This window comes from Lolium perenne, chromosome 3 (genome assembly GCF_019359855.2).
Source record: "Lolium perenne isolate Kyuss_39 chromosome 3, Kyuss_2.0, whole genome shotgun sequence".
Classification (NCBI taxonomy): domain Eukaryota; kingdom Viridiplantae; phylum Streptophyta; class Magnoliopsida; order Poales; family Poaceae; genus Lolium; species Lolium perenne.
The window spans coordinates 317,736,742-317,808,830 of NC_067246.2; the positions used below are offsets into that span (position 1 = coordinate 317,736,742).

The 72,089-nt window shown below is 44.9% G+C and overlaps 1 pseudogene; it reads left to right on the forward strand.

Moving 5' to 3' along the window:
• Positions 1–4,118: 4,118 nt before the first annotated feature.
• On the forward strand, positions 4,119–50,096 carry LOC127340336 (uncharacterized; annotated as a pseudogene).
• Positions 50,097–72,089: the final 21,993 nt, after the last annotated feature.

Genomic DNA, 72,089 nt, shown 5'->3' on the forward strand with positions numbered 1-72,089 from the left:
GTGCGGTGTCCTACCGATTCCGCTGGAAACGGTCCGGATTTGAACTAAGGGTCCACTTTCTGTCGCTCCAAATTTTTTGGAAAAATCATTTTTAGAACCGGGACACATTATTTTATGTGTAAAGGTAACCTCGGTTTCGCGCTTTCCTAACCCGGTTGGCGTGTTCTGTTCATTTTAGTAAAGAAGGAAGGGAAATCAAAAAAAAAATTGAAAAAAACCTTTGCCGTGTGCACTTTTGGTGGGAACACGGCAAATGAAGATATGCCGTGTGTTTTCTTGCTGGGAACGCGGCGAAAGGGCCCTTTGCCGTGTGCAACGGTTAGGCACACGGCAAAGGTGAGGGACTTAGGGTTTTATGGCTGGAATAGTTGGACCGGAAAAAAAAAATCACAGTCTTCCCGCACCCGACGCCCCGCGCCGCCGTCCCCAACCACGCGAGCCCACGCCGCCGTCCCCAACCTCGCGACCCCACACCGCCGCCCCCAACCTCGCGCCGCCATCGACCATGGCCGCGCCCCAACCTCGCTTCCGCGCCGCCGCCCCCTCCTCGCGCCCTAGCTCGCCCCGCTGCCCGCCGCCAGCCGCCCACGCCCGCCCCGCCGCCCGCCGCCCCCTGCTCCTGCTCCTGCCACGCCACGCCCGCCGTCCCCTGCCCCTGCCCGCGCCCGTGCCCACGAGGCCGCCGCCCGGAGCTGCTGCTGCGAGCCCGTCGCCCGGCCGGTGAGTTGCTGCTGCGAGCCCGCCGCCCGGGGCTGTTGCTGCGAGGCCGTCGCTCGGAGCTGCTTTGCCGTGCTGTTTTTCGCCGTGTGGACTTTGCCGTGTTCCGCCACACGGCAAGAGCTTTGCCGTGTTCCGCCACACGGCAAGAGCTTTGCCGTGTTCCGAAGGGCCTTTGCCGTGTATTTGGCCAACACGGCAAAGCCGTGTTTTCCCGTAGTGCCCTGTATTTGATCTTTGAAATTTATTCGCTGGGTATGCCTTCTGTAATAGAACGGCGTGTTTCTGATGATGTAATGCAAAACCAATGAGAAATCAAAATTATCTGGATGGGCCTGATTGTATCTCCTCTAGACTAATACTATATGATAATACTGTTGTCCTTATACCCAAAACTGACGACCCTGAGTTGATTACCCAATTTCGCCTTATTAGTCTGTGCAATGTTTTATATAAAATTATCTCCAAGGTGCTTGCTTCGAGGCTGAAAGGAATTCTCCCTGAAGTTATTTATCCCATGCAAAGTTCTTTTGTACCTAATTAAAAGGCTTATAACTGACATTGTGCTAGTCGCTTATGAAAGTATTTATGCAATCAAAAACAAGAGAAATGGTACAGTTGGTTCGTGTGTTGTTAAACTGGATATGCATAAAGCCTATGCTAGAGTGGAGCGGATTTTTCTGGAGAATATTATGAGAAAACTAGGATTGGATGAGAATTGGATATTTGATGATGGCTTGTGTTAAGACTATCAGATATCAGATGGCTTTGTCAGGGGGACCCTCTAATTTAATTATGAGGAAACTGAGATGTTTTTACCTACAAGAGGGCTTTGTCAGGGGGACCCTCTAGCACCTTATTTGTTTCTGTGGGTGCCGAAGGTTTATTGAGCCTCTTGTTGTATGAAGAAGAAGTTGGTGGCATTGATGGGATAAGGGTGTGCAGCCAGTTTCACACCTTTTATTTGCTGATGATTTCCTGATTCTCATGAGAGGGGATATGACTAATGCAACTTCTGTGCAACAAGTTCTTGATACCTACTGTGCTAATTCGTGATAGATGGTGAGTTTGGCGAAGTCTAGCATTATCTTTTCTCCGAACACGAATGCATTGTTGAGATCAAAAATTTGTGAAGCATTACATATAGATACTGAAGCCGTCTCAGATAAGTATCTTGGCCTTCCCGCTTTGGTTGGGGTGGATAGAAGTGATTGTTTGAAACAATTTATTGAGAGGATTATCCAAAGAATCAATGGGTGGAAAGAAAAAAACAATTGTCTATTAAAGGAAAAGAAATTTTGCTGAAGGCCATTGGTCAAGCAATACCAGTGTATGCAATGTCCCTTTTTCAGATTCCTAAGGGGGTATGTAAGAGCATGACGGACGCTATAGCTAAAATTTGGTGGGGTGGGATGATGATAGTAGCAACAAGATGCATTGGTTTGCATGGTGAAAACTTTGCTATCCAAAGGATGAGGGTGGTATGGGATTTAGAAATTTTTAGAGCTTTAATCTTGTTATATTGGTGAAACAGGTATGGAGATTAATTGAGGACCCTAATACTCTATGTGCTAAAGTTTTACAAGCAAAATATTATCCGCAAGTGAACATCCTAAAAGTAGGACCGAAGGCGGGGTCATCATTCACTTGGCAAAGCATTCTCGCTGGCTTGGCCACCTTTGAGAGAGGTTATATCTAGAGGGTAGGAAATGGCGAGGATATAAATATTTGGAATGATCAGTGGATCCCCTCAAGTCCAAACAGAATGGTGACCTCCCGTCGAGACGCTACTATTTTGACATGAGTTTGTCAGCTGATAAGCCTAGTATCTCGACAATATGATGAAGCCTTAATTTTGTTGATCTTCAACATAGTGGATGCAAACCGAATCCTCCTAATCCTGGATTCTTCATGGTTCGGTCGGCTTACCATAAGCAATGGCATCATAAATTCGGTCACCATGTTGCACAGTTGGCATTGCCAGGCACCTCAGCTTTGAACCCTGTATGGCGAATTCTTTGGAAGCTAGAAATCCCTCGTAAGGTCAAAATTTTCATATGGAGAGCTCTTCATGGAATTCTACCTCTAAAAAGTATTCTGGCCAATAAACATGTTGGGACAAGTGGAGAATGCCCTATTTGCCACAGAGGGGCGGAAGATATTCACCATCTTTTATTTACTTGCGAGACGGCGCATGAAATATGGAGTCAACTAGGACTAAGAGAGGTTATGGAGGAAGCTCTCAATCTGTTGATATGGCGGGATCAGTTGTTCTTGAATGCCTTCTACGCCTCCGATATAATGCTTACCCAGGCCTCCAAATGGTCAAGCTGAAGGAAAATGTCTCGGTGGTGGCTTGGTACTTATGGTGGATTAGAAGACTCCAAACGCATAATGAGGATGTGCCACCAATTTATAAGTGTAAACTTTCAATTTTAACTATTACGGCAAATACAAGAAAGAGTAAAGGAGCAGGCAATCTGAGGACGGAGCGTTGGTCTAGGACGGAACCCAGAGTCCTCAAGCTCAACGTAGACATGTCATTTCATGTGGACACTAGCGCCGGGGCGGTTGGGGTTGTGATCCGTCATTACGAAGACCGTCTCATTGCGGAAAGCTGCTCATTACTCCCACACGTTTCCCTAGTGGCTCTATCGGAAGCTCATGCAATGAAAGAAGGTCTAGCGTTGGCAGAAAGATTGGGCTGTAACCGGGTAATTGCTGAACCGGACTCAATGGAAACAATTGAAGCTTGCATTGGAGAGCACAGGAGGTGGAATGACTCAGCGGCGATCTGTGCACACTACATCGACAAAGCATCAAACATTGGAGATGTTTGTTTTAAATTCTGCCCCGTGAAGCAAATCAAGTGGCCCATGAATTAGCTACAGTGGCTGAGATAGGGGAACCAGCAGGGCCTGGTCCCCCTAAGATTCAGTATTTATGTCTAGGTTCCTGCTATTTAGTGATACATGATGCAAATTAGCTGTGTATTTTTTGTGCTTTGGCCCCCCAATAGCCATTTTCTCTGCTTTGCCCCCCCCCCCCCCCCCCCTTATTTGTTTATCCTGCCTCCGTCACTAGTTAGGTAGTTATAGTTATATGAACAAAATTTCTTGTATGGGACGATGATCCCCCTAGCTTCCTCCTTGATAAGCTTTTAAATGAAGTAACCATATTTTGATTGTTTAGAGATGTACTTTTTTCCTTACGAAGGTATCTAAGGGGACTGAAAGGTTTTAATGAAACAGCTTGACTGCTTAATATATTTGCTACACCGGATGTGTAGGCAGGTTTCGAGTATAGATGCTTTATTAAAAGAAAAATTAGTTGAGACTATCCCTGGAAAATCTATTCCGCAGCAAAGAAACCGTCGACTCCCTCACGAAATCCCCAAACTTATGGACGGGGATAGCCGGGCACCAGCGGCCGCTGCCGCATCGGTGGCAGCAGTGCTCGGTTGTGGCGACCTCCTCCGTGAGATCCTCCTTTGCCTCGCTTTCCCCCACTACCTCGTCCGTGCCGCCCTGGTCTGCAAGCAGTGGCTCGTCCACGCCTCCGACCTGGCTTTCCTCCGCCGATTCCGCGACCGCCACCCACTCCGCCTCCTTGGCTTCTGCGTAGGCCTGTACAGCCCTTTCGTGCCACTCCTGCAGCCTCCGGAGCTCGCCGCCCTCTCACACCGTGCGGCCTCCTCCTGCAACGACGCCTTCGCCGTCCGCAGAAGCCACTGTATCAAGTACTGTCGGAACGGCCACCTCTTCATCGAGCGCATCGACTTTGATGGAGGCGAGTACTCCCTCTTGACGCCGCTGCTCTCCGGGGAGCACGTAGCCGTCCTCCCGCTGGTCTAGAAATTTTCCTACCGGAGGATGGGGGACGCGACGAAATCACGACAGTCATTGTCAGTCTCTGTGATGAAGGGCGAAAAGTCCATGCAAAAGTGAACATGTTGGGGACCGGCGGATGGGGCGTCCCAACCACCACCGTGATAGAGATAGAACCCCCATATCCTGCACCCCTCATTCAAAAGGTGTTGCTTCCGGTTCATGGCAAGATCTTCCTGGTGACTAACTTTGGGTATTTCCTGGGGCTGGATTTGACGACCCCACGATTCTTCATTCTTGACCTCCCGGATGGAGTGGGGAGCAACTTCCTGCTCTCACATGCGGCAAATTCTGGGATCTATCTTGTCAATGCACAAGAGTTTCAGATCGAGAGAATTCCCTATATGACACTAGTCTTAAATTTTATGCCTTATATGACACTATCAACTTTTTTGCTTCCTCATTTGACCTGTTGTATACAATTTATGCCTTATATCACATTCTGTTAACTTATTCCGTCACTTTTTGCTCATCTGAACCAAAATAATGTTGGAGATATGCCCAAGTGGCAATAATAAAATGGTTATTATTATATCTTTGTGTTTATGATAAATGTTTGCATTCCATGCTATAATTGTATTAACCGAAACTTTGATATATGTGTGTTATGTAAACAACAAGGAGTCCCTAGTAAGCCTCTTGTATAACTACCTTGTTGATTAATAGATGATTATGGTTTCGTGATTATGAATATTGGATGTTGTTAATAACAAGGTTATGTCATTGGATGAATGATATAATGGACACACACCCAAATAAGCATAGCATTAGATCAAGTCATTAAGTTCATCTTGCTATAAGCTTTCGATACATAGTTACCTAGTCCTTCGACCATGAGATCATGTAAATCACTTACACCGGAAGGATACTTTGATTACATCAAACGCCATTGCGTAAATGGGTGGTTATAAAGATGGGATTAAGTATTCCGAAAGTGTGAGTTGAGGCATATGGATCAAGAGTGGGATTTGTCCATCCCGATGACGGATAGATATACTCTGGGCCCTCTCGGTGGAATTTCGTCTAATTATCTTGCAAGCATGTGACAAGGTCACAAGAGATGACATACCACGGTACGAGTAAAGAGTACTTGTCGGTAACGAGGTTGAAATAGGTATGGAGATACCGATGATCAAATCTCGGACAAGTAAAGTATCACGTGACAAAGGGAATCGGTATCGTATGTTAATGGTTCAATCGATCACTAAGTTATCGCTGAATTTGTGGGAGCCATTATGGATCTCCAGGTCCCGCTATTGGTTATTGGTCGGAGAGGAGTCTCGATCATGTCCGCATAGTTCACGAACCATAGGTTGACGCGCTTAAGGTTCGATGTCGCATAAGTAGATTCAGAATATGAGATGGAGACCGAAGTTTGTTCGGAGTCTCGGATGGGATCCAGGAGATCACGAGGATGTCCTGAATGGTCCAGAGAATAAGATTCATATAAGTAAAGTTGATTTCTAGGTTTCAGAAAAGTTCGGGATTTTTCCGGTGAGAGACCAGGAAGGTTCTAGAAGGTTCCAGGGGTCCACCATGGGCCCACGACCCTAGGAGGGCCAACATGGGCCGAGGGGGTGCTGCCTTTCCCTAATGGGCCAGGCGCACCAAGCCCCAAGGCCCAGGCCGGCCAACCCTTAGGGTTTCCCAAAACCCTAGGGGGGATCAACTTGGGGGGGGGGGAAGAAATCCCCTCCCCCCTCTTGGCCGCCGGCCCTAGATGGGGTGTGGGCGTAGGGGGCCACCCCAACCGACCTCCCCCCTATATAAAGAGGGGAGGGGTGACATGGGCATCCCCAATGGGCCTGCCGAAGAAGGTACCCGGGGTTTACTGAAGGCCCACGACCCGAAGGATAAGAAGATTCGGAAGCCCAAGATACTATTAAGGAAAGCTAGAGTTGTAATAGGAAGCATTATTTGTAATCTTGCGGGACGAGTTAGAAACCCTCCCGGACTCTGTAAACTTGTGTATCACGAATCTCTCGGCTCCGCCTCCTATATAAGTGGGAGTCGAGGGACAAAGAAAGGATCGAATCATTGTCTCACAAACCCTAGTTTTTACATCGCGAGTACTTTTCGGCTGAAACCTTCGAGATCTACTTGCCCTCTACATCCAACGAAACCCTAGTCTACAACTCGTAGGCATTGACAAGTTAATACCTTGTCAATTGGCGCCGTCTGTGGGATTTAGAGGCGACAAGGAGCTGATCTCGATGGCACATTCAAGATCGTCGACTTCATCAACTGCAAGCAACGCTTTCGACAGAGGTAAACAGATCGAAACTGGTCTAGTCGATTTTGTTCCTCACCCGCCCTCCCGTTTGGATGCATATGCATATCTGGAGGAGCCCATGGAGATGACGTTTGGAAAGTTCCACTTCCGCGTCGAGAAAGAAGGAGCGTATCGTCTCGAAGTTCCGATCTCGTCGGGATTATCGGCGGTTGATCCTGATTTTTCAAGCTCAGCACCATCCATCGAGTCAGGCGACGAGGAGGTTTCGTCGCCACGCTTCATCAGCACCACGGCAAGCAAAAAACTCGCCAAGATCTTCAGCGACATGTCCTTCGAGTCATCTGCGGACTCCTATATAAGCGATGACTCGAGTGACACCGACAGCTTCAACTTCATCGACAAATCCATCACTGTTGGACAGGTCTTCACCAATCTCTATGATGGTGTCACCAAACCCATCAAGGTTCAAAATCCAAAATATCATCAGATTTATGCCATTGGAGAAGCAAGTCGCGATCAAGAGGAGACATCAGAGGCTTTCGACGAATTGGGAAATCCATATGTCGATCCCTCTAACCTAAGGAGAGGTTTGGGAAATAAATATGTCGGGCCTACACCATGTGTTAGGGTTCAACTCCCACAAGCAGCATGGGATAGAGCCGCGAGAGCTATGGATGGTTCAGAACCAATGGCGACAACTGCTACGACTGAAGAATTGCAGGCCTACCAATATAGCCTCGCTCGAGCTGGAAGAGAATTGGAAAAACAGACAACTGCTTTGAATAGAAGAAAGGAGGCAGCTTCCGCCTCAAGCAGGCGAAGAGCGGAGTTAAGTCGACAATCAAGAACTTCGGGAGATAGCCACAGAGAAGCTCGACGGAGAGCAAGATCGCGGCTGCAAAATATACCTAAAGCTAAAAGAGAGACTTTAATTCAAAACCTCAATATGTCTTTTATGTCAATCGACACGAGGGGGAATATCATTCCAAAAACACCGGAAGCAGGATACATGGCAACGCAAGCTTTCATCCTAGCGTCCAGGCCACCTCTCGGAGATCCAAGAGAAGCGTTGTACAACATGGCCATGGCAGGATGTGGAGCCATGGGAGCAGCGTTCGCAGCCACACCTCCCGAAGGAACTGCAAGACAAAATAGCCCGAGACCTACTGCAGCAGTGCAAGATCCACCAATAGCAAGTGGAGTCAGAGATACGGCGACCCGGGCCAGGGTAGATAAAGCGCGACAAGGTAGAAGAGAACATCAGCACTCACCAGAACTTGCTGAAGAAGATATGTGTGGACTCCCGTGTTTTACGCGACGGGTCCGAAAAACTCGATTTCCATCAGGATTCAAGTTACCCGATAGTTTCAAGAAATTTGATGGCCTACAAAATCCCGAGGATTGGCTAGTCGATTACCTCGAGACGGTAAAGTTGATAGGTGGAACCAGAGCAACAGCCATGCAGAGCATTCAAATACACCTGAGCGGAGCCGCAAGATCGTGGATAAAGAAGCTTCCCCCAGGCTCCATCGACAGCTGGGACAGTTTTGAGGATGTGTTTGTCAAGAACTTCCGATCAACCTGCAAAAAACCTGCGACACTAGAGGAGTTGAGATCATGTCGACAAAAGCATGATGAATCAATGAGGAAGTACATTCAAAGGTGGAACATCATCAAAAACTCGGCAGAAAATATATCTGACGAGAGAGCGATAGATGCGTTTGTAGCAGGAGTTTGACGAGGAGATTTTGTGCAGGACTTGGGAAGAACCAACCCAAGCACAATATCAGCATTAATGGAAATAGCAAACAGATGGGCAGATGGCAACGATGCAGTACATAATAAACGACACAGGTCACCGGAGGAGGACCGCAGTCGAAATTTTCAAAATAGACGACGATTTTCTCGACAATTTTCGAGTTTCGATGCCCCTGGCCAAATATCGGCTGGGTTTCGGGGAAACAATGGAGGAAACAATAGAGATGATTATCAAAGGAGTAATGCACAGCAAGGCGATAATAGAGATGACTCTCGAAATAACAGGCAAAATAGCGGGGCGAGATTTCAGAGACCTCTCGTAACTCCCGAAGATATGATGAACGGGCCATGTCAGATGCATTTTTACCTCGACAGCAATGGGAGAAGGCAGTCAGGACATCTGCAGAAGGACTGTCGAAATTTCCAAGCAATGCTGCGAGTTGCAGGGATAGCCAATGCACAAACAGCAAATAGAAACCCCCAGGGGCCCAGGAGTGAGATTCACTTGCCACCTCCTCCCGCAATTACGGACGAAAATCGACATCAGCTCAGAATAGCGGCAGCACCAGCGCCACCACCTTACGTTGATCCCAACTCCAATGGAGCGGTCTCGATGATTCAGAAAGGCAGGCCATCCAATAGAGCTCAGAAAGTAATCTCGCGACAGGTGTTCATGGCAGAGAAGATGCCTCCACCAACGATTGAGTACCTCAATTGGTCAGGGCAAGACATTGGTTTCACAATAGCGGACCATCCGCAGCAAGTTCCTCGACCAGGGCAGTCAGCACTTATCTTACCAGCAGTAATCGCGGGATTCGACGTATCGCGAGTATTCATAGATGGAGGCAGCAGCCTAAACCTTATGTATGCAGATACATTAAGGAAGATGAACATATCTCTAGCAAATTTGAAGCCAACCGATACGCTTTTCCATGGAATTACGCCGGAGAAGCCAAGTTATCCGTTGGGGAAGATCAATCTCGACGTTCAGTTTGGGACCCGAGAAAACTACAGGATAGAGAAGTTGGAGTTTGAAGTCGTGGATTTCCCATCACAGTACCACGCTTTGTTGGGGCGCCCAGCATATGCCAGGTTTATGGCGGTACCACATTATACATACTTGTTGTGGAGGTTACCTGGACCTAAGGGACCAATTACAGTCAAAGGAAGCTTTGCGCAAGCCGCTAAATGTGACAAAGATTTTCATCGACTGTCAGAAACTTTCGGGATGCAAGCAGAATACATGGAGTCAAGGCTTACAATTGATTATGACGTGCTGCCAGATGTAGGGAGCCCTAACAAAGAACCAACCTTCAACACTACAAAAGATTCCTAGGAGGTGCAGATTCACCCGACAGATCCGAAGAAAACGACATCCATCGCGAAAAACATGGACCTTGCATAGGAAAGCGCGCTCGTCGAGTTCTGATACGTCTCCGACGTATCGATAATTTCTTATGTTCCATGCCATATTATTGATGATATCTACATGTTTTATGCATACTTTATGTCATATTTATGCGTTTTCCGGAACTAACCTATTGACGAGATGCCGAAGGGCCAGTTCCTGTTTTCTGCTGTTTTTGGTTCCAGAAATCCTAGTAAGGAAATATTCTCGGAATCGGACGAAATCAAGGCCCAGCATCCTATTTTTCCACGAAGCTTCCAGAACACCCGAGAGCCACCAGAGGGGAGCCCTGGTGGGCCCACACATGGGGCCGGCGCGGCCAAGGAGCCAGGCGCGCCGCCCTAGCGTGTCACCGCCTCGTAGACCTTCCGACTCCGCCTCTTCGCCTATTTAAAGGTCCCTGACCTAAAACCTCGAGACGGAAAAGCCACGGTACGAGAAACCTTCCAGAGCCGCCGCCATCGCGAAGCCAAGATCTGGGGGACAGGAGTCTCTGTTCCGGCACGCCGCCGGGAAGGGGAAGTGCTCCCGGAAGGCTTCTCCATCGACATCACCGCCATCTTCATCAACGCTGCTGTCTCCCATGAGGAGGGAGTAGTTCTCCATCGAGGCTCGGGGCTGTACCGGTAGCTATGTGGTTAATCTCTCTCCTATGTACTTCAATACAATAATCTCATGAGCTGCCTTACATGATTGAGATTCATATGATGATGCTTGTAATCTAGATGTCATTATGCTAGTCAAGTGGGTTTTACTTATGTGATCTCCGGAGACTCCTTGTCCCACGTGTGTAAAGGTGACAGTGTGTGCACCGTGTGGGTCTCTTAGGCTATATTTCACAGAATACTTATTCACTGTTATGAATGGCATAGTGAAGTGCTTATTTATATCTCTTTATGATTGCAATGTGTTTTGTATCACAATTTATCTATGTGCTACTCTAGTGATGTTATTAAAGTAGTTTATTCCTCCTGCACGGTGTAATGGTGACAGTGTGTGCATCCGTGTTAGTACTTGGCGTAGGCTATGATTATGATCTCTTGTAGATTATGAAGTTAACTATTGCTATGATGGTATTGATGTGATCTATTCCTCCTACATAGTGTGAAGGTGACAGTGTGCATGCTATGTTAGTACTTGGTTTAGTTGTGTTGATCTGTCATGCACTCTAAGGTTATTTAAATATGAACATTGAATATTGTGGAGCTTGTTAACTCCGGCATTGAGGGTTCGTGTAATCCTACGCAATTAGTGGTGTTCATCATCCAACAAGAGAGTGTAGAGTATGCATTTATCTATTCTGTTATGTGATCAAAGTTGAGAGTGTCCACTAGTGAAAGTCTAATCCCTAGGCCTTGTTCCTAAATACTGCTATCACTGCTTGTTTACTGTTTTACTGCGTTACTACTGCTGCGTTACTACTGCTTGTTTACTGTCCTGGGCAAAGCACTTTTCTAGTGCCGTTGCCACTGCTCATACTTATTTATACCACCTGTATTTCACTATCTCTTCGCCGAACTAGTGCACCTATTAGGTGTGTTGGGGACACAAGAGACTTCTTGCTTTGTGGTTGCAGGGTTGCATGAGAGGGATATCTTTGACCTCTTCCTCCCTGAGTTCGATAAACCTTGGGTGATCCACTTAAGGGAAACTTGCTGCTGTTCTACAAACCTCTGCTCTTGGAGGCCCAACACTGTCTACAGGAAAAGGAGGGGGCGTAGACATAAAGCTATTTTCTGGCGCCGTTGCCGGGGAGGAAAGGTAAAAGGCTCTCATACTCCGGTCTCAGGTAAAGTATTTTTCTGTTGCCGTTGTGTGTGTGCTCGAAGCTATTTCCTTTAGATCCTGCAATTGCATCTTTTTGTTTCTTGTTTACACTAGTTAGGCATAATGGACAACAATGAGCTTCTTATTCTATTTCCTGATTTAAGACATGGATGGTTTGATGCAAAAATTAAAAAACCTATGGAACATATTAGTATGAATGCTTTGAACACCATTGTTGCTAATGATATGGAAAATTCTAAGCTTAGGGAAGCTGGCTTTGATGAGCATGATATTTTTAGTCCGCCAAGCATTGAGGAGAAAATTTACTTTGATGATACTTTGCCTCCTATTTATGATGATTATAATGATATTGGTCTTTTAGTACCGCCTGTTATGGGGGATAAATTTGATTATGATTACAATATGCCTCCTATATTTGATGATGAGAATAATAATGATAGCTACTTTGTTGAATTTGCTCCCACTACAACTAATAAAATTGATTATGCCTATGTGGAGAGTAATAATTTTATGCATGAGACTCATGATAAGAATGCTTTATGTGATAGTTACATTGTTGAATTTGTTCATGATGCCACTGAAAGTTATTATGAGAGAGGAAAATATGGTTGTAGAAGTTTTCATGTTACTAAAACACCTCTCTATATGCTGAAAATTTTGAAGTTACACTTGTTTTATCTTTCTATGCTTGTTGCATCAAGCTTCATGAATTTGTTTATTTACAAGATTCCTATGCATAGGAAGCATGTTAGGCTTAAATTTGTTTTGAATTTGCTTCTTGATGCTCTCTTTTTGTCGTCGTGGTGAACGAGCAGATGCCATAGGATGGCTTAGATTGGGGCCGAATGGACGCTAGAGGATTCGGGGGAGGGTTTGCGATTAGATGGGAAGAACTTCCGGATGCTTTCCTCAAGAACACAACCAAAGGCCGGTATACAAGAAGAGAGACAAGAGGAAGAACTCTTTACTAGATCGCAAGCTTCATTGATCTCAACATGGTTACAAGTTCTATTGTCTAATCTCTCCTGTGGACACGCGCCTGTAAGAGGCAGTACCCCCTCTCCTTATATAGGGGAGAGGGTGGCTTACAGAACAAGAAACCCTAATGGCATCTTTGACTGGACAAACCACTTTACAAAGCTACTTTAATCATAGATGACGCCGGGGTCCTCTTTAATCAGGAACGCTGATGTCCTCCGGCTTCTTTCAGCGTCACCTCTCCCTTTGGCGCTAGGGCTCTGATTAAAGCCACTTTGCTTAGCTCACCCTTGTCTTCTTGCTCTGAAGAGAATCTTTGACCAGTCCTGCCGACAGGCCTTTCTCTCCGGTATCTTCTTTACCGGGTTCCGGCATACCCCCTTGGGGATACCGGCTTAGCTTCATTTAGCCTTAAATCCTACCTTGTTTCCGGTAAGAACATTAAACCGGTATCTCGATGGCTCAAACCATCCGGTTTGGCATGCCTTTGGCATACCGGGGGTTATCCCCCCAACATTAGTCCCCGAAGCTGGTACAGTCTGGAGGATTCTATCCCACAGACTATGCCAGGTTTCCATGTTTTTAGGATACCGGTTTAATTTTTTCAGCTTCGAGCTTGGTTCCGGCATCTTTACTCTTGTTCGTTTTCTTCTCTTCGCAAGGCATCTTCCGGCATCTCTTTTCTCCGGTATCATTCGCATTGATCCTTTCCTCGGCGAAGTCGAGAATATTTTGGGCCCCACGCACATCGGTGACATGCGCCTTTGTTAGCTTGTCGCGCCAGTGTCAGTTGTCACTTCGCTTCGACTCCCGCGCGGTCATTAAATGCACCACTGCGGATCCCACTAGCCACTTGGGATCCTGTGTGCGCTCCCGTGTGGCCTCCCATTTTCTCGCGTGTACCTCTTCGCCACGTGGCGGCCCATGGTGCGAACCGTCGCGGGCCGCGAGGCGAACCGCCGCGGCCCAGCGGTTTTCGGCCCACCTCCTCTCTCCTTTATAAGGACAACTGCCTCTTCTTCTTCCTCTTCTCGCATTCCCCAACCTTCGCGCACAGTGCTCCTCGCCTCTGCGCCTTCGCCGCTCTCCGTCCGCCGTTGCTTGCTTGAGCTCCGTCGCCCGGCGAACTTACGCCGTGCTTCCGCCGGACCTCGTCGTGCGGGAATCTTCTGCAGCACCTTCTTCGAGCGCGCTGCATTCTTGCTTCTTCGTGACCTTCTCCGCCTCGCCGTCGACGGTGCTCGTCAGCGACCGCAGGTCCTCTCCTTCGCCGGCGAAAGTCTTCCTCAGCGACTGCGCCGCTCAAGGTTAGTTCCAATCTTACTTCGCTCGCCATCTGCTTGCTTTTCAGATCTTGGGTCTACGGTGTTCTTATTTCCTCTTTTTCTTTGGTTTTCTTCTTACTCGTAGATCTTCGCGCGGGGTTCAAGTGTGGGATTTCTGTTTTTTCGCCTACCCATCCAATGTCTGACGAGGAATCTTCCTCCGCATCTTCTTCTTCCCTTTCCGTTAAGCGTCGTAGACAATCTCCCGGCGAATCCACGGCTTCAGATCCGATGGACACCGATTCCGGCAATCAGCAGGAAACCGGTAGCCGCCAAGAGTCTGGTGGCCATCTGGAATCCGGTAGCTTTAGCCAAGCTTCCGGTAGCCACCAAGAAGCGAGTAGCTCTGGCCAAGCATCTAGTAGCTCTAGCCAATCATCCGGCGCAGAGCCTTCCCCAATCACCCGCGGAGCCTGGATGGGCTCCAATGTCACTGAATATGAGATCGATTGGTTATACCGGTCCCGCAGGATTCCGGAAGGAGTAATCTGCCGGATTCCCGGTGACGAAATCGAACCGGACCCCGAGCCCGGTGAACATGTTGTTTTTCTTGCTCACTTTGAGCGTGGCTTCGGCCTTCCTGCCTCTCCTTTTTTCCGGGAGTTCTTAGATTTTTATAAACTCCAACCTCACCACCTTCCTGGCAATGCCATCTTCTACCTTTCTTGCTATGCCACCTTCATGGAGGCCTACATCGGCATTCGTCCCACTCGTGAGACGTTTGCCCGCTTCTTTTGTCTGCGGATTAATTCTGTCCAGGGCAAGGAAATCCCTAAGCCCAAGCCGCCTGTGGAGTGCGGATCTTGCATCGTTGGCTCCCGCCAAGGGAGCACTTTCCTTAAGTTTGCCGGCCTCGAGTCCTGCCGCGCCTGGCAAGGAACCTTTTTCTATGTGAAGAACGACGGCCGCGCCAATCTTATCGATCTTCCTCCGTTCCAAGCGGGGCCTCCTAGTAGAACCAACTGGAGCTACAACCCGAAGACGGATCATGCCGAAAGCAACCGGGTGGTACGCTTCTTGGCTTCTTTGAAGAAGGAGACCAACATCTGCTCGGATGATATCATCCGCACCTTTATATCACGCCGGGTGCTTCCTCTGAAGCGCCGCGTGCATAGGATGAGCGAGATGTGCGGCCCTGGCGATCCTACCAAGATCACAAGCCGTCCTCTTAGCAAGAAGGATGTTGTTCGCAAGGCTAAGCAGATTTGCCAAACTGCTATGCCGTTTGAATGGGAATGGGGCCTCCTTCCCCTCAGCACTACTAACCCTCCGACCCAAGAAGTAAGGGATTACGCAATTGGGGTAGTTTTTGCCGGTAACTTTCTGCTTTTGTTAACCTTCTTCTTTCGTGTTTCAGGCCAAGGACCGCTTCCCCCTCATCCAAGCAGAGCGACGCGGGATCTGCGTGAAGCGCGCCCTTGATTCCTTGAACCCAGATCCTTACATCTTTTGGAAAGATCTGAAGATGGGCAAGACTCCGGCTGCGCGCCTTGGCCGGTCTCCGCCGGAGCCAACCGGGTCCTCCGATGACCTGACCATGCTCGAGGTACTTTCTTTTCCGGTTTCTTGTACTTTACCGTTATTGCTTTCTTGGGAATCGCTTCTTAGCCATATTCAACTCACAGATCCATGAGCGCGTGCCGCCCCTGCGCGCCGAGGCCGGCTCTGAGTTTGTGGACAAACTCATGGCCCAGGGCCAAAAGAACAAGCAGCCGGCATCTGATGCCGGTTCCAGCCAGGCCCCTCCCTCCAAGCGCTTCCGGACCGAGCCCTTGGGGGAGAAGGAAGTGGGCGTGCGCCGCTACGGGCGCAAGAAGATGCCGACAGCCTCCGGGTAATTTTTCATTCTCTTGCTTGCCTCTTTTTGCCAAGTTCTTTTTCCGGTTGCTTTTTTCCAACTATCTTTCTTTCTTTTTCTCAGCCCTGCGCTCAAGCTTGGCCCAAGGCCATCGGGCTCTGAAGGTTCCGCAAGGACCTCAACCCCTCCTCCTCGCTCAAGCCCGGCACCATCTGGTGCCGGCAACACCTCTGCCTCCCTTTCGGGGGGCACAACAAATTCGGGGCGTGCGGCCCCTTCATCATCAGATCACCGCACGGAGGAGGATCTTTCCTTTCTCCCAGAGAACCAAGACACCGGCGCCAGCAACATCGGCGCCGAGGAAAAAGAAGCTGCCGGGCGGGCGGAGCCTTCGGCTCCTCCCGTCCTTGAAAAGACGACAACTTCCGCGCCGGAATCTTCCGCGCCGGAAGGCTCCAACCTGGGTGACGCGCCTAGCGCTCCCCCTTCTCCACGAACCATTCTCATGCCACCTCCAGATGCTCCTCGCACCAAGCCCTCCAGGGCTGCTCCAACTGCGCCGCCGCCCAAGACCTCCAAGCTCATCAAGGGGAAGGCGACGGCCTCCAGCGCCCCTTCCGGCGGCCAGCAGCCCCTGGTGCTGCACGTCGCCAAGGCCGCCAAGGATACCGCCACGAAGGCCACCGGCCTCCTTGGCCGTATTACTGAGTTCCAGCGCAAAGGCCGGGACCTGGGGCATCTTCTGCCCTACGCCCAACAGTGGAACGCCGCGGACATGACTCCGGCGACCCGTGGTTTGGGCAAGGACAGGCTGCCGGCACCTGACCCTGTCGGGGACCGGTCTTCCGAGGAGCACTTCATGCGGCTTCGCAGCGCCGTGAAGGAGCTCGACAGCGCGTGGTACGATGCCACGAACAACTTGATGGTATGTTCTACTAACTTTTTTCAATCTTTACCGGTTTCCTTGCTTCCGGCTTTGCTCTATCTTTTCTTTAGCTCATGCCGGTTTCTCTCTTGTCTATCTTCCCAGTCCCCGAGTTTTGTGGTGAGAGCGCAGCTCTTAGCGCAAAACTTTAACTTAAAAACTTAGCGTGAAACCGGCACTGCCAGTCCCCGAGTTTCGGGTTAAGAACTCTGTTCTTAGCGCAAAACTTAACTTATTTCTTTTTCTTGAACAGCTCATGGCTGACGCTCGGAAGGCCCTCTTTGAGGAGCTTCTATGGGAGCATCGGGAGCTCGCTGAGGCACACGATAAGTGCCAAGGTAATTTCGTACCACCGGCATCTTTTTACCGGAAACCTTTTTTCCTTCTAACACTCATAACTTTTGCTTAACAGTGATCCCGGAAGCTTCCATTGAGGCTCTCAAGGAGCAGCTCGCTGCCGCCCAACGTACAATTCTTTCCCTTCTCTTGTTAACTTGGTTTTCTTTTCATCTTTACCAGCACAACCTTGTTAACACCCTCTTTTCCGGGTTGCAGGGGAGAAGGACCAGCTCATCCGGCAGCATCAGGAGGAGCTGAGCGCCCACAAGACCAGCTACCAGGAGCTCAAGTCCCAGCTCATTCAGCTGGGGCTTGATCATGCCAAGGCCCTCAAAGCCGCTGAAGCTGATGCAGCGGCCAAGATGGACGAGGCTCTGGAGGACGCCAGCAATGCCACAGTGGTATTGCGAGCTGAGCTGGAGGAGCTGGCCAAGGCCCGGAAGGGTGCTGAGGAGAAAGCTGCGCGGCTGGAGGAGGAGCACAAGGAGTGCAACCAGCTGATCCTGCAAACTGATACACTTGCCTATCGTAAGTCCTTTTCTTTTACATACTTTGACTACTGCATACGAGCCTTTTTTCTTCCCACCCCATTTTCTTTTCGTTATCTTTCCTTCCGGTCTCTTTTTCTTCCGGACTCTTTTCCTTAGCCTTTTTCTTTCTTTGCACAGGCCTCTTTCCGAACTCGCAGAAGTACGCTGTCAAGAAGGTTGACGCGCGCCGCACTGCCCAGGGCCAAGCGAATCTTGCCGTGCCATGGACGCCCAATGACCATCTGGTCGCGCTTAACGCGCGGGTGTCTCACATGCGCGCCATAGATCGCAATCTATCTGACATTCCTGATGTAGCTACCCAGCTCTTCAAGACCCTGTGGACTGGCGAGGAGGTGCCGGATACTTTCTCCCTCATCAGTGACCGTCTCAAGGGTGCCGGCAGGAGGATCCGCGAGTGGCAGTGCTCTGCTGCCCGCGCTGGAGCAGATTCTGCCCTCCGCGTCGCTTGCTCCTGGTACCCGGAGCTTAACCTGGATGCCCTCACCGGAGTGCGCGAAGGCGCGGAAACCGATCTGGACCCGATTCTCACCGCTAAGCGGCAGGATCGTGCGTACCATATCGCGGAGTACGCCGACATGCGCACCTTCATCCCTCCCCCTCCTGACGTCAAAGATTATCTTGATGAGGAGGAGGATGAAGCCGAGGAGGAGCCTCTGGACGACGCTGGTGCTGGCGACGCTCCTCCGGAAGCCCCTGCTGCCTGATGATCTTCTATTAAATGTTTGCCTGTGATATGTTCATTTGTCCTGGTTGTCTCAAAACAATGCCCGTTAAATTCTACCCCGGTATGCCGGGGTTTATGATGTAAAACTTAAAGTCCGCTTTTGGTTGCTGCACAACATTTTATGCCGGTAAGTTATACCGGTAGTTAATTATCTTAAGTTTTCCTTAGCATATTTGCTCATGGTTTTGCTTTTATCCTGCACTGCAAAGATTTCCAAATTGTTTCCGCATCCAATTCGATGCACACTTGGTTCTTTTGCCTTGGCTCTGCCTGCCTTCTCTGGGCGTTCTTTGGCGTATGAGCACAAGGTTCTTTCACCAAACAAGCATTTTCTTGAACTTAGAAATAACTTCGAAATTTTGCAAAAAACCGGTTAAACCGGGGTTAGTTAAATTTTCCGGATTGTTCTTTCCTGCTCTCCCTCTTCGCAGTTCATGTGCTTATCCCCTACCGGTTTATCTTGCTTGCCATGAAGCCGGGTTGCGGACAGCAGCAGAGTCGAAGACTCCGGTAGGATTTAGCACACTACTAAACCGGAAAGAAAAAACATTCAATAAGCAACCGGTAAACTGAAAAAATAAACAAGTTACATGCAACTTAAGTTGGGGTAGTCCCCGAGATTCATTCAAGGTTCCGACATCTTTTATTCATAGCATGTAAAGTACAAAAAGGAACTTCTTACACCACAACTTCAAGAGTAGAAAGGACGCAACAGAGCTACGTTCCATGGACGCTTGCTCTCCTCTCCGGACCTGTCCGCCTTTCCTTTTTTCCACTCCTGTGCATCGATCAAGTAATATGCATCATTGTGAAGCACCTTGCTTACAATGAAGGGACCTTCCCATGGTGGCAAGAGCTTATGCCGGCCTTCAGTGCGCTGCACTAGGCGAAGCACGAGATCTCCTTCCCGGAAAACTCTCGGGTTAACCTTCCGGTTATGATAGCGTCTGAGGTTTTGCTGGTAAATGGCTGTTCTTGCCAGAGCCAGCTCTCTTGCTTCTTCTAGCAAGTCCACATCATTTTCTCTGGCCTCTTTGACCTCTTGCTCAGTATAGAGCTGTACCCTTGGTGAATCATGAATGATGTCAGTCGGTATGACCGCTTCTGCTCCATAGACCATGAAGAACGGAGTGTATCCGGTAGACCGGTTTGGAGTTGTTCTTATACTCCACAGTACTGACGGTAGCTCATCGAGCCAACATCCCGGTGACTTTTCCACTGCATCAATGAGTCTAGGTTTGATACCGGAGAGTACCAAAGCATTCATTCTTTCCACTTGGCCATTGCCTTGTGGGTGTGCCACTGAGCACAAATCCAACCGCATGTTGTTGTCCTCACAGAACCTTTTGAACTCACCTTGAGCAAAGTTGGTTCCATTGTCAGTAATGATGCTGTGCGGGTATCCATACCGCAAAATGACATCTTTTAAGAATTTCACCGCTGTGTGCCCATCACATTTTGCGATAGGTTTCACTTCTAGCCACTTGGTGAATTTATCCACCATAACCAAGATGTGAGTCATGCTGCTTCTTGCAGTTTTGAATGGGCCAACCATATCAAGGCACCAAACGGCAAACGGCCATGTTAATGGTATTGTTTTTAAACCGGACGCTGGGGTATGATTTTGCTTGGCGTACCTCTGGCAGCCGTTGCATTTTCTTACCAAATCCTCAGCGTTTTCCAAAGCAGTGGGCCAATAAAATCCATGCCGGAATACTTTTGCTACTAGCGCCCTTGATGAAGCATGATGCCCACATTCTCCTTGGTGAATTTCCTCAAGCATTTCTTTCCCTTCTTCCGGTTCCACACATCTTTGGAGGACACCGGTAACGCTTCTCTTGTACACCTCACCATTGATGAATGTATATGCTTTGGACCTTCTTTGTATTCTCCTTGACTCATTTTCGTCGTCCGGCAAGGTGCCGTTGATCAGGAATTCCTTAATACGTTTAACCCACGACGGTGTCTCTCGAACCAAAAACACCGGTGCATCTATCTCCATGCTATCCACCAGCATCATTTCTTCCGGTATGGGTACAGCAGTCCCCGAGCTTACCGGAGCAGTCCCCGAGCTTGCCGGAGCAGTCCCCGAGTTTGCCGGAGCAGTCCCCGGGTTCCCTTCATCGATATCCATGGGTACTACATGCGATTCCGGTACAAAAATTGATTCCGATTCGGGGCTTGGTCTAATCGATGGCGCTCTTAAGTGAGCCAGAGCTATTCCGGGAAGAATTTCTTGCCTAGATGAGCCCAGCTTGGACAAAGCATCCGCGGCTTCATTTTCTGCGCGCGGTACATGGTGAAATTCACACCCTTCGAAGAATCCGGCAATCTTTTGCACGTGAAACCGGTATGAGGCCATGTTGGCATCTTTTGCATCCCAATCCCCTGAACACTGCTGTACCACAAGATCTGAATCTCCATAGCAAATGATCCGGTGCGCACCGATTTCTTTTGTGACCTTAAGCCCATGGATCAAAGCTTCATATTCAGCGACATTATTTGATGCCCTGAAATGTACTTGCAAAACGTACCGGAGGTAGTCTCCTTTTGGTGAGGTAAGCACCACACCGGCACCTAGGCCCTCTTTGAGTTTAGATCCATCAAAGTGCATTTTCCAGTACTCTATCCTCTGATCTGGCGGTTTGTATTGCATCTCCGCCCAATCAACGAGGAAATCAGCCAAAGCCTGTGATTTTATGGCATCTCTTCTTTCATATATCGGCACGTATGGTGATATCTGGATTGCCCACTTTGCAATCCTTCCACTAGCGTCCTTGTTGCACATGATGTCGGAGATTGGTGCTTCACTCACTACCTTCATAGGATGTTCTTCAAAGTAGTGCTTGAGTTTTGTGGCGGCCATGTACACGCCATAAGTCATTTTTTGGAAATGAGGATAGTTTTGTTTTGAAAGGGAGAGCACCTCGCTCAGGTAGTATACCGGCCTCTGGACGGTTTTTCCTTCCTCTTCTCTTTCAACCACAACTACTACGCTCACAACCCGGTTTGTTGCCGCTATGTATAATAGCATAGGCTCTCTTTCTAGTGGTGAAGCCAGTATAGGTGATGTGGCCAGCATTGTTTTTAGCTCTTTAAACGCTGTGTCTGCCTGAGGGGTCCAGACGAACTTGTCGGATTTTTTCATCAGAGCGTAGAGTGGCAGAGCTTTTTCTCCCAACCTGCTTATGAACCGGCTTAGCGATGCCAAGCTACCGGTAAACTTTTGCACATCTTTTAGTTCCCGTGGGATTGTCATTCTTTCTATCGCCCGGATTTTTACCGGATTGACTTCTATGCCCCGGCTTGACACCAGGAAACCGAGCAACTTGCCGGCAGGGACACCGAAGGTGCATTTTGCCGGATTAAGTTTCATCCGGAACCGTCTTAGGTTGTCGAATGTTTGCCGGATGTCATCGATTAAGGTGTTCTTTACCTTAGTTTTTATCACAATGTCGTCCACATAGACTTGCACATTCTTTCCGATTTGATCAAACAAGCATTTTTGCATACAGCGCTGGTACGTTGCACCAGCGTTGCGCAAACCAAAAGGCATAGTAACATAGCAGTAAGCCCCGTGCGGGGTAATGAACGCAGTTTTTATTTGATCTTCCTTTTTCAAGGGAATCTGGTGGAAACCGGAATACGCATCCAGGAAGGATAACAACTCACACCCAGCAGTTGAATCAATCACTTGATCGATCCGTGGTAAAGGAAACGGGTCTCTTGGGCAAGCCTTGTTTAGGTTGGTGTAGTCGATGCACATTCGCCACACCTTCGGAGCTTTTGCCTCCAGGTTCTCATCTTTTTTCTTTTCGACCATTACCGGATTGGCCAGCCACTCTGTGTGCGTGACCTCCACAATGAATCCGGCAACGAGCAGTTTGGTTACCTCTTCTCCTATGATTTTCCTTCTATCTTCAGCGAACCGGCGCAAGGGTTGTCGCACCGGCTTGGCATCCTTCCGGACGTCTAAAGAGTGCTCAGCCAGCTCCCTCGGAACACCTACCAAATCATCAGTTGACCAGGCAAAGATATTCCGATTCTCACGGAGGAAGCTGACGAGCGCGCTTTCCTATGCTTGATCAAGTCCGGCACCGATGCGAACGGTGCGCTCTGGGTAAGCCGGATCCAGCACAATGTCCTTTGTTTCATTCGTCGGCTTGAATGCCGGTGAGCCCAAGTTTCCACTCATTGCCGCTAAGCTCAACTGTGAGGACTGAGCCAGCGCAACAGCTGTTTGCATCCTTTTCTTTTCCTCCGCGATCACCAGCGATTCCGCTAGGTTCGATCCAGCAGATGCAGTTTCCAGTGAGACTTTATAGTTTCCCACCACAGTCAAGGGTCCACGAGGTGCCGGCATCTTCATCTTGAGGTAAGCCGTATGAGTTGTGGCCATGAAGGCTGCCAATGCCGGTCTCCCTAGCAACGCATGGTAAGGGCTGTCTAGATCCACCACCTCAAACTCAACATTTTCAACCCGGCAATTATCACGTCCTCCAAATGCTACGTCCACCCAAACTTTTCCTATCGGGCCACAGGACAAGCCCGGAACGATTCCGTGGAACGTCGTACGCGTTGGCTGAAGCATATTTTCTGTTATGCCCAGCGTATGCATGGTATGCTTGTGCATGATGTTTATGCTGCTGCCGTTATCTATCAGCACCTTGCTGAACTTTACTCGAGTTTGCGGCCCTTTCATGATCGGGTCCACAACAAGAGCGTATCCACCCGGATTCGGCATGATCTTGGGGTGATCCTTAAATGACCAGGTAATTTCCTGATCTGACCATAGCATGTACTTGGGGACTGCCGGCATCACGGCGTTTACCTCCATGGAGCGGCGATGCACACTTTGCCTGTCTGTTGGCTCAGTGACAAAGACAACACAGCACATATGCGGGCCCTCGTAAACATTCCGGCCTAAAGGTGCCGGTGGAGGCGGTTGATCATCGTTCTGCTCCACCCGGTTAACTTGCTGGTACTGCTGCCGGTTTGGCTGCACCGGTAAGGCGTTTGCCCCGGTAAGTGGCGGTGGTGGCGGTAACTGTTGTTGCCGCGGCATGTCTTGTGGTGGCTGTGCATCTTTTACTGTTCCCTTTTGCATCAAGTACTTGGTCCAGGTACAATCCTTCGTCAGGTGGTTTGACGGGTGTGCCGGATTTGGTGTGTGCCACCGGCAAGGTTGGTCCATGGCAGCTTCCATGGTGTACTTTGCGGGTTCTTGCCAGTTTCTTTTCTGGACCCAGGGTTTCTTTTCTACCCATTGTTTCTTAGGACCCGCCCACGGCTGCGATCCGGTTCTTTGCCTCTGACTGCCGCTGGCCTCAGAGTTTTCCTGCACAACAGCAACTTGCTGCGGACCGTACCTTCGATCCGGAAAATCTTCTCTTCTTTTGTTATTCCGGTTGTCCCGGTGTTGCTCTTGGCGCAGCTGTTCCGGCTCAGGTTGCACTGCCGGCTGCGTTGGGTCTCCCAACGCATAGCTATCCGCCACACGTATCATCTCTGCCAACGTTGTCGGCATGTTCCGCTGCAGCTTTTGCCACAACGGTGAACCTCTTCTGCACCCACTGCTAAACCAAGCAATGGCCCGTGCCTCGATTACCCCTTCACAGGAGTTCCTTGTAGTGTTCCACCGGGCCAGATAATCCTGGTCTGTTTCGTTCGTGCGCTGTACGCACAGAGCGAGTTGCTGCGGCCTGTTTGGCCTTCGATAAGTGCTGCTGAAATTGCTCACAAAAGCCTCCTCGAAATCCAGCCAGCCATTTATGCTTCCTGCCGGCAAGTTATTTAGCCAGATTCTTGCCGGTCCAACCAAGAATGACGGTATGATTCTCACGGCCCAACGCCGATTTCCTCCTCCTGCTACGGTTCCTCCACCGCCTGCGACGTATACCGCGGTCACGTAATCCGCGAGCCAATTTTCCGGCTTTGTAGTGCCATCGTATGTTTTTGTGTCACGGGGCAACATAAAGTTGCGCACTGGTGGTCTTTCTTTCATGATCCTTGGGCCAAAGCACTTTGGGCCTGGAGGACCTTCCTCCTCGATCATTTCTGACAAGTACACTCTATCCAGACGGTGCCTCGCATCCCGTTCCGGTAAGTATCTCTCTCCCAAGCGTTCTCCCAATGGGTTCCGGAAAGCTACCGGTCTTGCAGAATCAGCTTCATCATAACATTCCGGTACCGCGGCCCTTGCCTGCCGGTACCTCGGGGGATCTATTTCCTCCTCATCATACGCTGCCCTTGCAGCTCGATAATTTTGCCCGGTCTCATATCTACCGGCATGATTGTTTCCGGCATAGCCTCCTCTGGCGTAGCCTCGTTCTGCCCCTTGGCTTTTTCTACCGGCATCATGTTGCCCGGCTTGTTGTTTTCCGGCAAGAACCGGATCGTACACAGTCATCTGCTGAGCGTTCATCTCTTTCTCTCTTCTTCTGTCCGGATGGGGGGACGATGCCTGCCCATGGGACTTGCTTCCGGCATTCTTTGTTGAACGCGCGGATTTTGAGGCCGCAGCCTTGTTTAGCTTAGCCAGCTGCTCAGCATTCTGCTGCTCAATAGTTTCCAGCAGCTCTCTAACACGCTCTTGCTGTTTTGCCAAAGCATCTCCGGAAAGCGACTCGCATAACTCTACTGCAGCTTTAGCAGCTTTTATAGTTTTATCCGGGCTACTGTACTTAGGTTTTTCCACGATGCTAACAGATGCAGAGGTACTTTTGCCGGCATGAATTTCTTTGCGCAAATCCTGATCTAGGTTGCGAGCTTTTAGCCGGTTTTCCGGCATCCTAGCAGCATGCGCGCTAACAGAAGCAAAGCCATGGGCAGCGTTGTACTCACGTAGGGTAAGGTTCAGCTCGCACTGCGCCCGGATGATGTCCTTGCCGCTCTCGAGCACCTTCTGGCGCTGCGCCTCCAGCTCCGCCTGAGCCGCTGCCGGGTCGATGTTCTGCGCGATGGGGGTGGCGAGGACGTTCATCGCCGCTTGGAGCGGTGTTTCCGGTGGCGCGGATGATGTTCCCGCTGCGCCTGCGTCGCGCTCCAGCGGTGGCTTGGCCGCACGGGTCGAAGCCGCTCGACCAGCAGCTTCACCCACAGCTTCTTTTCCTGCATCAACCACACCGGTCATCATTACCTCGACGCTGCCGGCGGTGCGGCCAGCACAGAGCCATCTTGGCGGGTCCGGTGCCACCAGCACCGGCGAGAGGCGCTGGCGCACAGGGACGGTGCCGAAGTAGACGCGGTGGCTGCCAAACTCGATGATGCGGCCGTTCTTGGGGAAGATGCCGCCGTTGGCGAAGCAGCCCGCGTTGTCGTTGATGAAGTCCATGGCGTAGATGCGCTGCACGAGCGCGGACACCGTACGCTCGCCGGAGATCTCGAGGACGCCCGCCCGAATGTGAAGTCCTTCAAGCGCCACTTCATGCCCCACGGTGGGCGCCAACTGTCGTCGTGGTGAACGAGCAGATGCCATAGGATGGCTTAGATTGGGGCCGAATGGACGCTAGAGGATTCGGGGGAGGGTTTGCGATTAGATGGGAAGAACTTCCGGATGCTTTCCTCAAGAACACAACCAAAGGCCGGTATACAAGAAGAGAGACAAGAGGAAGAACTCTTTACTAGATCGCAAGCTTCATTGATCTCAACATGGTTACAAGTTCTATTGTCTAATCTCTCCTGTGGACACGCGCCTGTAAGAGGCAGTACCCCCTCTCCTTATATAGGGGAGAGGGTGGCTTACAGAACAAGAAACCCTAATGGCATCTTTGACTGGACAAACCACTTTACAAAGCTACTTTAATCATAGATGACGCCGGGGTCCTCTTTAATCAGGAACGCTGATGTCCTCCGGCTTCTTTCAGCGTCACCTCTCCCTTTGGCGCCAGGGCTCTGATTAAAGCCACTTTGCTTAGCTCACCCTTGTCTTCTTGCTCTGAAGAGAATCTTTGACCAGTCCTGCCGACAGGCCTTTCTCTCCGGTATCTTCTTTACCGGGTTCCGGCATACCCCCTTGGGGATACCGGCTTAGCTTCACTTAGCCTTAAATCCTACCTTGTTTCCGGTAAGAACATTAAACCGGTATCTCGATGGCTCAAACCATCCTGTTTGGCATGCCTTTGGCATACCGGGGGTTATCCCCCCAACACTTTTGCTTCATACTCTATTTTTCATGTGAGCATCATTAAAACTGCTGAGCCCATCTTAATGGCTATAAAGAAAGCACTTCTTGGGAGATAACCCATGTGTTTATTTTGCTACAATACCTCTATTTTATATTTGTGTCTTGGAAGTTGTTACTACTGTAGCAACCTCTCCTTATCTTAGTTTTGTGCATTGTTGTGCCGAGTAAAGTCTTTGATAGTAAGGTTCATACTAGATTTGGATTACTGCGCAGAAACAGATTTCTTGCTGTCACGAATCTGGGCCTAATTCTCTGTAGGTAACTCAGAAAATTATGCCAATTTACGTGAATGATCCTTAGATATGTACGCAACTTTCATTCAATTTGGGAATTTTCATCTGAGCAAGTCTGGTGCCATTTTAAAATTCGTCTTTACGGACTGTTCTGTTTTGACAGATTCTGCCTTTTATTTCGCATTGCCTCTTTTGCTATGTTGGATGGATTTCTTTGTTTCATTAATGTCCAGTAGCTTTGTGCAATGTCCAGAAGTGTTAAGAATGATTGTGTCACCTCTGAACATGTGAATTTTTATTATGCGCTAACCCTCTAATGAGTTTGTTTCGAGTTTGGTGTGGAGGAAGTTTTCAAGGGTCAAGAGAGGAGGATGATATACTATGATCAAGGAGAGTGAAAGCTCTAAGCTTGGGGATGCCCCGGTGGTTCACCCCTGCATATTTTAAGAAGACTCAAGCGTCTAAGCTTGGGGATGCCCAAGGCATCCCCTTCTTCATCGACAAATTATCAGGTTTCTTCTCTTGAAACTATATTTTTATTCGGTCACATCTTATGTACTTTACTTGGAGCGTCTGTGTGCTTTTATTTTTGTTTTGTTATTTTCATTCTCTGAATAAAATGCTTGTGTGGGAGAGAGACACGCTCCGCTGGTTCATATGAACACATGTGTTCTTAGCTTTTAATGTTCATGGCGAAGGTTGAAACTGCTTCGTTAATTGTTATATGGTTGCAAACGGGAAATGCTACATGTAGTAATTGATAAAATGTCTTGGATAATTTGATACTTGGCAATTGTTGTGCTCATGTTTAAGCTCTTGCATCATATACTTTGCACCCATTAATGAAGAAATACATAGAGCTTGCTAAAATTTGGTTTGCATATTTGGTCTCTCTAAAGTCTAGATAATTTCTAGTATTGAGTTTTGAACAACAAGGAAGACGGTGTAGAGTCTTATAATGTTTACAATATGTCTTTTATGTGAGTTTTGCTGCACCGGTTCATCCTTGTGTTTGTTTCAAATAACCTTGCTAGCCTAAACCTTGTATCGAGAGGGAATACTTCTCATGCATCCAAAATCCTTGAGCCAACCACTATGCCATATGTGTCCACCATATCTACCTACTACATGGTATTTCTCCGCCATTCCAAAGTAAATTGCTTGAGTGCTACCTTTAAAATTTCCATCATTCGCCTTTGCAATATATAGCTCATGGGACAAAATAGCCTTAAAAACTATTGTGGTATTGAATATATACTTATGCACTTTATCTCTTATTAAGTTGCTTGTTGTGCGATAACCATGTTTTCTGGGGACGCCATCAACTACTCTTTGTTGAATATCATGTGAGTTGCTATGCATGTCCGTCTTGTCTGAAGTAAGAGAGATCTACCACTTTATTGGTTAGAGCATGCATATTGTTAGAGAAGAACATTGGGCCGCTAACTAAAGCCATGAATCATGGTGGAAGTTTCAGATTTGGACATATATCCTCAATCTCATATGAGAACACTAATTGTTGCTACATGCTTATGCATTAAAGAGGAGTCCATTATCTGTTGTCCATGTTGTCCCGGTATGGATGTCTAAGTTGAGAATAATCAAAAGCGAGAAATCCAAAATGCGAGCTTTCTCCTTAGACCTTTGTACAGGCGGCATGGAGGTACCCCTTTGTGACACTTGGTTAAAACATGTGTATTGCGATGATCTGGTAGTCCAAGCTAATTAGGACAAGGTGCGGGCACTATTGGTATACTATGCATGAGGCTTGCAACTTGTAAGATATAATTTACATAACTCATATGCTTTATTACTACCGTTGACAAAATTGTTTCATGTTTTCAAAACCAAAGGTCTAGCACAAATATAGCAATCGATGCTTTCCTCTTTGAAGGACCTTTCTTTTACTTTTATGTTGAGTCAGTTCACCTATCTCTCTCCACCTCAAGAAGCAAACACTTGTGTGAACTGTGCATTGATTCCTACATACTTGCATATTGCACTTGTTATATTACTTTACATTGACACTATCCATGAGATATACATGTTATAAGTTGAAAGCAACCGCTGAAACATAATCTTCCTTTGTGTTGCTTCAATACCTTTACTTTGATTTATTGCTTTATGAGTTAACTCTTATGCAAGACTTATTGATGCTTGTCTTGAAGTATTATTCATGAAAAGTCTTTGCTTTATGATTCATTTGTTTACTCATGTCATTACCATTGTTTTGATCGCTGCATTCATTACATATGCTTACAATAGTATGATCAAGGTTATGATGGCATGTCACTCCAGAAATTATCTTTGTTATCGTTTACCTGCTCGGGACGAGCAGAACTAAGCTTGGGGATGCTGATACGTCTCCGACGTATCGATAATTTCTTTTGTTCCATGCCACATTATTAATGATATCTACATGTTTTATGCATACTTTATGTCATATTTATGCGTTTTCCGGAACTAACATATTGACGAGATGCCGAAGGGCCAGTTCCTGTTTTCTGCTGTTTTTGGTTCCAGAAATCCTAGTAAGAAAATATTCTCGGAATCGGACGAAATCAAGGCCCAGCATCCTATTTTTCCACGAAGCTTCCAGAACACCCGAGAGCCACCAGAGGGGAGCCCTGGTGGGCCCACACATGGGGCCGGCGCGCCGCCCTAGCGTGTCACCGCCTCGTAGACCTTCCGACTCCGCCTCTTCGCCTATTTAAAGGTCCCTGACCTAAAACCTCGAGACGGAAAAGCCACGGTACGAGAAACCTTCCAGAGCCGCCGCCATCGCGAAGCCAAGATCTGGGGGACAGGAGTCTCTGTTCCGGCATGCCGCCGGGACGGGGAAGTGCCCCCGGAAGGCTTCTCCATCGACATCACCGCCATCTTCATCAACGCTGCTGTCTCCCATGAGGAGGGAGTAGTTCTCCATCGAGGCTCGGGGCTGTACCGGTAGCTATGTGGTTAATCTCTCTCCTATGTACTTCAATACAATAATCTCATGAGCTGCCTTACATGATTGAGATTCATATGATGATGCTTGTAATCTAGATGTCATTATGCTAGTCAAGTGGGTTTTACTTATGTGATCTCCGAAGACTCCTTGTCCCACGTGTGTAAAGGTGACAGTGTGTGCACCGTGTGGGTCTCTTAGGATATATTTCACAGAATACTTATTCACTATTATGAATGGCATAGTGAAGTGCTTATTTATATCTCTTTATGATTGCAATGTGTTTTGTATCACAATTTATCTATGTGCTACTCTAGTGATGTTATTAAAGTAGTTTATTCCTCCTGCACGGTGTAATGGTGACAGTGTGTGCATCCGTGTTAGTACTTGGCGTAGGCTATGATTATGATCTCTTGTAGATTATGAAGTTAACTATTGCTATGATGGTATTGATGTGATCTATTCCTCCTACATAGTGTGAAGGTGACAGTGTGCATGCTATGTTAGTACTTGGTTTAGTTGTGTTGATCTGTCATGCACTCTAAGGTTATTTAAATATGAACATTGAATATTGTGGAGCTTGTTAACTCCGGCATTGAGGGTTCGTGTAATCCTACGCAATTAGTGGTGTTCATCATCCAACAAGAGAGTGTAGAGTATGCATTTATCTATTCTGTTATGTGATCAAAGTTGAGAGTGTCCACTAGTGAAAGTCTAATCCCTAGGCCTTGTTCCTAAATACTGTTATCGCTGCTTGTTTACTGTTTTACTGTGTTACTACTGCTTGTTTACTGTCCTGGCAAAGCACTTTTCTGGTGCCGTTGCCACTGCTCATACTTATTTATACCACCTGTATTTCACTATCTCTTCGCCGAACTAGTGCACCTATTAGGTGTGTTGGGGACACAAGAGACTTCTTGCTTTGTGGTTGCAGGGTTGCATGAGAGGGATATCTTTGACCTCTTCCTCCCTGAGTTCGATAAACCTTGGGTGATCCACTTAAGGGAAACTTGCTGCTGTTCTACAAACCTCTGCTCTTGGAGGCCCAACACTGTCTACAGGAAAAGGAGGGGGCGTAGACATCAAGTTCCTCCGTGAGCACTGGAAAATCTTCGCATGGTGTCCAGCTGACATGCCAGGAGTACCCAGGGAACTTGCCGAGCACCACCTAAACTTGGATCCAATCGCGAGACCAATCAAGCAACCTCTGAGGCGTTTTTCAGAACCAAACCGCAAAGCTATGCTATTAGAAATTGATCGACTAAGAGAAGCTGGTTTCATTAAGGAGCTGCATACAGAGGCCACATGGGTAGCAAACCCAGTGTTAGTCCCGAAGAAAAACACTAAAGTCCTTCGCATGTGTATCGACTTTACGTGTCTCAACAAACACTGTCCAAAGGATCACTTTCCCCTCCCAAGGATCGATCAAATTATCGACTCCACGGCAGGATGTGAACGTCTTTCCTTCCTGGATGCATACTCTGGTTACAACCAGATCAGATTGAAAGAAGAGGACAAGGTCAAAACAGCGTTCATCACACCTTACGGCGTGTTTTGTTATCGAACAATGCCCTTTGGTTTGAAAAACACGGGAGCAACATATCAGCGGATGATGCAGAAGTGCTTAGCAACACAGATCGGGAAAAACGTACAAGTGTACATCGACGACGTCATCATAACATCAAAAAAGGGGGACACACTAATCGAGGACTTGAAGGAAACTTTCGACAATCTCGATAAGTTTTGTCTCAAGCTGAACCCGACGAAGTGTTCTTTCGGCGTCCCTGCAGGAGAACTTCTTGGGTTCTTAGTTTCAGCAAGAGGGATTGAAGCAAATCCCGAAAAAATCCAAGCTATCGTAACGATGAGGAAGCCAACAAAGTTGAAAGAAATACAGCAGCTTGATGCGTCCAATTTGCATCACTATTTTATATCATAATTTGCTGTTATTCATTGATATATTTCATATTTGGAGATAATACTTATGTTATTTCATATATTTTGCATGTTTCATGATTATTGGAGGATCGCGCACCGGAGTCAGGATTCTGCTGGAAAAAGCGCCGTCAGAATGCAATATTTCGGAAGATCAACAGTTGACGGAAATTATATGAAAAATCCTATTTTTCCAAAAGACGAAGGGAGCCAGAAGGGGGAGCCGAGGGGACCCGAGGTGGGCCCACCCCATAGGCCGGCGCGGCCCAAGGCCTGGCCGCGCCGCCCTGTGAGGATGGGGCCCACAGCCCGGCCCCTCTCGCCTCCTTTTCTTCGCGTACGCCTTCGTCCCGAAAACCTAAGCTCCAGGGGTACATCGCGAAGAGCCACAGCCGCCTCTGCGGGGCGGAGAACACCAGAGAGAAAAGAGCTCTCCGGCAGGCTGAGATCCGCCGGGGAAATTCCCTCCCGGAGGGGGAAATCGACGCCATCGTCACCGTCATCGAGCTGGACATCATCTCCATCACCATCATCATCATCTTCATCATCATCACCGTCGTCTCCACCGCTGCACGCCGTCACCGCTGTAACAATTTGGGTTTGATCTTGATTGTTTGATAGGGGAAACTCTCCCGGTGTTGATTTCTACTTGTTATTGATGCTATTGAGTGAAACCGTTGAACCAAGGTTTATGTTCAGATTGTTATTCATCATCATATCACCTCTGATCATGTTCCATATGATGTCTCGTGAGTAGTTCGTTTAGTTCTTGAGGACATGGGTGAAGTCTAAATGTTAGTAGTGAAGTATGGTTGAGTAATATTCAATGTTATGATATTTAAGTTGTGGTGTTATTCTTCTAGTGGTGTCGTGGAACGTCGACTACACGACACTTAACCTTTATGGGCCTAGGGGAATGCATCTTGTACTCGTTTGCCAATTGCGGGGTTGCCGGAGTGACAGAAACCTGAGCCCCCGTTGGTATATCGATGCAGGAGGGATAGCAGGATCTCAGAGTTTAAGGCTGTGGTTAGATTTATCTTAATTACTTTCTTGTAGTTGCGGATGCTTGCAAGGGGTATAATCACAAGTATGTATTAGTCCTAGGAAGGGCGGTACATTAGCATAGGTTCACCCACACAACACTTATCAAAACAATGAAGATTAATTGGCTGTATGTAGCGAAAGCACTAGACTAAAATCCCGTGTGTCCTCAAGAACGTTTGGTTATTATAAGTAAACAAACCGGCTTGTCCTTTGTGCTAAAAAGGATTGGGCCACTCGCTGCAATTATTACTCTCGCACTTTACTTACTCGTACTTTATTCATCTGTTACATCAAAACCCCCTGAATACTTGTCTGTGAGCATTTACAGTGAATCCTTCATCAAAACTGCTTGTCAACACCTTCTGCTCCTCGTTGGGATCGACATTCTTACTTATCGAAGATACTACGATACACCCCCTATACTTGTGGGTCATCAAGACTATTTTCTGGCGCCGTTGCCGGGGAGTGAAGCGCTATTGGTAAGTGGAATTGGTAAGGGAAATTTCTACTGTTTGTGCTGATTTTATTTCTCGCTTTTGCTATAATTCATTATGGAGAGATCTTCTCTTGAGTGTTTATTTGGGAAATCTACTACTACTGCAAAGGTAGTGGATGAGGCGCCAGGTAAGGAAGAAATACCATACAAAATACCTATGAAAATTATTGAACGTGTAGTGGATAACCGTTATACAGGTGATGGAACTGTCCACCCTGGAGATCATTTACTGTTCTTACATGAATTATGTGGTTTATTCAAGTGTGTAGGTATTGCTATGGATGAAGTGAGGAAGAAACTATTCTCTATGTCGCTGTCTGGTAAAGCGGCGCATTGGTATAAATTACTGGATAATGGGGATTCTCTTGAATGGAATGATATTGTGCCCCGGTTTTATTCTAAGTTCTATCCTCCAAGTGAGATTCACAAAGATCGGAATCGCATATATAATTTTTGGCCTCATGAAGGAGAGAGTATTGCCCAAGCGTGGGGGAGATTGAAGTCTTTAATGCTCAAATGCCCCATTCATGAGCTTCCTGGTAATATTATTATTGATAATTTCTATGCAAGACTTTCTTTTCAAGACAAGACCTTGCTGGATACTTCTTGTTCTGGATCATTTACACGCAACAAGGAAGAGTTTAAAAGGGACCTTCTTAATCGGATCCAAGAAAATACTGAAGGATGGGAGAACGACAAGGATAGAGAATCAGGTATAAATTATGATTATAAATGCATTGAAGCTTTTATGGATACTGATAAATTTCGTAATATGAGTGCTACTTATGGTCTTGATTCTCAAGTTGCTGCAAATCTTTATAAAGCTTTTGCTTCTCATTATGAATTGCCTAAGAAGAACTTTGATAAGTATCATGAACCGTATAAAGATAAAATTGATTCATCTATAAATAAATGTGTTGTAGTTGAAACTGTTGATCATGTTATTCCTGAAGCTTATATTGAAAAAACTCCTTTCCCTGCTAAAATGAAGGAGTACTCTGTTATAAATAGTGCGGTTCATAAAAGTGAAAAGAAACCTATAGAACCTGAAGAACAAATAAAAGTTGAACCTGCTGTTGCAATTGTTAAAGATCTTGTGACTGAAAATGTGGAGGATGGTCATATTATTTTCTGTGAAGATGCCTCTAATATTGTTTCACATCCTAATAAGTCCAAGCAAGCTAGTGTTCCTATGCTATCTGTTAGAATTGGTGATCATTGTTATTATGGTTTATGTGATATTGGTGCAAGTATTAGTGCTATTCCTTATGAGCTTTACACGGAGATTATGCACGAAATTGGTTCTTGTGAACTTGAAGATATTGATGTGGTTATTCGGCTGGCTAATAGAGAAACTATCTCTCCAATTGGTATTGTTCGAGATGTGGAAGTTCTATGTGGTAAGATTAAATATCCTGCTGACTTTTTGGTACTTGGTTCTGCTGCTAGTAAATATTGTCCTATCGTTTTTGGTAGACCTTTTCTAAATACTTGTGGAGCTATTATAGATTGCAAGAAAGAGAAAATTTTGACTAAATTTGCTGGTAAATCTTATGAGTTTAACTTCTCTAAATTTACCAAAACTCCTTATAAAATTGATTCGCCTAATAGTGATTTTAAAGTTGAACAGTGTGCATCTATTGCTCTTGCTCCTAGTAATCCTTTGCAGCAACATTTGGAGAATAGTGAGAGTGAAGTTTTTAGGGAAGAAAGAGATGAGCTTGATGAAATTTTCCTTCGTCAACCTATTCTTAAGCATGATTTACCGGTGGAAGATCTGGGTACAACACCACCACCAAAGGAAGATCCTGTCTTTGATTTAAAACCATTGCCTGATAATCTTAAATATGCTCATATTGATGATAAGAAAATATATCCTATTATTATTAGTTCTAAGCTTTCAGAGTTTGAAGAAGAAAGGTTATTGGAAATACTGAAGAAACACCGAGGTGCTATTGGCTACACTCTTGATGACTTGAAGGGGATTTCTCCCTCTATTTGCCAACACGCCATTAATATGGAAGATGATGCGAAGCCTGTTGTTGAACCTCAGCGTCGTCTAATTCCTAAGATGAAGGATGTGGTAAGAAATGAGGTATTAAGACTCCTTGAAGCTGGTATTATATATCCTATTGCTGATAGTAGATGGGTTAGTCCTGTGCATTGTGTTCCTAAGAAAGGAGGAATGACTGTTGTGCCTAATGATAATGATGAGCTCATACCTCAAAGAGTAGTTGTAGGGTATAGAATGTGCATTGATTATCGAAAAGTTAATAAGGTTACTAAGAAAGATCATTACCCTTTGCCTTTTATTGATCAAATGTTAGAAAGGTTATCTAAAAATACTCATTTTTGCTTTCTTGATGGTTATTCTGGGTTTTCACAAATTGCTGTTAAAACTAAAGATCAAGAGAAAACCACTTTCACTTGTCCCTATGGAACTTATGCTTATAGGCGTATGCCTTTTGGTTTATGTAATGCTCCTGCTACTTTTCAAAGATGCATGTCTACTATTTTTCATGGCTTTTGTGAGAATATTGTAGAGGTATTCATGGACGATTTTTCCGTCTATGGAAATTCTTTTGATAATTGCTTGCGGAACCTTGATAAAGTTTTGCAGAGATGTGAAGAAACTAACCTTGTTCTTAATTGGGAGAAATGCCACTTTATGGTTAATGAAGGAATTGTATTGGGACATAAAATTTCCGAGAGAGGTATTGAAGTTGATAGAGCTAAAGTTGAAGCCATTGAGAAGATGCCCTATCCTAGGGATGTTAAAGGTATTCGTAGTGTTCTTGGTCATGCTGGGTTTTATAGGAGGTTTATTAAAGACTTCTCCAAGATTTCAAAGCCTCTTACTAATCTTCTTCAAAAAGATGTACCTTTTGTTTTTGATGATGATTGTAAGGAAGCTTTTGAAACTCTAAAGAAAGCCTTAACAACTGCCCCTATAGTTGAACCTCCTGATTGGAACTTACCATTTGAAATTATGTGTGATGCTAGTGATTTTGCTGTAGGCGTCTTGGACAACGAGTAGATAAAAAACTGAATATTATTCATTATGCTAGTAAAACTCTTGATGATGCTCAAAGAAATTATGCTACTACTGAAAAAGAATTGTTAGCTGTAGTCTTTGCTTGTGATAAGTTTAGATCTTATATCGTTGATTCAAAAGTTACTATTCATACTGATCATGCTGCAATCAGATACCTTATGCAAAAGAAAGGTGCTAAGCCAAGGCTTATTAGATGGGTACTTCTGTTGCAAGAATTTGATTTACATATTGTAGATAGGAAAGGTGCTGATAATCCTGTTGCTGATAATTTGTCTAGATTGGAAAATATTGCTTATGATCCTGTTCCTATTAATGATAGTTTTCCAAATGAACAATTGGCTGTAATAAAGGTGAGCTCGCGAGACAGTCCTTGGTATGCTGATTATGCTAACTTTATTGTTTCCAAGTACTTGCCTCCAACCTTTTCAGCTCAGGAAAGGAGGAAATTCTTTTATGACTTGAGGCATTATTTTTGGGATAACCCACACTTATATAAAGAAGGAGTGGATGGTATTCTGCGAAGATGTGTTCCCGAATATGAGCAACAAGAGATATTGAGTAAATGTCATGGTAGTGCTTATGGAGGACATCACGCCGGAGATAGAACCGCGCAAAAGGTTCTACAATCAGGTTTTTATTGGCCAACTCTCTTCAAAGATGCAAGGAAGTTTATTTTATCTTGTGATGAATGTCAAAGGGTTAGTAATATCTCCAGACGCAATGAAATGCCTATGAATTATACTCTTGTTATTGAACCGTTTGATTGTTGGGGATTTGACTTCATGGGACCTTTTCCCTCTTCAGAAGGTAACACTCATATACTTGTTGCTGTTGATTATGTTACTAAATGGGAGGAAGCCATACCTACAAAAAGTGTTGATGGTGAGACCTCTTTAAGAATGCTTTTAGACATTATTTTTCCTAGATTTGGAGTTCCTAGATATATTATGACAGATGGAGGTTCTCATTTTATTCATGGTGGTTTTAGAAAAACTCTTGCTAAATATGGTATTAATCATAGAATTGCTTCCGCTTATCATCCTCAAACTAGTGGGCAAGTAGAACTATCAAATAGAGGAATTAAATCCATCTTGCAAAAGACTGTTAATAAAACTAGAAAGAATTGGGCTAGTAAATTGAAGGAAGCACTATGGGCTTATAGAACTGCTTATAAAAACCCCATGGGAATGTCACCTTATAAAATGGTTTATGGAAAAGCTTGTCATTTACCTTTAGAACTAGAGCACAAAGCTTATTGGGCTGTTAGAGAACTAAACAAAGATCCTAAACTAGCCGGTAATAAGAGGTTGCTGCAATTAAGTTCTCTAGATGAATGGAGAAGTGAAGCTTATGAAAATGCTAAACTCTTTAAAGAGAAAGTTAAGAAATGGCATGATAGAAGGATTATCAAAAGAGAGTTTAATATTGGGGATAAAGTCCTATTGTATCGGTCTCGTCTCAGATTCTTTGCAGGGAAATTACTCTCGAAATGGGAAGGACCATATGTTGTTGAGGAGGTGTATCGTTCAGGAGCAATTAAAATTAGTTCTCTCCAAGGCAATGCCACGCCAGTGGTGAATGGACAAAGACTCAAGCATTATATCTCAGGTGATTCTTATAATGTAGATGTTGATGTTATTCGAGTGGAAACACCAGAGGCTTTCATCAAAGGTCAAATTGACAGTCCGCCAGAACTCGACTTTGAATAGGTAACAGTACAGGTAATAAAAAGTTCGCGATTTACTTTCCGAACAATGTTTTTGCTGTTTATGGAAAATATGAAAAATTACGAGATCGAAACGGAGTGGAGGAGACGCACGAGGGCGTGCCCCCATAGGCCGGCGCGGCCAGGCCTTGGCCCGCGCCGCCCTATGAGCTGGCCGCCTCGTCGCCCCTTTCCGACTCCGGTTCGACCTGGTACTTTCCTTATGACATAAAAATTCCTGCTATATAATCCCCCGGACCCCTGGAGGTCCGTATATCGTTTTCTCGACGCATTTTGTTTCGAGTTGTTTCTGCCAGGATTTGCTTCGGATCTAGAGGTATCATGTCTTCGTCAGAAACTCCGAAGGACAGCTCCTGCAAGGACTTTGACAACTTGTACATGAACGAGCTGAGGATGCATCCCAAGGAGTTGCTGCTCGTTGATGGGGAGCTGCAGATGAAAGATGTCCAGGGTCCTAAAGGAGAAGGAAGCTTGGAAGACAGGATGGAGAAGCTAGAACAAGAGGTCTTCAACTACAAGAAGATGGCTGAGCGTGAGGTGGATATCTTCCACAAGATTGTGTCTGAACTCATTGCTGAACACGAGAAGGAAACTGCAAAGCTATGGGGCGACATCCTCTCACTTCACGACACCACCAACAAACTCCAAGATCAACTCTATGACGTTCAGAATCAGAACTGTGAGTATGAAAACAGGTTTAAACACATAAGCCATGCTGCTAGTTTCAGGATTCCCGAGACCAAGATGTCGTTTGTTGATGGAGAGCCTCTTCCTTGGAAGTCTGATGATGGGAATTCATCACCACCATCGCTAAAGGAGTAATTCATCATCGGTATTGGCATCCCCTTGGTTTGTTCCAAGCTTGGGGGAGTGCCGCGGTATCACATCATCACTACCTTTTACTTTTTACTATCAAGTAGTGTCATATCATGAGTAGGGAAGTTATCATATAAGATGGGTTGCAGTGTGGAAGTATCTCTCCTTTAGTCGGTTGTCTATGTATCCCTTGGTGTGAGTTATCGTTATGAAATATTAATGAGAAGTCTTATCATTTACATATTGCACACCTTATTTTAGTTTGCAATTTCTATTATATGATTGATCTTGATTTTAGTATTGGTACCACTTTGGGAGCATTGAGTAAATCTATTTGGTTTTGGCAAACTTAGCATTGGTCAATAGCAACAACACCTTGAGGTTTAAGTAGAAAAGAGAAATATATATAGTTGTTTCATTGTCTTCCTTTCTTGTTAGCTCATAGCTTATTATTCTGAAGTTAAAATTGTTTGTGCTTACAAGAAAGATGCATGATTGTTTCTATCACATGTATATTCGTTTGTTTCCCTCAACTTTTGTGCTTGCTAATTAACCTTGCTAGCCAAAGACCTGTACTGAGAGGGAATGCTTCTCGTGCATCCAAACCTCAACCCAAACCTATGCCATTTGTGTCCACCATATCTACCTACTACATGGTATTTCCTGCCATTCCAAGTAAATACTTCATGTGCTACCTTTAAACAATTCAAAAATTATTACTTCTTATTTGTGTCAATGTTTTATAGCTCATGAGGAAGTATGTGGTGTTTTATCTTTCAGTCTTGTTAGGCAGCTTCCACTAATGGACTAGTGGCTTCATCCACTTATCCTATAATTTTGCAAAAAGAGCTGGCAACGGGGTTCCCAGCCCCAATTAATCAACTTTCATTAATAATTCTCTTCACATGTTTTGCCCTGATTTATCAGTAAGCAACTTAATTTTGCAATAGACACTCCTCCATGGTATGAGATTGTTGGAAGGCACCGTACCCGAGGATTCGGTTAGCCATGGCTTGTGTAAGCAAAGGTTGGGGGGAGTGTCATCCTTAAATAAACTAAAGTACATGTGTAAACAAAAGAGAAGAGGGATGATCTACCTTGCTGGTAGAGATAACGTCCTTCATGGGAGCCGCTCTTTGGAGGTCTGTTTGGCAAGGGGGTTAGAGTACCCGCTACCATTCGTTGACAACAACAAACACCTCTCAAAACTTTACTTTTATGCTCTCTATATGATTTCAAAACTTAAAAAGCTCTAGCACATGATTTAATCCCTGCTTCCCTCTGCGAAGGGCCTGTCTTTTACTTTATGTTGAGTCAGTAAACCTATTTCCCTCCATCTCAAGCAAGCATTTGAGTTGTTGTGATCAAACCATTATATTGTGATTTGCTTCATCATGTCTTTTACTCTTCCTTGTTTAGTACAAGTTTTATCTGAATGAAATATAGCTTTGCAAGTTATCAATGATCATTATGATTGAGTATGCAAGATGAGCCATATAAACTTTAACATGAGAGCGCTGCTCGATAGATAAGAATAACCTGTTAATTATTCTCTGACCAAGAACGAAGTTTGCCATCACCAACTATGATTTCTTATGCACCTTTATTTGTGATTACCTTATACTTGTTTCAAGTTGAGTTATATGAGGAAGTTGTTCACTAGAATGTCTTGTGTGAATGAATATGATGCTTCTTGTTCGTATTTGATTTATCGACTCTTCACTCCATAAACATGTGGTCCTGTTTACCGAGTTCAGTTTCGCTTGGGGACAAGCGAAGTCTAAGCTTGGGGGGAGTTGATGCGTCCAATTTGCATCACTATTGTATATCATAATTTGCTGTTATTCATTGATATATTTCATATTTGGAGATAATACTTATGTTATTTCATCTATTTTGCATGTTTCATGATTATTGGAGGATCGCGCACCGGAGTCAGGATTCTGCTGGAAAAAGCGCCGTCAGAATGCAATATTTCGGAAGATCAACAGTTGACGGAAATTATATGAAAAATCCTATTTTTCCAGAAGACGAAGGGAGCCAGAAGGGGGAGCCGAGGGGACCCGAGGTGGGCCCACCCCATAGGCCGGCGCGGCCCAAGGCCTGGCCGCGCCGCCCTGTGAGGAGGGGGCCCACAGCCCCCTCTCGCCTCCTTTTCTTCGCGTACGCCTTCGTCCCGAAAACCTAAGCTCCAGGGGTACATCGCGAAGAGCCACAGCCGCCTCTGCGGGGCGGAGAACACCAGAGAGAAAAGAGCTCTCCGGCAGGCTGAGATCCGCCGGGGAAATTCCCTCCCGGAGGGGGAAATCGACGCCATCGTCACCGTCATCGAGCTGGACATCATCTCCATCACCATCATCATCATCTTCATCATCATCACCGCCGTCTCCACCGCTGCACGCCGTCACCGCTGTAACAATTTGGGTTTGATCTTGATTGTTTGATAGGGGAAACTCTCCCGGTGTTGATTTCTACTTGTTATTGATGCTATTGAGTGAAACCGTTGAACCAAGGTTTATGTTCAGATTGTTATTCATCATCATATCACCTCTGATCATGTTCCATATGATGTCTCGTGAGTAGTTCGTTTAGTTCTTGAGGACATGGGTGAAGTCTAAATGTTAGTAGTGAAGTATGGTTGAGTAATATTCAATGTTATGATATTTAAGTTGTGGTGTTATTCTTCTAGTGGTGTCGTGTGAACGTCGACTACACGACACTTCACCTTTATGGGCCTAGGGGAATGCATCTTGTACTCGTTTGCCAATTGCGGGGTTGCCGGAGTGACAGAAACCTGAGCCCCCGTTGGTATATCGATGCAGGAGGGATAGCAGGATCTCAGAGTTTAAGGCTGTGGTTAGATTTATCTTAATTACTTTCTTGTAGTTGCGGATGCTTGCAAGGGGTATAATCACAAGTATGTATTAGTCCTAGGAAGGGCGGTACATTAGCATAGGTTCACCCACACAACACTTATCAAAATAATGAAGATTAATTAGCCGTATGTAGCGAAAGCACTAGACTAAAATCCCGTGTGTCCTCAAGAACGTTTGGTTATTATAAGTAAACAAACTGGCTTGTCCTTTGTGCTAAAAAGGATTGGGCCACTCGCTGCAATTATTACTCTCGCACTTTACTTACTCGTACTTTATTCATCTGTTACATCAAAACCCCCTGAATACTTGTCTGTGAGCATTTACAGTGAATCCTTCATCGAAACTGCTTGTCAACACCTTCTGCTCCTCGTTGGGATCGACATTCTTACTTATCGAAGATACTACGATACACCCCCTATACTTGTGGGTCATCACAGCTAACTGGGCGAGTCGCAGCTTTAAGCAGATTCGTCGCCAAGTTGGGAGAAAAGGCGTTACCGTTTTACGCCTTAATCAAACAAGGAGAGAAGTTCCAGTGGAATGAAGACGCAGATAGAGCCTTCGAGGATCTTAAACGCACAATCTCGACACCACCAATCTTGGTGGCGCCTAAAGAGAAGGAACCCCTCCTGTTATATATTGCGGCTACACCCCAAGTGGTCAGCACGGCACTCGTTGTCGAAAGAGAAGAAGAAGAAGGAAAACTCCATGGAGTGCAGAGGCCGGTGTATTTCATCAGGGAAGTTTTATCGCCTTCAAAACAGCGGTACCCGCAGTACCAGAAACTAGCATATGGAGTGTTTACAACCGCAAGAAAACTGCGGCACTATTTTTTGGCGCATCCGATAATAGTGGTCAACGAGGCGCCTTTATCCAATATACTAAACAATCCAGAAGCTACAGGTCGTGTCTCCCTTTGGGGAATAGAACTTTCTCCTCGGGACATCACGTATGAAAAAAGAAAGGCAATAAAGTCGCAAGTTCTGCCAGATTTCATCGCAGAGTGGATGGAGCTGCAAAATACAGGACCCCCGGATCTATCGAGAACCTGGACTATGAACTTTGATGGGTCCAAGAGGTTAGAGGGAGCTGGAGCAGGCGTGATACTCATATCACCTGAAGGCGACAAATTAAAGTATGTCTTACGGATGACGTTCCCAAACGCGTCTAACAATGAGGCAGAATACGAAGCTCTTATACACGGGATGAAGATGGCGAAAGCTTGTGGTGCAACCCGACTAAAAATCTTTGGCGACTCACAATTGGTGGCCCAGCAAGTCATGAACCAATGTGATGCAGTCAATGATAGCATGGTGGCATACAAAGAAGTGTACAACGAGCTCGAGAAATTATTTGATGGATGCGAGGTAAATCATATAAGCAGACTGAGCAACGATGAAGCCGATGTTCTTGAAAATATCGGGTCACAGTGCCTCGCAATTCCACCAGGTGTGTTCTGGGAGGAAATAACAGAGAGATCAACAAAGCCGAAGAAATCAAAGAAGAAGGAGAAGGAAGAGAAATCCTCGGGGGCTGCAAAAGAAACACTGGAAGAAGAAGAGGAACAGGATCTAGTATTGATGGTGCAAATACCATGGATGCAAGCGTACATATCATACATCCTAAGGAAAACAATACCTGACGATCCAGTTGAAGCAAGGCGAGTTATTAGACGATCCAAAGCTTTTACAGTGGTCAAAGGGGAGCTGTACAAACGCAGTATTTAGGGTGTGTTATAGCGATGCGTCACACCCGAAGAAGGAAGGATAATCTTGAAGGATGTACACGAGGGAATATGTGGTCATCACGCGAGCAGTCGAGCTATTGCCGCCAAGGTTTTTCGAGTTGGATTTTACTGGTTGACAGCAATCGAGGATGCAAAGGAGATAGTACGAACTTGTGATGCGTGCCAGAGATTCGCCGCGAAACCTCATTCTCCGGCAGCAGAGCTGATGCCAATACCATTATCCTGGCCCTTTGCTCAATGGGGCCTCGACATGGTGGGGAAGTTACATAAAGCCTCGCCAGGAGGATACGAGTATATGCTCGTCGCTGTCGACAAATTTACCAAGTGGATAGAAGCCAAGACGATAAATTCACCAGACGCAGCATCTACAATAAAGTTCGTGAAAAGCATTGTCTTTCGATTTGGAGTACCTCACAGCATTGTCACGGACAACGGCAGTAACTTTACATCCAAGGAATTCAAGGCATACTGTGCAGAGGTAGGCATCAAATTGCACTTCGCGTCAGTTGCGCATCCGCAAACCAATGGCCAAGTCGAGAAAGCCAATGGTATCATCTGCAATGGTATCAAGAAGCGCTTGTTAGGGCCATTAGAAAAAGCTCGACATACCTGGCCAGAGGAGCTGCAAAGTGTGCTCTGGAGTATTCGAACAACACCAAATATGGCGACACAGGAAACTCCGCTTTTTCTGGTCCATGGAGCTGAGGCAGTATTGCCAATAGAGATAGAGCATGATTCCCCAAGAGTTACGGACTATGATGAAGAAGCTTCTAGAAAGGCATTGGAAGACGATGTCGATGCATTGGATGAGGCCAGAGACGAAGTACTATCACGGGTCACCAAGTATCAGCAAGACTTGAAAAACTACCATAGTCGACGTCTGCGACCAAGATCTTTTCAGGTTGGAGATTTAGTTCTGCGACTCAATCAAAATAGTACTGAAAAACTAGAGTCGCCATGGCTTGGCCCTTACGTCGTCACAGAAGTAATCAAAGGAGGAGCGTACAGGATAAAGGACAAGAAGACAGGGGATCCCGAGAAAAACCCCTGGAACGTGGCACAGCTAAGGCGTTTCTATGCTTAGTGTCAAAATATAGTCCTCCTTGTAAACATACAATGTACTGAAACGCCCGCGAGTTTTCAGGCGCACTCTTTTCCTTTTACGGGGCACCGAGTGGGCCGGAAAAGGTTTTTAATGAGGTGGGCTCGCAGTGCTGCAATATAATAAAGATAGTAGAGATATATATCTTTTTCTTCGACAGGCTCGGGGGCTTGTGCCCAAGATTTACAATATATATTTTCGAAAATATTTCGCCTTGGTGCAAAACACCTCGCCAAATAAACGAAGATACAAAATAGCGACCAACAACAAAGCCCGGGGGCTCGTACCCGCAAATATAGTATATTCAATAATAATCTAGTTGCCTTGGTTTAAAACCTCGCATACACAACAAAGAAATTTATCACCGAAACACTCGGGGGCTTGGCGAGGAAAAATAGAAACACTTACTGACTTTACAATATAGAATATGTTTACAACATACAAGAGGCAACTCTTGAGAAAATCAATTGCGGCTCAGTATATTATTTATGGTCATCCGTTCGGTATTTACAGTACGAGTACTGTGTTCAGCATAGCTGCCCTTCACGAAGAACTCAGCGTCCATCCGAAGAAGTTCATCCATCATATCCTCTGCTACAGGGGTCACATGATCATCAATTTTGCCAACATCCCTTTTCCTTTTAGCCATCTTGGCCAAGCACTTGGTAACAATTTGACTCATGTCAAACTTGGGATAGCAGATTTTGATCATCATCATAGCAAACCTGGCGCCGGCAGATAGTTGGGCCCGAACAAATCCATGGATTCGAGGAGCATCCTGAAATTTCTCCATCAAACCAAGAAGAGTGTCGGGCGCCTCGTTCCGAGGAAACATCGTCTTGTAAACCAGGGACAATGTTCTGGTGCAGAAATCAAGGAACTCGCGAACCTGACAGGCGCGGTCTTGAAACCTGACAATCTGTCGGGTCCGCTCTGGAGTGGCCCAGAACAGAGAACCATGGTCAAGAGAAAGGTTAACGAGAAGATTTTTCCTTGCGTTTACCCTTTCGTCTTCGGCAGCAGCGTCGAGAAAGGAACCTATTTGGCGACGGCACAGAAATTTCAAAAAAAGGATGCAGCAGGAAGACAGAAGAAGTTCTGATTTGAAAAGGCATACCTGACATATCCACACTGGCTTCATTCATCAATTCAAGCATAAAATTCTCTCGGGTGGTTGCCTTTTCAGCTTCAGAAACGGCGGCTTCCTTGGCAGCTACGGCTTCTTGAGCTTGTTGAAGCGCAATTTTCTCTTTTTCGGATGCCTTGCGAGATTGCTCCATCATCACAAGTGTTTGTTTCTTCGCATACTGAAGCTGTTGGCGAAGTTCTTCCAAGTCTTTCGATAAATTCTTACTCGAGGAATCTTCACCAAGTTCAGTAAAAACAAGCGCTTTCTTCGAGTGAGAAGAAGTAGGCAAAATATCGGAAGGAGCAGGAGTTGGAGTATAGTTATCAAAAATCAACTGAAAACAAAAGGTTCGACATCAATCATCAAGCAAAATAGAATTCCATTGATTTTCAGAATATTTACAAGGCATTACAATGGAGGACACCCTAACAAGCTAGTGGGATAAGTGTCGCTAAAAGCTACTTTGGCGACAACATCAAAAGGAAGAAAGAAAAAAAAAGGAAGGAAAGACAGGGTGGTCTACTTGACCTCCGGCTTGGATGAGCTTGGAGCTGGAGTTGGCTTGCACCCAAGATAGGCGAGGACCTTCTTCGAGTTCGGTTTCGCAGCCTTGATCAGCGACTGCCACTTCTTGGTCTCCATCCACTACAAGAAATATGTTAACTAATGCCCTTCTTACAATGACCACATATAAATTCGTCATAACTCTATGACCATTTCACAGCAATTGGTTTTAAGTTGCTTGGGGAGGTCCAAACCCTAATTTTGTACGACCATTTTAGCTAGAAAAGTCATAATTTCTTTACACGAAATGGTCATGAAAATATGATATTGTCTACGGCCCTATCTTCAATAGATTAAGACCAATTTAAATGGTCAGGCCAACTAACTCATGATACCTTAAAATAACTAGTTGACCACCTCACCAATTTTGCCTACGTGTCTTATATATGTGTCAAAACAACCACGATCTGGAAAGCTAGACCCACACACTGACATAAGGGACGAACTATCCTAGTGGACACATAAATACATGTCCCCAGGGAAGAAATAACAATTAAACTACTCCCTCTGCATATATGTATGCAGGAATCGGCAAAATATATGGCGCGGAGATTCGAACCAGTATCCTGACAATCCCGCGAGAACGGAAATTGGACACGCGCCACCTACTCCCTTTCCACGCCCCACGAAACAAAAAATTTCGCTTATTTCCCGCACATACGGAGACAGCCCACCCGCGGTCTAACAATTTTTTTTTGGTTTAAGTCCCCACCAATGCACCCGCGGGCAAACGAAACCCTACCTTGCCTTTTCTCCCCGTCCACATACGCCGCCGCCCCTCGCAAGGAGAGGTACGGCGACCGCGTCGCCCCTCCCTCTTCTCCACCATCGTCCCTTCGCACCTCGTGTCTCCCATCGTGACCAGCGGCGGCGCGCGCGTCCTGTGGTGAACCAGTACATGGTCCGCCAGATCTGGCCACCGCCATGCCTCCTCTCTCTATTTCCCTTCCCACAGTACTATCTCCCTCCCTCACTTTGTCTTTCTATCTGTGCACCACCCTTCTCCCGTGGCGCCTGACAGTGAGGAGGAGCTCGGCGCCGTTTCAAGCCTGGGAGGATTCGTCGCGGCCGGTTCTTCCCCCTGATGTGGACGCCTCCAACGACAACAGGATCCACGACTTCATCATCGGTGCCTTCGTCGACCTGCTCGTCGCGTGCCTCATCTCCCTCCACCGTGAAGAAAATTGTTAGCGCCGCTCAGATCCGCCAGAGAGGTATGTTCTATATATACAATCCAACGCCCTGAACAAGATCCATTATAGATGCACTTGCAGATGCGGTCCTGGCTTGGCCATGTGTCCTATCTACCCGGTGCCAGATCTGAAGGCTAACACTCGAGATGTTAATGCAGGAGCTTCTCCATCCCAAGAAATACGGTCCTGTTGGCTGCCGCTGCTGTTCTGGAGGCCGGTAGCACCAGCGGTGAAGACGGGTCCTGCTCACCAACCAGGACAAGCTACGAGAGCGTCTGAACCAGGTTGGGCCAACCTCTCCCTGAAGAGGACCATGCTCAGAAGTCCATCCGGATCAAAATAGGTATCCCTTTCTCCTTCTCTTATACTGGATTCACATGTTTTGCCTCTTGGATTGATGGATATGTATGACTGTACTGAATGTAAGCATTGGTGGTCTTCCGGCATTACCTAGTCATGCCAATAGAACTAGGATTAGAGCCTTGCTCATGCCATTTAGTACACAAGAATTTGAGAAGTTAATGATTTAAATCTGCATGCTAGATGGCTGGTTTTGAAACTGAATGCTGATACTGTTAATTTCCGAAACTGCAGTAAACTTATGTTCTTGAAATTTATAAATGTTGTAGAATTTTTTTGCTTCTCTGATTAACCTCAATTGCACATTCTGTAGGGGTTTATTGTTCCCTAAAGTTTAGTACCAATGCATACATAGTTGAGTCTGGGCTGAATAAGACCATAGGCACAACTGAACCAAGATGAATACTCGATTTCTGCTATTGTTAGCATAGGGCTGGTCAATCGTTGCATACGTGCCTAGCTTTCTTGCAAATCTGAACTGCGGGCCATCCATGTTGTGCAAATAGTTGCTAAACTGAATCTTTTTATTTGAAATTGACCATCAGACAAAGGCAGAGAAGGCGTTGTACTCATGTGCCACAACCCACTTTACACTTGACAATTTAGTTTCAGATTAGCTTTGTAGCACACATTCAGGGTTTTATCTGCTTACAGAACAATGCCAACATGTAACAGTTTCTACTGCCAGCTATTTTTCTGTTCTGTTCCTCTTCAGAAGTTTTTATCGTATTCTATTGGGTGATTGATAGCATTTTATGGTATTTTTTTGTCCCATGGATGACATGACCAATTATTACTTTGATTCTTTGCTAACAATTTGCTAAAATTCTTTGCATGTACGGATGTACATGGTTCTGCCTCCACCAGCAATTCATGTTCTGTTAATGTAAGCCCTCATCTAAAATGTTTATTGAGAATCGTTGTTTTGTACTGGTACTATACCATACATAATTCTGTTCCTTTTGAGTGCTACATATTATTTGACTAATTTGTCTCATGGAATTGAAATAAAAATAGTTTCCATGTAAATGTATCAAGTCCTGTAGGTGTTAAAACTAACATGTATATTATCATTCTGTTCTTTTCTATAAGCACTCTAGAGTACTTTAGAAATGAGTGCCAATAATGATTCCTCTTAATATGGGTCAAGTATTGATTGAAGTTTATTCCTAAGAAGAAAATTGCTTTTTAATGCATTGGTTCATGTATTTGTACATGACGCTTGTTTAAATACCCGATGCTCTTGTAGTTTTCCTTGTCCGCAAATTATAACAGTTATAGAGCAGCTCGGTCTGATGCATGTTCTGTTGTGCTGCTACATATTCTGTTTCCTAGTTAAATCCATATTCTGATTTATATTCGCCTGTGCAGATCCTATAAGGAAGGCGCTCCTGCTGTTCATATGGTCCACGACTCTACCTGCCATCGGTCACTGCAAATAACGTGTGTGGTATCTCAAATCCTTTTTCCCACATTACAAGATGCATTACCAAACAAACAATGGTTGAGTGATTTGTAAATGCCTTTTGCAAACCTGAAGGACCCTTAATGCTTACCTGTGTGCTGGGGAGCATCAACACCAGCTAAATTGATGCATTTCCAGTATCGAGTTCACTGTACTGCAACCACATCGTTGCTGCATTCTCTGTATTAGATAAGTCTTCAGTCTTTTCCTTTATTGCTTGGTAGATCTGCTATGCTCTGAATATCTTTGCATTAGGATCTGTTTGAGTGTATGAGGTGGGTCTCATTGTTTCGTATACAGTTAATGGAATGTTAACTGAACTGGTGCCGTGTATATAATCTGTTTGCACAGTACATGTTTTCAATGTGCCTGTTCCAAAATAAGCGTCGCAACTTTATTTAAATACGGATGTATCTATAACGAAAATGCATCTAGATACATTTGTATCTATAACGAAAATGCGTCTATGATTTTAGCAGCTTCTTCCATCAAAGATGTGGTGGTCCTCAGATCATATACTGATGATTGTGTGAGTCGCTATATCATTTCTACTTGTACCTCAGGTACTGTAATACATGCATGAAGTTTTTCTAGTGTCAAGATCCTGAAGCAGTTTAGTTCCCTGGTAGATAAATTTCAATTTTTGGCACTTTGGTAGGCAGTTAACTTCCAGCTGTATTTCCCTTGCAGTTTATGGAGATCGTGGAGTATCCCTCTCCTTTGAGAGAAGATCTGAAGATGCCTGGGATGTGCACCACAGTTTTAGAGCTAGTTTGGATTGAGGCCTGAGCTCGGTGCCTGGGAGAAAATCGAGCATGGCATGTGTATCAGTTCTTTACTGTAGTTAGGCGGCTAACTGTGGATGTGCGTACTTGTAACAGATGAAGTGAATATTTCGTTGAACAATAAAAGGGGCTACGGCCAAATAATATTTTTCCGGTTCAGATTCGTAAATTTCAGTTTAATGGACCAAATAATATTTCAGCTCTAAAAAGGCTTTAGCCCAAACAATATTTGGATTGGAACACTGTACGCATAGAACAAAATAGGCTGAACGAAATGGACTATAACAAGGTTGTTTGGCCCGTCTACTTATGACAAGAATTGACCAAAATAATAGATAAATGGGCTGAATCTTGGGCTTGGCCCATCTACAACGCCAAACTGGACTGGACTGATTCTAAATTAAGACCATTTCATTTGGTCGCAAATTTGCCACGTAGGACTGTCCACGTAGGATCTGACGTGGATAGGTTAGATCGCCCACGACCAAATTTTTGGTCATAGAATCTATGACCATTAAGCTTGGTCGACCATTCCAAAATAAAGGTCGTTGTAATCCGATAGTGACGCTCAACTGCCGACCAACAGTTTTTGGTCGTAGCATGGTCATAAATAACGGACAATGACCATCTAGTGACTAATATGGAGGGTCGCAAGTTAGCAGATTTCTTGTAGTGATCTCCCGCGTGTCGCCAACCCTAGTCCAGTCGATATTTTGTTGGCTATCGGCAATGATGGCGTGTAACTCACACGTTCGTTGGGAATCCCAAGAGGAAGGTATGATGCGCACAGCAGCAAGTTTTTCCTCAGAAAGAAACCAAGGTTTATCGAACCAGGAGGAGCCAAGAAGCACGTTGAAGGTTGATGGCGGCGGGATGTAGTGCGGCGCAACACCAGAGATTCCGGCGCCAACGTGGAACCTGCACAACACAACCAAAGTACTTTGCCCCAACGAAACAGTGAGGTTGTCAATCTCACCGGCTTGCTGTAACAAAGGATTAACCGTATTGTGTGGAAGATGATTGTTTACAGAAAACAGTAAAGAACAATTGCAGTAGATTGTATGCGATGTAAAGAATAGGACCGGTGTCCACAGTTCACTAGAGGTGTCTCTCCCATAAGATAAAAGCATGTTGGGTGAACAAATTACAGTCGGGCAATTGACAAATAGAGAGGGCATAACAATGCACATACATGATATGATAAGTATTGTGAGATTTAATTGGGCATTACGACAAAGTACATAGACCGCTATCCAGCATGCATCTATGCCTAAAAAGTCCACCTTCAGGTTATCATCCGAACCCCTTCCAGTATTAAGTTGCAAACAACAGACAATTGCATTAAGTATGGTGCGTAATGTAATCAATAACTACATCCTTAGACATAGCATCAATGTTTTATCCCTAGTGGCAACAGCACATCCACAACCTTAGAACTTTCACACATCGTCCTGCATTTAATGGAGGCATGAACCCACTATCGAGCATAAATACTCCCTCTTGGAGTTAAGAGCAAAAACTTGGCCATAGCCTCTACTAATAACGGAGAGCATGCAAGATCATAAACAACACATAGGTAATAGATTGATAATTAACATAACATAGTATTCTCTATCCATCGGATCCTGACAAACACAACATATAGTATTACAGATAGATGATCTTGATCATGTTAGGCAGCTCACAAGATCCGACAATGAAGCACATAAGGAGAAGACAACCATCTAGCTACTGCTATGGACCCATAGTCCAGGGGTGAACTACTCACTCATCACTCCGGAGGCGACCATGGCGGTGAAGAGTCCTCCGGGAGATGAATCCCCTCTCCGGCAGGGTGCCGGAGGCGATCTCCTGAATCCCCCGAGATGGGATTGGCGGCGGCGGCGCCTCAGTAAGGTTTTCCGTATCGTGGCTCTCGGTACTGGGGGTTTCGTCACGGAGGCTTTAAGTAGGCGGAAGGGCAGGTCAAAGGGCGTCACGAGGGGCCCAGACGACAGGCCGGCGCGGCCAGGGCCTGGGCCGCGCCGCCCTGGTGTCTGGCCACCTCGTGGCCCCACTTCGTCTATCCCTCGGTCTTCTGGAAGCTTCGTGCAAAAATAGGACCCTGGGCGTTGATTTCGTCCAATTCCGAGAATATTTCTTTACTAGGATTTCTGAAACCAAAAACAGCAGAAAAGAATCGGCTCTTCGGCATCTTGTTAATAGGTTAGTGCCGGAAAATGCATAAATACGACATATAATGTGTATAAAACATGTAGATATCATCAATAATGTAGCATGGAACATAAGAAATTATCGATACGTCGGAGACGTATCAGCATCCCCAAGCTTAGTTCTGCTCGTCCCGAGCAGGTAAACGATAACAAAGATAATTTCTGAAGTGACATGCCATCATAACCTTGATCATACTATTGTAAGCATATGTAATGAATGCAGCGATCAAAACAGTGGTAATGACATGAGTAAACAACTGAATCATAAAGCAAAGACTTTTCATGAATAGTACTTCAAGACAAGCATCAATAAGTCTTGCATAAGAGTTAACTCATAAAGCAATGATTCAAAGTAAAGGTATTGAAGCAACACAAAGGAAGATTAAGTTTCAGCGGTTGCTTTCAACTTATAACATGTATATCTCATGGATAGTGTCAATGTAAAGTAATATAACAAGTGCAATATGCAAGTATGTAGGAATCAATGCACAGTTCACGCAAGTGTTTGCTTCTTGAGGTGGAGAGAGATAGGTGAACTGACTCAACATAAAAGTAAAAGAAAGGTCCTTCAAAGAGGAAAGCATCGATTGCTATATTTGTGCTAGAGCTTTTATTTTGAAAACATGAAACAATTTTGTCAACGGTAGTAATAAAGCATATGAGTTATGTAAATTATATCTTACAAGTTGCAAGCCTCATGCATAGTATACCAATAGTGCCCGCACCTTGTCCTAATTAGCTTGGATTAACACAGATTATCATTGCATAGCATATGTTTCAACCAAGTGTCACAAAGGGGTACCTCTATGCCGCCTGTACAAAGGTCTAAGGAGAAAGCTTGCATTTGGATTTCTCGCTTTTGATTATTCTCAACTTAGACATCCATACCGGGACAACATAGACAACAGATAATGGACTCCTCTTTAATGCATAAGCATTTAACAACAGTTATTATTCTCATAAGAGATTGAGGATTAGCTGTCCAAACTGAAACTTCCACCATGAATCATGGCTTTAGTTAGCGGCCCAATGTTCTTCTCTAACAGTATGCATACTCAAACCATTTGATTGTGAAAACCGCCCTTACTTCAGACAAGACGAACATGCATAGCAACTCACATGATATTCAACAAAGAGTTGATGGCGTCCCCAGGAACATGGTTATCGCACAACAAGCAACTTAATAAGAGATAAAGTGCATAAGTACATATTCAATACCACAATAGTTTTTAAACTATTTGTCCCATGAGCTATATATTATAAAGGTGAATGATGGAAATTTAAAGATAGCACTCAAGTAATTTACTTTGGAATGGCGGAGAAATACCATGTAGTAGGTAGATATGGTGGACACAAATGGCATAATGGTTGGCTCAAGGATTTTGGATGCATGAGAAGTATTCCCTCTCGATACAAGGTTTAGGCTAGCAAGGTTATTTGAAACAAACACAAGGATGAACGGTGCAGCAAAACTCACATAAAAGACATATTGTAAACATTATAAGACTCTACACCGTCTTCCTTGTTGTTCAAAACTCACTACTAGAAATTATCTAGACTTTAGAGAGACCAAATATGCAAACCAAATTTTAGCAAGCTCTATGTATTTCTTCATTAATAGGTGCAAAGTATATGATGCAAGAGCTTAAACATGAGCACAACAATTGCCAAGTATCACATTATTCAAGACATTTTAGAATTACTACATGTAGCATTTCCCAATTCCAACCATATAACAATTTAACGAAGAAGATTCAACCTTCGCCATGAATACTATGAGTAAAGCCTAAGGACCTATTTGTCCATATGCAACAGCGGAGAGTGTCTCTCTCCCACACAATGAATGCTAGGATCCATTTTATTCAAACAAAAACAAAAACAAAAACAAACAGACGTTCCAAGTAAAGCACATAAGATGTGACAGAATAAAAATATAGTTTCAGGGGAGGAACCTGATAATGTTGTCGATGAAGAAGGGGATGCCTTGGGCATCCCCAAGCTTAGACGCTTGAGTCTTCTTAATATATGCAGGGGTGAACCACCGGGGCATCCCCAAGCTTAGAGCTTTCACTCTCCTTGATCATATTGCATCATACTCCTCTCTTGATCCTTGAAAACTTCCTCCACACCAAACTCGAAACAACTCATTAGAGGGTTAGTGCACAATAAAAATTAACATGTTCAGAGGTGACATAATCATTCTTAACACTTCTGGACATTGCATAAAGCTACTGGACATTAATGGATCAAAGAAATTTATCCAACATAGCAAAAGAGGCAATGCGAAATAAAAGGCAGAATCTGTCAAAACAGAACAGTTTGTAAAGACGAATTTTAAAATGGTACCAGACTTGCTCAAATGAAAATGCCCAAATTGAATTAAAGTTGCGTACATATCTGAGGATCACTCACGTAAATTGGCATAATTTTCTGAGTTACCTACAGAGAATTAGGCCCAGATTCGTGACAGCAAAAAAATCTGTAACTGCGCAGTAATCCAAATCTAGTATGAACCTTACTATCAAAGACTTTACTTGGCACAACAAAACATAAAACTAAGATAAGGAGAGGTTGCTACAGTAGTAAACAACTTCCAAGACTCAAATATAAAACAAAGTACTGTAGTAAAAACATGAGTTGTCTCCCATAAGCGCTTTTCTTTAACGCCTTTCAGCTAGGCGCAGAAAGTGTATATCAAGTGTTATCAAGAGATGAAGCATCGGCATTATAAGTTCCCCCATCTGTGGTGGCACTAAGGGCTTTGTCAATTTTAGGCCTATAATAATATTTCTTTGGTTTAGGCACTTTAGAGACATACATAAACTTTTGCTCCTTTCCCACATAAGCTTTCTCTCTAAACTTTAAAGATGAAAAGGTTGAACCCAAGGTTCCCATAGCTTTTTCAAGCTCGCCAATACTATTAATTTGATTATCATGGTCAACACAAGTTCCTAGGACATCAATTCTTTCATCAATTCCTCCTGATTTATCAAGTTCGTCAGTTTTATCAAGTAACATTTCCAATTTAGTTTCAATACTTGGGAAATTTTTCTCTATGGTTTCCAGTTTTTTCATAACATCTTCAAGAGAGGTTTCAATTTTAACTTCATTAACAGGTGGTATTCCAAATAAACTCTCAATAATGCAACTAGCTTCTAAAGCAGGAGCGCCTAGGAAGTTACCTCCTGCTAGACAATCGAGAACATACCTATTCCAGCTAGAGATACCAACATAAAAATTCCTGAGTAGGATAGTGGTGGAGTGTTTCTTAGTGCACCTATTATGGGCATCACTAATTCTATACCAAGCATCTTTTAAACATTCTCCCCCTTGTTGCTTAAACGAACGGACTTCAACTTCAGGATTACTCATTTTAGCAGTAGTAAATAAAGCAAACTAGATAAAGTAAATGCAAGTAACTAATTTTTTTGTGTTTTTGATATAGAGTGCAAGACAGTAAATAAAGTAAAGCTAGCAACTAATTTTTTTGTGTTTTGATATAATGAAGCAAACAAAGTAGTAAATAAAATAAAGCAAGACAAAAACAAAGTAAAGAGATTGGGAAGTGGAGACTCCCCTTGCAGCGTGTCTTGATCTCCCCGGCAACGGCGCCAGAAAATATGCTTGATGGCGTGTAACTCACACGTTCGTTGGGAACCCCAAGAGGAAGGTATGATGCGCACAGCAGCAAGTTTTCCCTCAGAAAGAAACCAAGGTTTATCGAACCAGGAGGAGCCAAGAAGCACGTTGAAGGTTGATGGCGGCGGGATGTAGTGCGACGCAACACCAGAGATTCCGGCGCCAACGTGGAACCTGCACAACACAACCAAAGTACTTTGCCCCAACGAAACAGTGAGGTTGTCAATCTCACCGGCTTGCTGTAACAAAGGATTAACCGTATTGTGTGGAAGATGATTGTTTGCAGAAAACAGTAAAGAACAATTGCAGTAGATTGTATGCGATGTAAAGAATAGGACCGGGGTCCACAGTTCACTAGAGGTGTCTCTCCCATAAGATAAAAGCATGTTGGGTGAACAAATTACAGTCGGGCAATTGACAAATAGAGAGGGCATAACAATGCACATACATGATATGATAAGTATTGTGAGATTTAATTGGGCATTACGACAAAGTACATAGACCGCTATCCAGCATGCATCTATGCCTAAAAAGTCCACCTTCAGGTTATCATCCGAACCCCTTCCAGTATTAAGTTGCAAACAACAGACAATTGCATTAAGTATGGTGCGTAATGTAATCAATAACTACATCCTTAGACATAGCATCAATGTTTTATCCCTAGTGGCAACAGCACATCCACAACCTTAGAACTTTCTGTCACTGTCCCAGATTTAATGGAGGCATGAACCCACTATCGAGCATAAATACTCCCTCTTGGAGTTAAGAGCAAAAACTTGGCCAGAGCCTCTACTAATAACGGAGAGCATGCAAGATCATAAACAACACATAGGTAATAGATTGATAATTAACATAACATAGTATTCTCTATCCATCGGATCCCGACAAACACAACATATAGTATTACAGATAGATGATCTTGATCATGTTAGGCAGCTCACAAGATCCGACAATGAAGCACATAAGGAGAAGACAACCATCTAGCTACTGCTATGGACCCATAGTCCAGGGGTGAACTACTCACTCATCACTCCGGAGGCGACCATGGCGGTGAAGAGTCCTCCGGGAGATGAATCCCCTCTCCGGCAGGGTGCCGGAGGCGATCTCCTGAATCCCCCGAGATGGGATTGGCGGCGGCGGCGCCTCAGTAAGGTTTTCCGTATTGTGGCTCTCGGTACTGGGGGTTTCGTCACGGAGGCTTTAAGTAGGCAGAAGGGCAGGTCAAAGGGCGTCACGAGGGGCCCAGACGACAGGCCGGCGCGGCCAGGGCCTGGGCCGCGCCGCCCTGGTGTCTGGCCACCTCGTGGCCCCACTTCGTCTATCCCTCGGTCTTCTGGAAGCTTCGTGCAAAAATAGGACCCTGGGCGTTGATTTCGTCCAATTCCGAGAATATTTCTTTACTAGGATTTCTGAAACCAAAAACAGCAGAAAACAGCAACTGGCTCTTCGGCATCTTGTTAATAGGTTAGTGCCGGAAAATGCATAAATACGACATATAATGTGTATAAAACATGTAGATATCATCAATAATGTAGCATGGAACATAAGAAATTATCGATACGTCGGAGACGTATCAGGCAACCAGGGCAATAGTGCCTTCAACGCCAACCTTCAAACCTTCTTGGCGAAGTTTGAGCCCAAGATTTTCGGGAGTATTGAAGCACTTGGCGAGAGCAAGAAAAGGCGCGGGTTCCTCTTTCTTCGGGAAGAAGTAAGGGTACAGCTACGACAGTCCCGCTCCAGCTTCAGCAAGGCCTTCGCGTGCTTCGTCTCCATGAATTTCTAGGAGAGAAAGCGCGTCAAGAAGGGGATCATTGTCAGGATCTTCAAGTTCATATTCTTGACACGTTTTTCCTCCTAAAGCAAAATTTTACCAATCAATAAGCAAGAAAAGAAAAGTAAGTTCAAGGAAATCAAAATAGTTTGGGCACTTACTGACAAAGCGACGGCTATGTGATTCCAAGCGCTTGATAATTGCCTCTTCGTGAGCAGATTGTTCGGTTATATGCTCACTTAAAGAGGTTTCCGCCTCATGAAGCCTTTTTCGAAGGTCTTCGACAGCGGCGGCATCAGCTTCAGCTTTCTTGCGAGCTGCCTTGCTTTGCTCTAACTTAACAGCAAGAGCGTCAGCGCGTTTGAGGGCTTCGGCAGGAGTTTCTGGAAAAAATAAACAACGGTAAATGTCACAACAATAAAGGAGTAAAAACAGCAGAGAGGGCAAGGCAAAATAGTACCTTCAAGTTTATTCGCATGATCACGGTACCCGACGAATTGGGTACCGAGGCGAATAAATTCCTTCATCACAGGCTGAAGAGAAAACAAAAGAAAAAAGAAAAGTCAATGTAGGAAGGAAAAGTTCGACAGAACTTATGCACGAAGCAAAGGGGAGTCGACAAATGTTGAAATATTCGGAAAAAATAGAGAAAAACTTACATCATCCAATGACGGAGTCGTGGAACTACCAGCCAGCAGGAGAGATTCCTTGGATGCTTCTACCCTAGCTCTCTTTGGCGAAGAGGCTCGGGGGCTGGCAATCGGAGTGGGATGCTCTTCATCTCGTTGAGGAGGCGAAGTTTCATCCCCATGAGCTTCAGAAACAACTAAAGTACGAGACGTACTCGTTCGAGCAGTCGCGTCAATAGGTTGAATTTCATCATCATCATCACTACAAAAAGGCGACAAGACAGTAAGAAAATATAGTCGAAACAATCAATGGTAAACAATAAACATCGACAAGAACTTACGAGCTGATAAGAGCATCGGTGTAAGGGTCGAAAGTTGTCCTTTTTTCAGTAGGAGCAACCTCTTCGGCAGGAGGTGTGCCGGTCTTGGAAGGGCCGGAGTCGACAATTTCCTCCCTTTTTCTCTTGTTCTTAGGAGAAACAGCTGGGGGAGGAGACTGTGCTGATCCGGTAGCCTCGGAGTCAACTTCCTTTTCAGAGGATAACGCAGATTTTCGAGAACCCGCGGCCTCACTCTCAGGGCAAGAAGTACCCTGGTTGTCGTCGGTGACAACGGCCCGTTCTTCAACCTCTCCACCTTCAGGAAGGGGAGGAAGAGAAACAAGATCTGGATGGTTCTACAAAAAGAAGAATGTCGACCAAAAAAGTTAGGCAAAGGATGTCAACAAAAATACGTACTCGAGAAAAATAGTTCATATAAAAATTACCTCAGGGAGCGCGTTGATGGCGCTATATGGTCTTACGCGACAAGACGAGGGGACAGGATCTTGTTTGTTGAGGGAGGAGATTTTTCGGACAAGTTTTTCTAAATCCTTGACCGACAAATCCACCGACAAGCGATCCACATCTTTGTCGCCAGCATACTTCCAGAGGGGATTTTTGCGAGCTTGCAGAGGCTGCACTCTAATCCTAAGGAAATACGCCGTGATTTGGATACCTGACAGTTCTTGTCCTCGGGTATTTTGGAGTTGGTGGATGCGTGTCATCAAGGCTTCTGTCGCCGCTTTTTCTTCGTCGGTAGCCTCTGCATCCCAGGAACGATGGCGACAGATTTTCTCGGTACCATCAAAAGGAGGGATGTTGTCTTCAACAGAGCCATGATTCTCCTCATGAATGTACAGCCACTTTTTGCGCCACCCTTGTACTGAGTCAGGGAATTTGACGTCAAAGTACTCGACGTCAGGGCGGACGCAGATGACGACGCCGCCAATGTTGTAGGAAACATTGGGAGAGCCATTACGGCGACAGAGGAAAATGCGTTTCCATAGAGCCCAGTTAGGCTGGACTCCAAGGAAAGCCTCGCAAAACGTGATGAAGATTGAGATATGGAGGATGGATTTGGAAGTAAGATGATGCAGTTGCAGTCCGTTCATAAAAAGCAACCCCCGTAAGAAATTGTGAATGGGGGTGGAAAGACCACGGATGAGGTGATCGACAAAACTGACCCGATACTCCATTGGAGGGATTGGGTAGCTTTCTTCGCTGGGGAAGCGAAGCGCGCCTTCCTTCTTGCTGATCCCCAGTTTCTTCAGTAGGTTGATGTCCTGAGGGGAGATTTTGGATCCCTCCCACTCCATGTTCCCCAGATCTTCGGTCGCCATCTTAGACTCGGGTGTGTTGTGCGTGGTGAGTCTGCGCGGAGGCATCAACAATAAGCGCCGGAGCAAAAGTGCGAAGTGTAGTTGAGCGTTTGAAGCAATGGGAGCAATGAAGGATTTTGTAGAGGAGAAGCAGAGGGGCGGCGCGAGCGAAAGGACTAGAGGAGGAAGACGATGCCTTTATATAGAGGTGCGGTGAATCGACGCGCCGTTGGATCGAGAGATTGCGGGACAGATGGTGTACACGTGGACAAGGGGTAAAAAGTAATTTCATATAGACGAGAAAGCACATGAGCTACAGTTCGTGCGCCAGGAAAAGCGGAGGACGTGTGTCCCCCACTTGCACGACGTGTCAATACGATGCGTAGTTTGGGCCCGCAAGACAGTGAGAAAGAAGTTCTCGCGTTTTCCTGATAAAGTGATCGTGGCTATCGTCAGCAATGATGTCACCTAGGTAAGAGAAAATATCGGTTATGAAGGTTCGTAAGAATGGCGACAGCAGAAGACTGTTGATTATTTCGAGAGCCTTTGATCAAATACAAGTTTCTGCCCAAATGCTCGGGGGCTACTTTCGAAAAAAAAATTCGAGTATGGCAAAATAGAAAAGGCGAGAGCCTATGACCAAATGCAAGCATTTGTCCATAGCCTCGGGGGCTACTCCCATCGGGAGCGCTGTTCGCGCACCCGATATATATGAAAATTCGAGAACGAATGACAATATAGCGACATGAGGCATTAAAGTGTTGAGCCTACAACCAAGCACTAGTCCTTGGCTGTAGCCTCGGGGGCTACTCCCATCGGGAACGCTGTTCGCGTGCTCGATGAAATTATAAAAAAAGAGAAGAGAGACAGAAAGAAAAAGTGAGTATATTTCGAGTTATACAAATAACTCTACATATACTCCCATCGGGAAGGCAAGATAAGTCATCCGTTGACTCAATAAAATGTGCTATTCCAGCAGCCGAAAAAGCACTCGACAATATATTCTCAGAGCGCCAAAGTAGCGAATAAATCTCTGAATGCAGCAAAACTTTGCGAAGGTAAGACCCCAGATCCGTTCTGAGCGGCGTGGCGCCGTCTCTAACGTCGGTTTGCTACTTTTTTCCGTATCAACAGATACGAAGAAAAATCCTAACGGACGCGTTAGGTACCCGATAAAATATGACTGGGACTCGATGGAATGGTAAGACCTTAAGCGGCACCTGTCGAAGTTTACACCAGTATCCCGGGATCATGTCCAGGGACGTGATTTCGAAGTAGGTTTTTGCGGATTGCCACTAGAGCAGTTAACTAGTACCTGATCCGTCAAATGAACTAGCCCCAACTACCATTATCCCTGTGCAATATATAATTTCATATTTAAAGATATATGATAAAGTTCAGAGCTATGGAACAAATATAAAGTTGGAGATTTTCCCTGACTCCACGATTCAAGCAAAATCTCGGGGGCTACTGACATAGGCATCCCCAATGGGCCTGCCGAAGAAGGTACCCGGGGTTTACTGAAGGCCCACGACCCGAAGGATAAGAAGATTCGGAAGCCCAAGATACTATTAAGGGAAGCTAGAGTTGTAATAGGAAGCATTATTTGTAATCTTGCGGGACGAGTTAGAAACCCTCCCGGACTCTGTAAACTTGTGTATCACGAATCTCTCGGCTCCGCCTCCTATATAAGGGGGAGTCGAGGGACAAAGAAAGGATCGAATCATTGTCTCACAAACCCTAGTTTTTACATCGTCGAGTACTTTTCGGCTGAAACCTTCGAGATCTACTTGCCCTCTACATCCAACGAAACCCTAGTCTACAACTCGTAGGCATTGACAAGTTAATACCTTGTCAAGGGGGCAGGGGCCGCAGCCCGCCCCTTGCACCAAAGTTTGCCGCCCCCTCTCTCCTCCACCGTAAGTCTGCTCCGGCATAGGCGAAGCCCTGCAGCTTTTCTCCTCCTCCACCACCTCCATGCCGTTGTGCTGCTGGGATTCTGAGGGGATCTACCACACCTCCACTGCCGGCTGGAACGGGGGGAGGACGGGCTTCATCGACACCGTACGCACGACCGAGTACGGAAGTGCTGCCGGATTGCAGCACGGGACGATCGACTACATCAACAACGAGATCTAATCTCGTAGGCTTTGGAATCTTCGAGGGTTAGTCTCACATACATCTCGTCGCTTCGATCTTCGTATATTAGATCTTGCTTCTTCCTAGATTGGATCTTGGTTTTAGTTCATGTTCGCGGTAGGAATTTTTTGTTTTCCATGCAACGAACCCTTCAGTGGTATCAGAGCCGTGTCTATGCATAGATCTGTTGCACGAGTAGAACACAATGAGTTTTTGGGCGTTGTTGCTTTTGTTATTTTTAGTTAGTGTACTTTGCATCTTGCGGGATGGTGGGACGAAGCGGCCCGGGCTAACTTTACATGACCGCGTTCATGAGACTTGCTCCACGCTTGACATGCAACTTGTATTGCATAAGTGGCTTTGCGGGTGTCTGTCTCTCCCTCCATAGTTTAGATGCAATTTACTCTTTCAATTAACAACACTAGTAGCACCGTTGTGGTTCATGTTTGTAGGTAGATTGGATCTTACTCGAAAACCCTAAACCACGTAAAATATGCAAACCAAATTGGAGGCGTCTAACTTGTTTTTGCAGGGTTTGGTGATGTGATATGGCCATGATGTGAAGATGATTATATTTGATGTATGAGATGTTCATTATTGTATTATGGCAACCGAAAGGAGCCTAATGGTTGTCTTTTAATTTTTGTTAAAGACCTGCGTGTCTATTCATCATGTAATCGCTTTATTTCAAGTAGTTGTTATAGTAGCTATAAGTGATGGACAACCATGAAGCGGCGCCACTGACCTTGACGCCATGCTGGTGATGATGGAGATCTTGTCCGTGCTTTGGAGATGGAGATCAAAAGCACAAGATGAAAGGCCATATCATATCACACATTATGAATTGCATGTGATGTTAATCCTTTATGCATCTTATTTTGCTTAGATCACGATGGTAGCATTATAAGATGATCCCTCTCACTAAATATCAAGATAATAAAGTGTTCATCCTTAGTATGCACTGTTGCTAAGACTTGTCGTTTCGAAGCATGATACGTCTCCGACGTATCGATAATTTCTTATGTTCCATGCCACATTATTGATGATATCTACATGTTTTGTACACATTATATGTCATATTTATGCGTTTTCCGCTATTTTTGGTTTCAGAAATCCTAGTAAGGAAATATTCTCGGAATCGGACGAAATCAAGGCCCAGCATCCTATTTTTCCACGAAGCTTCCAGAACACCCGAGAGTCGCCAGAGGGGGGCCACAGGCCCACCACACATGACCCTGGCGCGGCCAAGGGGGGGCCCGCGCCCCCCTATTGTGTCGTCGCCTCGTCGACCCTCCGACTCCGCCTCTTCGCCTATATAAGGGTCCCTGACCTAAAAACCTCGACACGTTCGACGAAACCAGAGAAAACCTTCCAGAGCCGCCGCCATCGCGAAGCCAAGATCTGGGGGACAGGAGTCTCTGTTCCGGCACGCCGCCGGGACGGGGAAGTGCCCCCGGAAGACTTCTCCATCGACACCACCGCCATCTTCATCAACGCTGCTGTCTCCCATGAGGAGGGAGTAGTTCTCCATCGAGGCTCGGGGCTGTACCGGTAGCTATGTGGTTCATCTCTCTCCTATGTGCTTCAATACAATAATCTCATGAGCTGCCTTACATGATTGAGATTCATATGATGATGCTTGTAATCTAGATGTCATTATGCTAGTCAAGTGGGTTTTACTTATGTGATCTCCGGAGACTCCTTGTCCCACGTGTGTAAAGGTGACAGTGTGTGCACCGTGTGGGTCTCTTAGGCTATATTTCACAGAATACTTATTCACTGTTATGAATGGCATAGTGAAGTGCTTATTTATATCTCTTTATGATTGCAATGTGTTTTGTATCACAATATATCTGTGTGCTACTCTAGTGATGTTATTAAAGTAGTTTATTCCTCCTGCACGGTGTAATGGTGACAGTGTGTGCATCGTGTAGTACTTGGCGTAGGCTATGATTGTGATCTCTTGTAGATTATCAAGTTAACTATTGCTATGATAGTATTGATGTGATCTATTCCTCCTTTCGTAGTGTGAAGGTGACAGTGTGCATGCTATGTTAGTACTTGGTTTGGTTATGTTGATCTGTTATGCACTCTAAGGTTATTTAAATATGAACATTGAATATTGTGGAGCTTGTTAACTCCGGCATTGAGGGTTCGTGTAATCCTACACAGTTAGTGGTGTTCATCATCCAACAAGAGGGTGTAGAGTATAGCATCTATCTATTTATTCTGTTATGTGATCAATGTTGAGAGTGTCCACTAGTGAAAGTATGATCCCTAGGCCTTGTTCCTAAATACTGCTATCGCTGCTTGTTTACTGTTTTACTGCATCTTTACTTCTTGCAATATTACTACCATCAACTGCACGCCAGCAAGCACTTTTCTGGCGCCGTTACTACTACTCATATTCATTCATACCACTTGTATTTCACTATCTCTTCGCCGAACTAGTGCACCTATTAGGTGTGTTGGGGACACAAGAGACTTCTTGCTTTGTGGTTGCAGGGTTGCATGAGAGGGATATCTTTGACCTCTTCCTCCCTGAGTTCGATAAACCTTGGGTGATCCACTTAAGGGAAACTTGCTGCTGTTCTATAAACCTCTGCTCTTGGAGGCCCAACACTGTCTACAAGAATAGAAGCTCCCATAGACATCAAGCTATTTTCTGGCCCATTGCCGGGGAGGAAAGGTAAAAGGTACTCACACTCCGGATCTCGGCTACTAAGCTATTTTCGCCGTTGTAAGTACTCGAAGCTATTTCCTTTAGATCCAGCAATTGCATCTTTTTGTTTCTTGTTTACACTAGTTAGGCATAATGGACAACAATGAGCTTTTTATTCTATTTCCTGATTTAAGACATGGATGGTTTGATGCGAAAATTAAAAAACCTATGGAACATATTAGTATGAACGCTTTGAACACCATTGTTGCTAATGATATGGAAAATTCTAAGCTTGGGGAAGCTGGTTTTGATGAGCATGATCTTTTTAGTCCCCCAAGCATTGAGGAGAAAAATTACTTTGATGATACTTTGCCTCCTATTTATGATGATTATAATGATAGTGGTCTCTTGGTGCCACCTACTATGGAGGATAAATCTTATTATGATTATACTATGCCTCCTATATTTGATGATGAGAATAATAATGATAGCTACTTTGTTGAATTTGCTCCCACTACAATTAATAAGAATGACTATGCTTATGTTGGGAGTAGTAATAATTTTATGCATGAGACTCATGATAAGAATGTTTCATTTGATAGTTATATTGTTGAGTTTGCTCATGTTGCTACTGAAAGTTATTATGAGAGAGGAAAATATGGTTGTAGAAATTTTCATGTTACTAAAACACCTCTCTATATGCTGAAATTTTCGAAGCTACACTTGTTCTATCTTCCTATGCTTGATACTTTGCTCTTCATGAACTTGTTTATTTACAAGATTCCTATGCATAGGAAGCATATTAGGCTTAAATTTGTTTTGAATTTGCTTCTTGATGCTCTTTTTTGCTTCAACTCTTATTTCTTGCGAGTGCATCATTAAAACTGCTGAGCCCATCTTAATGGCTATAAAGAAAGCACTTCTTGGGAGATAACCCATGTGTTTATTTTGCTACAGTACCTCTATTTTATATTTGTGTCTTGGAAGTTGTTACTACTGTAGCAACCTCTCCTTATCTTAATTTTGTTGCATTGTTGTGCCAAGAAAAGTCTTTGATAGTAAGGTTCATACTAGATTTGGATTACTGCGCAGAAACAGATTTCTTGCTGTCACGAATCTGGGCCTAATTCTCTGTAGGTAACTCAGAAAATTATGCCAATTTACGTGAGTGATCCTCAGATATGTACGCAACTTTCATTCAATTTGGGCATTTTCATATGAGCAAGTCTGGTGCCATTTTAAAATTCGTCTTTACGGACTGTTCTGTTTTGACAGATTCTGCCTTTTATTTCGCATTGCCTCTTTTGCTGTGTTGGATGGATTTCCTTGTTCCATTAACGTCCAGTAGCTTTGTGCAATGTCCAGAAGTGTTAAGAATGATTGTGTCACCTCTGAACATGTGAATTTTTGATTATGCACTAACCCTCTAATGAGTTTGTTTCGAGTTTGGTGTGAAGGAAGTTTTCAAGGATCAAGAGAGGAGGATGATATACTACGATCAAGGAGAGTGAAAGCTCTAAGCTTGGGGATGCCCCGGTGGTTCACCCCTGCATATTTCAAGAAGACTCAAGCGTCTAAGCTTGGGGATGCCCAAGGCATCCCCTTCTTCATCGACAACATTATCAGGTTCCTCCCCTGAAACTATATTTTTATTCGGTCACATCTTATGTACTTTACTTGGAGCGTCTGCGTGCTTTTGTTTTTGTTTTTCTTCGAATAAATGCTTGTGTGGGAGAGAGACACGCTCCGCTGGTTCATATGAACACATGTGTTCTTAGCTTTTAATGTTCATGGCGAAGGTTGAAACTGCTTCGTTAATTGTTATATGGTTGGAAACGGGAAATGCTACATGTAGTAATTGATAAAATGTCTTGGATAATTTGATACTTGGCAATTGTTGTGCTCATGTTTAAGCTCTTGCATCATATACTTTGCACCCATTAATGAAGAAATACATAGAGCTTGCTAAAATTTGGTTTGCATAATTGGTCTCTCTAAGGTCTAGATAATTTCTAGTAAAGAGTTTGAACAACAAGGAAGACGGTGTAGAGTCTTATAATGTTTACAATATGTCTTTTATGTGAGTTTTGCTGCACCGGTTCATCCTTGTGTTTGTTTCAAATAACCTTGCTAGCCTAAGCCTTGTATCGAGAGGGAGTACTTCTCGTGCATCCAAATCTTTGAGCCAAACACTATGCCATTTGTGTCCATCATATCTACCTACTACATGGTATTTCTCCGCCATTCCAAAGTAAATTTCTTGAGTGATACCTTTAAATTTCTATTCTTTATCTTTACAATATATAGCTCATGGGACAAATAGCTTAAAAACTATTGTGGTATTGAATATGTACTTATGCACTTTATCTCTTATTAAGTTGCTTGTTGTGCGATAACCATGTTCCTGGGGACGCCATCAACTACTCTTTGTTGAATATCATGTGAGTTGCTATGCATGTCCGTCTTGTCTGAAGTAAGGGAGATTTACCACTCATTTAATGGTTAGAGCATGCATATTGTTAGAGAAGAACATTGGGCCGCTAACTAAAGCCATGAATCATGGTGGAAGTTTCAGTTTTGGACATATATCCTCAATCTCATATGAGAACATTAATTGTTGCTACATGCTTATGCATTAAAGAGGAGTCCATTATCTGTTGTCTATGTTGTCCCGGTATGGATGTCTAAGTTGAGAATAATCAAAAGTGAGAAATCCAATGCGAACTTTCTCCATAGACCTTTGTACAGGCGGCATAGAGGTACCCCTTTGTGACACTTGGTTAAAACATGTGTATTGCGATGATAATCCCGGTAATCCGAGCTAATTAGGACAAGGTGCGGGCACTATTAGTATACTATGCATGAGGCTTGCAACTTGTAAGATATAATTTACATGATACATATGCTTTATTACTACCGTTGACAAAATTGTTTCTTGTTTTCAAAACCAAAGTTCTAGCACAAATATAGCAATCAATGCTTCCCTCTGCGAAGGGCCATTCTTTTACCTTTTATGTTGAGTCAGTTCACCTATCTCTCTCCACCTCAAGAAGCAAACACTTCTGTGAACTGTGCATTGATTCCTACATACTTGCATATTGCACTTGTTATATTACTTTGCATTGACAACTACCCATGAGATATACATGTTATAAGTTGAAAGCAACCGCTGAAACTTAATCTTCCTTTGTGTTGCTTCAATACCTTTACTATGAATTTATTGCTTTATGAGTTAACTCTTATGCAAGACTTATTGATGCTTGTCTTGAAAGTACTATTCATGAAAAGTCTTTGCTTTATGATTCAGTTGTTTACTCATGTCATTACCATTGTTTTGATCGCTGCATTCATTACATATGCTTACAATAGAATGATCAAGGTTATGATGGCATGTAACTCCAGAAATTATCTTTGTTATCGTTTACCTGCTCGGGACGAGCAGGAACTAAGCTTGGGGATGCTGATACGTCTCCGACGTATCGATAATTTCTTATGTTCCATGCCACATTATTGATGATATCTACATGTTTTGTACACATTATATGTCATATTTATGCGTTTTCCAGAACTAACCTATTGACGAGATGCCGAAGGGCCAGTTGCTGTTTTCTGCTGTTTTTGGTTTCAGAAATCCTAGTAAGGAAATATTCTCGGAATCGGACGAAATCAAGGCCCAGCATCCTATTTTTCCACGAAGCTTCCAGAACACCCGAGAGTCGCCAGAGGGGGGCCACAGGCCCACCACACATGACCCTGGCGCGACCAAGGGGGGGCCCGCGCCCCCCTAGTGTGTCGTCGCCTCGTCGACCCTCCGACTCCACCTCTTCGCCTATATAAGGGTCCCTGACCTAAAAAACTCGACACGTTCGACGAAACCAGAGAAAACCTTCCAGAGCCGCCGCCATCGCGAAGCCAAAATCTGGGGGACAGGAGTCTCTGTTCCGGCACGCCGCCGGGACGGGGAAGTGCCCCCGGAAGACTTCTCCATCGACACCACCGCCATCTTCATCAACGCTGTTGTCTCCCATGAGGAGGGAGTAGTTCTCCATCGAGGCTCGGGGCTGTACCGGTAGCTATGTGGTTCATCTCTCTCCTATGTGCTTCAATACAATAATCTCATGAGCTGCCTTACATGATTGAGATTCATATGATGATGCTTGTAATCTAGATGTCATTATGCTAGTCAAGTGAGTTTTACTTATGTGATCTCCGGAGACTCCTTGTCCCACGTGTGTAAAGGTGACAGTGTGTGCACCGTGTGGGTCTCTTAGGCTATATTTCACAGAATACTTATTCACTGTTATGAATGGCATAGTGAAGTGCTTATTTATATCTCTTTATGATTGCAATGTGTTTTGTATCACAATATATCTGTGTGCTACTCTAGTGATGTTATTAAAGTAGTTTATTCCTCCTGCACGGTGTAATGGTGACAGTGTGTGCATCGTGTAGTACTTGGCGTAGGCTATGATTGTGATCTCTTGTAGATTATGAAGTTAACTATTGCTATGATAGTATTGATGTGATCTATTCCTCCTTTCGTAGTGTGAAGGTGACAGTGTGCATGCTATGTTAGTACTTGGTTTGGTTATGTTGATCTGTTATGCACTCTAAGGTTATTTAAATATGAACATTGAATATTGTGGAGCTTGTTAACTCCGGCATTGAGGGTTCGTGTAATTCTACACAGTTAGTGGTGTTCATCATCCAACAAGAGGGTGTAGAGTATAGCATCTATCTATTTATTCTGTTATGTGATCAATGTTGAGAGTGTCCACTAGTGAAAGTATGATCCCTAGGCCTTGTTCCTAAATACTGCTATCGCTGCTTGTTTACTGTTTTACTGCATCTTTACTTCTTGCAATATTACTACCATCAACTGCACGCCAGCAAGCACTTTTCTGGCGCCGTTACTACTACTCATATTCATTCATACCACTTGTATTTCACTATCTCTTCGCCGAACTAGTGCACCTATTAGGTGTGTTGGGGACACAAGAGACTTCTTGCTTTGTGGTTGCAGGGTTGCATGAGAGGGATATCTTTGACCTCTTCCTCCCTGAGTTCGATAAACCTTGGGTGATCCACTTAAGGGAAACTTGCTGCTGTTCTACAAACCTCTGCTCTTGGAGGCCCAACACTGTCTACAAGAATAGAAGCTCCCGTAGACATCAAAGCATCACGTGATGATCAGGTGTGATAGATTCTACATGTGCATACAACGGGTGCAAGCCGGATTTGCACATGCGGATACTAAGGTAGCCTTGATGAGCCTAGCATGTACAGACATGGTCTCGAAACACGGGATACCAAAAGGTAGAGCATGAGTCATATGAATGATATGATGAACACTTTGAGTGTTTGCCTTTAAAACTACATCTTTTCTCGTGAAGATCGGACTTGGTGTAGTGGATTTGGTTCGTGTAATCCTTAAGACAATGTGAGGGATGTTGTTTTGAGTGTGAGTTCACTTAGTTAATTAAAGAATTAAAATTGAACTCAATTTATCATAAACTTAGTCTAAACTCTTTGCAAATATGTTGTAGATCATGGCGGCCCCCACCATCAATTTCAACTAGTTCCTAGAGAAAGAAAAGCTTAAGAGCAATGGTAGCAACTTCACTGAGTGGTTCCGCCATATGAGGATTTTCCTTACTGGTGGAAACCTGCAATATGTGCTCGATGCACCGCTAGGTGCCCCACCTGCAGAAACTGCTCCCGATGAGGTAAATAATGTTTACCAAACTCGGAAGACACAGTACTCCCAAGTTCAGTGCGCCATCCTGTGTAGCCTAGAGGCAGAGCTTCAAAAGCGTTTTGAAAGCCATGACCCCTGTGAGCTAGTCCGTGAGCTCAAAGCCATCTTTGAAACTCATGCGGTCGTGGAAAGCTATGAGGCCTCGAAACATTTCTTTGGCTGCATGATGGAAGAGGGTGGTGATACGCGTACAACACGCGTCCGTTGGGAACCCCAAGAGGAAGGTGTGATGCGTACAGCGGCAAGTTTTCCCTCAGTAAGAAACCAAGGTTTATCGAACCAGTAGGAGCCAAGAAGCACGTTGATGGTTGATGGCGGTAGGATGTAGTGCGGCGCAACACCAGAGATTCCGGCGCCAACGTGGAACCTGCACAACACAACCAAAGTACTTTGCCCCAACGAAACAGTGAGGTTGTCAATCTCACTGGCTTGCTGTAACAAAGGATTAGATGTATAGTGTGGATGATGATTGTTTGCAGAAAACAGTAGAACAAGTATTGCAGTAGATTGTATTCGATGTAAAAGAATGGACCGGGGTCCACAGTTCACTAGAGGTGTCTCTCCCATAAGATAAATAGCATGTTGGGTGAACAAATTACAGTCAGGCAATTGACAAATAGAGAGGGCATGACCATGCACATACATGATATGATGAGTATGAAGGAGATATGCCCTAGAGGCAATAATAAAGTGGTTACTATTTATATCTTTATGTTTATGATAAATGTTTATATATCATGCTAGAATTGTATTAACCGAAACATTAGTACATGTGTGATATGTAGACAAACAAGAAGTCCCTAGTATGCCTCTTAAACTAGCTTGTTGATTAATGGATGATTAGTTTCATAATCATGAACATTGGATGTTATTAATAACAAGGTTATGTCATTGTGTGAATGATGTAATGGACACACCCAATTAAGCGTAGCATAAGATCTCGTCATTAAGTTATTTGCTATAAGCTTTCGATACATAGTTACCTAGTCCTTATGACCATGAGATCATGTAAATCACTTATACCGGAAAGGTACTTTGATTACACCAAACACCACTGCGTAAATGGGTGGCTATAAAGGTGGGATTAAGTATCCGGAAAGTATGAGTTGAGGCATATGGATCAACAGTGGGATTTGTCCATCCCGATGACGGATAGATATACTCTGGGCCCTCTCGGTGGAATGTCGTCTAATGTCTTGCAAGCATATGAATGAGTTCATAAGAGACCACATACCACGGTACGAGTAAAGAGTACTTGTCAGGAGACGAGGTTGAACAAGGTATAGAGTGATACCGAAGATCAAACCTCGGACAAGTAAAATATCGCGAGACAAAGGGAATTGGTAATATATGTGTATGGTTCATTCGATCACTAAAGTCATCGTTGAATATGTGGGAGCCATTATGGATCTCCAGATCCCGCTATTGGTTATTGGTCGGAGTGAGTACTCAACCATGTCCGCATAGTTCTCGAACCGTAGGGTGACACACTTAAAGTTGGATGTTGAAATGGTAGTTCTTGAATTATGGAATGAAGTTCGAAT